The following is a 72,089-nucleotide window of genomic DNA, read 5'->3' on the forward strand; positions in this document are numbered from 1 at the left end:
GGAAAATGGCAGAGTAATTGTAAGGGTTGATCTGGCTCCTGGGTCCTTCTGAGCAATGAGAGATATATTCATACTGCAAAAAGATGTAATGTATCACTTTAATTTTGTATTTTAGAGCCAAAAGCTTTTTAAGGTTGAAAGCTTAATAAACAGGTAAGTAATGGAGAAGGTATACTTCAACACTGTATATAATCCAAGCAAGCTTTAAAGTCCTATGTATTTTTGTAGCTTCCTCTCTAGGCAGTAAGCCCTGTTTTGGAAAGGAACTACACATGTGCTGTGCTTAATCCTGATACTTCACTGAATTGGGGCTGTGGAGCCATAGCATTGAATGCGTCAAATTTGTCACCATATAGTTGTCTTCTAAATGATACCGTCATTTAAAATCCTATTCTTCATATTTTATCATGTTGATAAAACATTATCAACATTTTAATTACTTTGGTAGTCTTAATGACAGAAATGACACCAAGCAATATAATTCATTCTAGACTTTCACAGCCCAGTAACTGTATTCTCTAACTCCAAACCAGCCAGATATCATATATGAAGACACAAATTTTAAACTCTTTGTATAATTTGAATTTGGAACTTGATAGAGCCTGTTATAGACATAAAACAGGCATTGCATGAAAGTCAAATAGCTACTACCTAAACATGGAGAATACCCAACTCAGGATCTGGTTTCAGGGTTGAGACCTGTCATGTAGCACAGAGAATTGATTTTAGTGAAGTCTGTTCAGAATTGCCTTTACAGAGAGTTTGATAAAAATAGGAATTGCTATATTCTGTTTTTACCACATTGCATGTTATTAAAGCATAGAATTGAAACAATTATCATGTATAAAAATGGTATAGGACAATATTTATTTAGAATGAAAATGGGTCATTTAATTTGCTTGATATTTTCCTGTCCAAAAATTTAAATGGTAGTGAAGATGGTATCTGTCTTCTATATTCATGATAAAAAAAAAAGCCAGGGAAAAACATTGGTACAGGTTAACCTATGTGTACAGTGATTCTTTGTAGTGTAAATGGATTTTTCATAGAATCATAGAATTGTTAAGGTTGGAAAAGACCCTTAAGATCATCGAGTCCAACCGTTAACCTAGCACTGCCAAGTCCACCACTAAACCATGTCCCTAAGCACCACGTCTACCCATCTTTTATATACCTCCAGGGATGGGGACTCAACCACTTCCCTGGGAAGCCTGTTCCAATGCTTGACCACCCTTTTGGGGAAGAAGTTTTTCCTAATATCCAACCTAAACTTCCCCTGGCGCAGCTTGAGGGCGTTTCCTCTCATCCTATCACTCGTTACTAGGGAGAAGAGACCGACCCCCACCTCACTACAACCTCCTTCCAGGTAGTTGTAGAGAGCAATAAGGTCTCCCCTCAGCCTCCTCTTATCCAGACTAAACAACCCCAGCTCCCTCAGCCTCTCCTCATAAGACTTGTTCTCTAGACCCTTCACCAACTTCGTTGCTCTTCTTTGGACATGCTCTAGTACCTCAATGTCCTTCTTGTAGTGAGGGGCTCAAAACTGAACACAGTACTTGAGGTGCGGCCTCACCAGTGCCAAGTACAGGGGCACTATCACCTCCCTGGTCCTGCTGGCCACACTATTCTTGATACAGGCCAGGATGCCATTGGCCCTCTTGGCCACCTGAGCACACTACTGGCTCATGTTCAGGTGGCTGTCAACCAACATCCCCAGGTCCTTTTCTGCCAGGCAGCTCTCCAGCCACTCCTCCCCAGGGCTGTAGCATTGCATGGGGTTGTTGTGACCCAAGTGCAGAACCCAGCACTTAGCCTTGTTGCATCTCATACAGTTGGCCCTGGCCCAACGATCCAGCACCTGCCCCTCCTCCTTCCCTTGTGAGGAACCTCTAGACTGTGATGAGGTCTCCCCTCAGTCTCCTCTTCTCCAGGCTGAACAGACCAAGTGACTTCAGCCGCTCCTCGTACGGCTTCCCCTCTAAACCCTTCACCATCTTCGTGGCTCTCCTCTGGATTCTTTGTGCATACAATAGTTATCTTTAGCAATCTGTCCTGCTTAGCAGAATCTCCTTAATATAGAAACATAACTGCTTCAAAACACTCCTTGCTTTCTTTTCAAACAGCCATTTTTTCTAGTACAGTTCTGATGACCTTGATGGGTATTATGTCCTCTTTCTATTGTTCTAATGCCCCAGTTCGCATCTCTGATAGTTTGCTGATGATTTCCTTGTTGTGTTTGTAGGTGATGATAATTTTGATAAGCTACTTACACTTCTGTAGCATTTCAGAATAAAATTTTATGCTGCATCTCATTTGATTCTTAGTTTATTAGTTATAATATTCAGTGACATGTCTGTCAGGTGAAAGTGAATGCAGAATAAATAAATAATAAATAATGAATAAAGAGGTTTTACTAATAAAGAGATATTACTGCTCTTTATGAATTCTTTTTTCTATTACAACAGAAGGACCAACTCTATTACTTTTTCAAGGACACTTTATTCACTTCACACATTTGCATAAAAACCCTTTTATTAAAATTAACAGAAAAAATATGAGAGTTATCCACTAACATAAATGTCCAATTACTCAGTTATTAAAAGAAAGTGTTCAATGTATCCACATGGCCCATGTACTAGAAAAATCCATTTCAGTAAAATTTTTTTTTATTTTGGTGGAAGTTTAAGTGCCTAACCCAACAATGAATTTTTAATTCAGTAAGACAAGTAGTTGACTAAAAATCCATTGACTGCGAGCTATGTGGCAAACGGAAACATCTGATAAAAAGAAAACCACATTGCATCATCTGCTGAATCTTCACTTACATGTTCCAAAAGAGGGCAGCAAATGTCTGCCTATCTGGTGCTCTTCAGTTCTGGTCAACAGCGGTCACTGATGGTAGACTGATGCAGACCTTTCCTATATTCACATATTAAAGTACTTATTATGATCAGAAAGGACTTTTAGGGGAAGGGATGTAAGTCTGATTGGCTCATCTGTACAATATATATCTTTTAAAATATTAACAGGAGGAAGAAACTGCATACCAGAGAGTACTCGAGGTGCGGCCTCACCAGTGCTGAGTACAGGGGCACTATCATCTCCCTGGTCCTGCTGGCCACACTATTTCTGATACAAGCCAGGATGCTATTGGCCTTCTTGGCCACCTGGGCACACTGCCGACTCATATTCAGCTGGCTGAATATGACTGAAATCCAGCTCATCATCCAATGTCTGGGGTTGAAATAATATTTCAAGGGATTTTATAGTATATAACATTATTTAGAGGACGTTGCAATCTGGTTTTGCCTACAATTTTTAGTGCAGCATTGAAGCTATTGCTGTTTTCTTTTAACTCTTAAGCTTTACTTATGGGCATACAGTATTGTTGGTAATGATTTTAACTCTCCCATCTCAGACGCAATTCTTGGCTCTGTGTGTGTGTGTGGTGTATGCAGGTGAGAGAGTTGGGGAGAAAGAGTATGCCTGGTATTAGGTGATTACTTCCTGCATGTGATCTGCATGTGGGAGCTATGAAACTTACTTTGTAAACTGTAAAAAATAAGTGGGAATAACTGATTTCCATATGGGAGTGTTATCTATGCAAGTTGTAATAGTAAAAGGAGAAAAAAAAATACATAGCTAGCAAACTCCTGTCAATCACTATCAGATCTGCTTTGAGTACTGTATGTAAGCTGGAACACAGTGACAGACAGAAGGCTACCTATAGGAGAGCGTAGACATCAGGAAATTGTCTCGTGTGTTTGGTTTGGTATGGTCTATGGGTATGCCTTCTATAAGGTGTCTTCCACCCCCACTTCCCTTGCTTCACTGTTTTATCCCAGGAAAATAATTTTCTTCCATTGGAAATAAAAGAATAATAGTGTTTATTTACATGATTGTTATCACAGTGGTTGACACAAGTATTGAATGGAAGACCATATTCCACGTCTGTGGAAACAACTTGACCTGAATGTTTATACTCTATAGCTAAGATCAGTAGCAGATAGATGTCCTCTGTAGTTTCCATGGAGAGAAGCATATATAACACATGTTCACTGTTGCTTAAATGCATATGTTCCAAAATATGTTGTAGAAGTCATTTTTAGCTCAAATAAGGATCCAAAGGCCTGTTGAAGCCTTAGACTGCAAGCTGTGAACTTTCACCTAGATACGCTGACCGTATGCTGAACTCCTACCTAGCTGCATGAAGGAAGGCCCTGAAACCAGTGCAAACCAGGAAGATAAGGTAGCCATCAGCAGAAGCTGCAACTATTCAAGATAAGAAAAGGAATGTCCTGCCCAGAGACTGGGAAAGGATCCAATGAGGAACAAGAAGACCCCAGACCCAAATATTACTATTGGACCAAACCGTCGCATGAGGGGAGGGGAACTTAGACTGTAAGGGTATAATTGCCCAGGCATTTCTTTCTTTGGGGTCCCTCTCCGGAGGCACCCAGCTCGAGCTGCTCTTCACCGCTGTACCACTCAATAAATTCACCTGGCGTATGTCGTATCGGAGACTCTGCTTTGGGGAAACCTAGGGTCGAGCCTGAGGGGAGAGGAAGCGCCCGAGGGTGAGTGTGTGTATGAGCGAGGAGTCGAAAAGGGGCGCCCGTCAGCTCAATGGAGCTGCCCGCTGCGAAGGGACTCCAGTCCTAGCAGTTAAAGTCTCAGGTGGTGCATGTGCGACTCCCTGAATGGTGTGTGAATGCTCGTGTGGTTGCTGCTCCCTTAACAAATATTTTCTAATTTATTCAATGCCATTTTCTTATGTTCTTGACTAGGGATTGTCCTGCAGCAGTACAGACACCATCTTCCCAAAGGTAATACTTTTAATCTATTGATATCTGAAGCTATACTAACATATAGCAGCATACATCCTAGCAGTGGTATGTCTGTAAATGAAAATTAATCTAATTAATTTATGTACATTTAAAACTGTGAATAAGTGCTGACTTTTTAATATATTTTGTCAGGCTGTTTCACAACTGGCTAAATTCCAGTCATAGGGCAGGACAACTTCATGTATTTCAATTTCAGTGTATTTACTCTTAATTTCTAGCTGATTTTTCTTTCACAGCTGTTTAATACTTATATACTTATATAACTCCTCTAAAGCAATAACTTTATGCCTGTTATGCATTCCTGTAAGACCTTATATATTTGTTACTCTATTAAATTCGTTTCTAAATATTTTCTACAGACACTTTAAAAAATATCTTTAGCAAACTGTAAATGACCTGTAAATGGGGCACATTCTGATTATATGTACTGCAGTTGTTTAATATGTTTCCTATATATTTAATGTCTTTTAATGAATCCTTTTTCAGTTGAAATGACACAATAATTAAGTTTCCCTTTTACTGAAGAATACGATTGTGTTCCCCATCTAGTGGCATTTGTATTAAACACATTTTTCTACTGATGTTTTTCCTTAATCAAACTTCTTGGCAATGGCTTGTAAACATACAGCCAAGTTAAACTCCTGTTGAAATTAGTGGGAGTTTTCCAGGTACCTCTATGGCAGCCGATTAATATTCTTAGCATAAACTACTTTGCTCAGTCCTTGTTTTATAATGTGTCTTCATGGAGCTGTCCCTGTGCCAAAGCAGACTGTCTCACATTCATGTTTTCTTGACTAGAAGATAGCATTTAGCAATGAGGAAATATTTCTTTTTTTTCTGTAGAAAAGAACAGACGATCTTAACTTCTTTTATGTGAAAATATGTATTCTAATGCTAACAATAGAGTTTCTTCCCACATTTCTCATTTTTCCACTTGAAATATTTTGATTTTAAGAAAACTCTGACTAATCATTTGATTTTAAGGCTTTCATACTGATTGGATCTTCAGGCACGTTACTAAATAAGAAGTAATATTTACAGATGTAATTCAGACATAATTTCTGACACTGAAGTCTAAACCACTAAATAATTACAGAAAAAAATATGTTTTGGGCTTTGCACACTTAATCACTCATATGTGGGCCTGATTTTTGCAAATTAGGAGAAACTACTAATATTCTCATACTGTCCTGTGTGCTCTTAAGACATGTCATAAAATTAAATTTCCACAAGAATAGTTTACTGAGGCAGAATAAAGGGAGGATCAAATAAATAACAGGAATGGCAGCTGTCAGCATTAAAAATAGTAAGGATACACACATATGTGATTTAAGATGGGCTAGGTCTTAAAAGAAGAAAGGTTGAGTACAAAAGTTATTGCTGTCAATTTAGAAAACACAATCCACACACTACAGGTTTTGGATAAGGAGTACTGCTTTTCGTCTGGTAAAAATGGTTTTGCTTCATGACTTCTGTAGAGCTATACTGATGTATATTGTCTGAGGTTATGACCCGCTGCTTCCAGACTTCAACACTTCAACATTGCAAAACACATGCAATAGAACTGTGCAGGAATAAAATGCATTGACCAGCCCATTTTTTACATGGCCACGTTAATGCAGAGTAAAAACTGATCTATGGAAAAGGGGTGGAAGCACTTTGGCAGCACTGAAGTGTCAGCAGCAGCAAAGCCTTTGCATTTGAACACTGCCCTTTACGTAGAGGGTTATGCTCTGTGTAATATATTTGCTCTGGATACATGTTAACCAAGCACAGGGGGGACAATGAATACAGAAAGACTCATTCTATATCTCATATTATTTAGCATGTTCTTATAGACACAAAGCAAGGACATTAAAAATACAGAACAAAATGGTTTTGCAGGAGCTGAACATCCCTGAAAGGCTGTGTAGTGCTGTGGCCTGAAAGCTCAGACTGTTAAGTCTGTCACTAGAAGAAGGTGAAATCTCAGTCCCAGAAATATCAAGTCAATTATCCCACGCAGCGATGTTCTTCAGCTTTCTGTCGGTCATCCCAGTATCACAGGTGTATGGTAGTAATTTAAAACACTGTGTGCCTTGTCCTGCCTGTTCTGCATTTTCCAACACAGCACATTATATGCAGTATCCTTTGGGTACCTGTTGGGATAGAGTATAACCATGCTGTAGTCATAGTTTCTGTGGGTATTCCCCTGCTGATGTACACAAGACAACTGATGACAACTGTATTATTTCACCTTTTGCTGGTGATATTACTGATTGAACAATCTCTTTCAGTTGTTCATCTCCACCATTTTCCTAGTCATTTTGCTGCCCTTCTTCCTCATTCCTGTTTTGCATACCAGTTGAGTGATCTCTGATTACAGATTAACTCTGGTGTGTCTTCTGAAACATAAGCAATTTTCTCAACTTTGAATGTCATCTGTTCAGATTCCAAGTTATGATGATGATTGCATGTTTAAATTAAAAGTATTTCGTACCCACTTTCATTGCTTATTCAAGTCCTACAACTAAGAAAATTTGAAATGCAGCTCTTCCCTACTGCTGTTGATTGACTGAGCCCCCTGAGGCATAACTGTCTCCAAAGGGCTTAATGAGATGACAAATCATTCAGCTTTAAGCTTGTAGAAGACATTATGAACATCAGCACTGGATACATAGTTAAGAGCTGTAGATGTGATAACATTTACCATCTGTACAAAGAAACAGTGTAATTTATTGAAATAATGCAGGTAACAAGGCATTATAAGTAGCTCTTCTCTCCCTTTCATTTCTCCCCTCTTAATGTTGATTGCAACATTTCACATATCCATTGGGCCAACAGTAAGTCTGACACATGCTTTGTGTCCTTTTTAGGAAGATAGTTAATGACAGTTCTTAGCTATCCCCATTTCATGAACTCAGTTCCTTTTTTGCTTTGTGACTGACAAGTCTGCTGCTTTCATCCAGATAGATAGTAATGTGGAAAGTCTCAATGGCTGAGTATGATCCTTTCTTTGCTTCCTTGAAGGCTGCATCCCCAAAGATAAGAATGCAAGTACAAGTGAGGAGCCGTTGATGTTTACTCCTCTACAGAACCTGTCAAGAAGAGTAAGACAAGTGCCACATTCTTCAGCGTTACCACCCAAAGGGGGTTGACTCTTGATCAGGGATAGAAGCATAGTCTTCATAATGTTCACAATAATGTTCACATAAGGTTCACAATGTGCTTTACATGGCACCAGGCCTGCTGGAGACAGATGGGGTTCACCTGTCGCAAAGGGGGAAAAGGATCCTGGCTCAGGAGTTAGCTGGCCTAGTTGAGAGAGCTTTAAACTAGATGCGAAGGGGGAAGGGGATAAAACCAGGCTTGCTAGGGATGAGCCTAGGGGTGGCATGCCTGTGTTGGAGACGAGATCAATAGCCCAACTGAAGTGCATTTACACCAATGCACGCAGCATGGGCAATAAACAGGAGGAGCTGGAAGCCATTGCGTGGCAGGAAAACTATGATGTGGTCGCCATCACGGAAACATGGTGGGATGACTCACATGACTGGAGTGCTGCAATGGACGGCTACAAGCTCTTCAGAAGGGACAGGCTAGGAAGGAGAGGTGGTGGGGTAGCCCTGTACGTTAGAGAGTGTTTTGACTGTCTAGAGCTCAACGACAGTAATGATAAGGTTGAGTGCTTATGGGTTAAGATCAGGGGGAAGGCTAACAAGGCAGACATCCTGGTGGGAGTCTGTTACAGACCACCTAACCAGGATGAAGAAACAGATGAAGTATTCTACAAGTGGCTGGCTGAAGTCTCACAATCCCTAGCCCTTGTTCTCATGGGAGACTTCAACTTACCAGATATCTGCTGGAAATACAACACAGCAGAGAGGAAGCAGTCTTGGAAGTTTCTGGAGTGTGTGAGACACAACTTCCTGATGCAGCTGGTAAGCGAGCCAACCAGGGGAGGCGCCTCGCTGGACCTGCTGTTTACGAACAGAGAAGGCCTGGTGGGTGATGTGGTGGTCGGAGGCTGTCTTGGGCTCAGCGACCACGACATGATAGAGTTTTCGATTCTAGGAGAAGTAAGGAAGGGGGTCAGCAAGACCGCTACCCTGAACTTTAGAAGGGCAGACTTTGGATTGTTTAGGAGTCTGGTTGAGAGAGTCCCTTGGGAGGCAGTCCTGAAGGGCAAAGGAGTCCAGGAAGCCTGGATGTTATTCAAGGAGGAAGTCTCAAAGGCGCAGGAGCAAGCCGTCCCCATGTGCCGCAAGTCGAGCAGGCGGGGGAGAAGACAGGCCTGGCTGAACAGAGAGCTTTGGCTGGAACTCAGGAAAAAAAGGAGAGCTTACCGCCTTTGGAAGAAGAGGCAGGCGACTCAGGAGGATTACAAGGATGTTGTGAGGATATGCAGGGAGAAGATCAGAAAGGCGAAGGCCCAGCTGGAACTTAAACTGGCCACCGCTGTTAAAGACAACAAAAAAAGTTTTTATAAATATGTCAGTGACAAAAGGAGGGCCAGGAAGAATCTCCCTCCTTTGTTGGATGTAGAAGGTAACCTTGCCACGAAGGAGGAGGAGAAGGCTGAGGTACTTAATGCCTTCTTTGCCTCAGTCTTTAATAGTCAGACTGGTCATCCTCAGGTTTTTCAGGCCCCTGAGCTGGGAGAGGGAGATAGGATGCAGAATGAAGCCCCAGTAATGGATGAGGTAACAGTCAGCAACCTGCTCCTCCACCTGGATGCCCACAAGTCCATGGGGCCAGATGGGATCCACCCGAGGATGCTGAGGGAGCTGGCAGAGGAGCTGGCCAAGCCACTCTCCATCATTTACCAGCAGTCCTGGTCAACCGGGGAGGTCCCAGATGACTGGAAGTTAGCAAATGTGATGCCCCTCTACAAGAAGGGTCGGAAGGAGGATCTGGGGAACTACAGGCCTGTCAGCCTGACCTCGGTGCCGGGGAAGGTCATGTAGCAGATCATCTTGAATGCCATCACGTGGCATGTGCGGGACAACCAGGGGATCGGGCCCAGCCAGAATGGGTTTATGAAAGGGAGATCCTGCTTCACTAACCTGGTCTCCTTCTACGACAAGGTGACCCGCTTAGTGGATGAGGGGAAGGCTGTGGATGTTGTCTACTTGGACTTTAGTAAGGCCTTTGACACTGTCTCCCACAGCATTCTCCTGGAGAAGCTGGCTGCACACAGCTTGGATAAGGGCACTCTGCGCTGGGTTAAAAACTGGCTGGATGGCCGAGTCCAGAGAGTGGTGGTAAATGGAGTCAAATCCAGTTGGTGGCCAGTCATGAGTAGTGTTCCCCAGGGCTCAGTGTTGGGGCCAGTCCTGTTCAATATCTTCATTGATGATCTGGATGAGGGGATTGAGTGCACCCTCAGGAAGTTTGCAGACGACACCAAGTTGGGTGGAAGTGTTGATCTGCTGGAGGGTAGGAAGGCCCTACAGAGGGACCTAGACAGGCTGGATCATTGGGTCAGGGCCAACTGCATGAGAGTCAACAAGGCTAAGTGCTGAGTCCTGCACTTGGGTCACAACAACCCCATGCAACGCTACAGGCTGGGGGAGGAGTGGCTGGAGAGCTGCCTGGCAGAAAAGGACCTGGGGGTGCTGGTTGACAGCTGCCTGAACATGAGCCAGCAGTGTGCTCAGGTGGCCAAGAGGGCCAATGGCATCCTGGCTTGTATCAGGAATAGTGTGGCCAGCAGGACCAGGGAGGTGATAGTGCCCCTGTACTCGGCACTGGTGAGGCCGCACCTCGAGTACTGTGTTGAGTTTTGGGCCTCTCACTACAAGAAGGACATCGAGGTGCTGGAGTGTGTCCAGAGAAGGGCAACGAAGTTGGTGAAGGGTCTAGAGAACAAGTCTTATGAGGAGCGGCTGAGGGAGCTGGGGTCGTTTAGCCTGGAGAAGAGGAGGCTGAGGGGAGACCTTATTGCTCTCTACAACTACCTGGAAGGAGGTTGTAGCAAGGTGGGGGTCGGTCTCTTCTCCCTAGTAATGAGTGATAGGACGAGAGGAAATGGCCTCAAGCTGCACCAGGGGAAGTTTAGGTTGGATATTAGGAAAATCTTCTTCACCGAAAGGGTGGTCAAGCATTGGAACAGGCTACCCAGGGAAGTGGTTGAGTCTCCATCCCTGGAGGTGTTTAAAGAATGGATAGACATGGTGCTCGAGGACATGGTATAGTGGTGGACTTGGCAGTGCTAGGTTAACGGTTGGACTCGATGATCTTAAGGGTCTTTTCCAACCTTAACGATTCTATGATTCTGTGATTCTAATAAGAGATACCATTATTAGGGCCACTGTTAAAGAGAATATCCCACTCTAGAAACTATGTTAAACCAGGAATTAATTGTGATGACTGAGAAAGCAACCATCATCATCTGAAAGTGAATCCTAATTGTAAGCGTGACCCAAATTCAGGCCAGCACTGGCCATGAGCAAATATATGATGAAACGAGGAATCAGAATCACTGTACACAGGTCTGTAGCATTTCATTCCCCTTGGTAACACCACTTAAATATAGCAACAGATTTTGCTGATGGTTATGTTTCTTTCTTACTTGATTATAAAAATCAATTCTAAAGCTGTTTCATGAAGTAGTTAGGGATAAGTTATGCTATGTAGTGATTGCCCTATCACTACAGTGCAAGGGAGGCATTAACAACATTAACTATCCTTGCTACTCCATAGCCATATTATTTTATATCAGTTACAAAGAGCAAAACAGAGCATCAGGATAAACTAACACTGTAGACTCTAATACTAGAAAAGTAAGCTTCATTAAGATCTTTAGATTGAAGGACTTACTAGGTGTCATTTTAAGGTGCACATCCTTTAGATTTCCCCTAGAGAAACTGATAATGTCCTTTAGATTATAACATACTTCCATGAAACGAATTCCTGCTCCCCTTACCCCCCCCATCCAAGAATGAGAAAAAGGGACAGAATTTGAAAAATAACATGTTGGAGAATGGTACTTTTTATATACTAGTTAAGCTTCTATATAATAAAAAATGCCACTTTTATAAGAAAGAGCTTCAATTCCATTTACAGAAAGTGCACATTCTTAGGACATCCAAGGCAGCACGAATTTGACTTAACTTCCTGTCAGCTTCTTGGTTTATTTTTCATACATTCTACTAGGTTACAAATCCTGTAAGGATAGTACTTTTCCCTTTGGAGAAATGTAATAAAAAAAAAAAAATCACACCATCTTTTTTGAATTCAGTATAGGTTATCTGAAAGCATTTCTGTAACCTAAATGTTGGGCCTTTGTTGATCTTTAATGCTATTTTTTAATCTTCAATAAGCATTCATTTTGCACAAGTGGAAAGTAGAGTCCTCTGCTGTACTAAAACTCCTGATCTGGAAAAAAAAATCATCATTTTTCAAAATTCTTAGGAATCCGCAGCAAACTGCACTCAGTGGGCCAAATGCTGTTTTCACTTACACCTTTATGTATACTAAACTGCTTCACTGAAAACCACTTGGTTCCTTACACAGTGTAAGGAAGATGCTTACTTTGGCCAAAGGCTCTACATCCAGTTTGAAGTATTAAATAGTTACATTTGCAGCTCAGTATTTATATTAATAAAACAAGAGCATGGATTATCTGAGAATAGAACAAATTCCTTTTACTTTTATGAACTAATATCAATAAGTGCAGCACTGAAGGAATTGATTCCTTCCACAATTGACTGCAATTTCAGTCTGTGCCATGGCCTGTTTCACCTTTGTTGCACAATACAAATTGACCTCAGCTGCATTTCTTCATCACTATTGGATTTGCTGCCTCCGTTCTTTTTTTCAGGGTTTCTCATGAGTCCATTTGGTCTTGAAGAAAGTTTATTTTCTCTCCCTGCATTGTTTGGTGACAGAAGTTCTGTCTAAAAATTCTGTCTTGCCTACCTGTGCTTTTTTTACAATTTTCCTCACCCCTTTGTACCCTTTCCTCTCCAAGGCTCTGCCTGACAGTTACTGATCTTCTAACTACATGTGTTATGCTGAGCATCCTGGTAAGCCAGGAGTACTTCTTAGAGGGTCACTAGAGTCAGTGTTCAGAGACTCAAGAATCTCCTCTCAGTACATGTGCTGCTGTCAGTACTCTGTTCAAAAGGGCTGGAGAATGCTTCTGTGCTATTCAAATGTATTAGCCATGACCCAGGATTTTGCCCATGTAATATCCAACAGTTTAACATCAAACTCTCTTGTGAAAGTTATGCAGATAACAATTACTGTAAAAAGCAAAAGGAAGCTTCTCAAAGGAATATATCACAACTCAAACTCTTAAAAACTATATCCATTCATACTGGGGCAAATATCAGGGAATTTTTGTTTAACACAAGAGGAATTACCAACTCCATATCTTGAAACTAGTCCTAAGATCATGAATATAACTTGAGAGCTGAACAATCTCGTATTTTACAAAGTTTGAGTACTTCCATAAGAATTGCTAAGACTGCATATGAAATAACATTTTAAACTAAGCTTAATTTGGAGACAGTAATAACAGCTACAGTGAATCTACAATGTAGACAACAAAAAAGACATTACATTTCCCATAGTGCCTGCACAGCAAAGGTATGTATGTGACTTCCTCCAGGTCCTGTGGAGAGTAGTGATCCCTTTTTCATCTGCTTGTTCCTGCTTCTCTTCTGTGCACTTTACCTGTACTATGACAACATTTTTGGTTTTGCTTCCTGCAAACCCTCTGAAGATCTGAACATAGAGTAGGTCAGCCCACTATCTAACAACTGTCTTTTCAGTTTACAGACTAACTATATGCTCATGATCTTACTCAGTATTTCTGAACTAGCTGTTTCATCTTGAGCTCTCCTGAGACTTGGCTCACAGCAAGAATATTGCCTTTGCAACAAGCCTAAATTCTGCTTGGGTTTGGTCTTTCTTCAAGCACCATCTGCCATAGAAATAGTCTGTGGAGATTTAAATTGACTTTTTTTAAATGTCAACTTGATAGTTACTGGTTTTACTATTCAATTTTCTTTATTTCTATATTAACATAAATAATTAAATGCAACTCTATTTATCAGTTACATGGATATAGTACTTAGAATCCTTGTGATCCCTGGGGCTCCTTTGAGCAAGGGGAACACAGTCACTTCTTAAAAATGTATAATCTAAGAAAATATAATCCATATTATTTTCTGGTGGAAGCTGTGAAGGGACTATTTGAGATGAATAGTGCTGCAATAGATCACATTGAGAGAGACTAGGGTCCTGTGTTTTTTATTTTCTCTTTTTCCTCTATTGACTTAAGGACTAAAATATTTTGATTCTTTTGAATGTCAAACACATCTTGATTAACTGTGCTGAAATGTAATTTTTTAAATACTAGTATGTTTTCACAACAACCAATATTTTACACCCTTGCTTTTCCATTCAGCATACTTAACTTTGCAAATTGCTCTGCAGTGCAAGCCCTCATCCAGGCAAATAAAACCACATTGTAAAAATAGCTGCTTTAGTAAAAAAAACTGGGGGAAAATTTATTTCCATCTTCCTGGAATGGACTTTTGATAAATCACTATTCATTTGGGGTCATTTATGGAACCATCTCAGTTTATGAATGACCTTAGTTATTATTCCTGTTGCAGAGTTTAAGGTTATCTACTAGTCTTTTGCACATTACTAATAAATGTTTGAGTATCACATATAGTTGTTACACTTGAACATTTGTGTTTTAATATATGCTTGTCAAAAGGAAGCAAAAGCATCATATCACTATTATAGCATCTTCTCAGCAATGCTTTGCTGAACCTGCTTCCTAATTTTTTGATGCAGCTAGCCATAACATAGCCTAATAGGAGGATCAAGCTGTGAAAAATTAAAAAAAAAGTAGTCAGGTATAAATCCTTCTACTTCTGGCCTGCCATGGACTTCTGTGTTTCATGACTTACAGCCCCTGCTGCAGAACTGGCTACAGGTAATGAGTGCATCCATTTTTTGTGACCAGAGTAATGCCCTGGGCTCAAAAGTTGTCACAGGAGATCCTGCAGACTTCAGGTAGAATAGGGAGTACTTAGCTCACCTAGAAAACAGGCCTATTTTAAGTAAGTCATATGCTGGGTACCTAAAAGCTACAGTATCCAAAAATTATGACTGCTTTTGAAAAGTTGCCCTCTATTGCCCCCATGCATCAATAAAAGATTACTGTGTAGTACTGTGAATGCTCTGACATCTTGGTCAGGTTTATGAAGAATATTTTGATCATATGAATAGGATAGTATAAGATATGAAAATAATAATCAATATTGTAGCTCTTATGACTACCTATTTTTTTCATTCTAATAGTCTGTATTTTGTTTTCTATGATGTCCTCCAGAATTAGTTTATTTAAAAGGTATTTTTCTTCCAGTTCTTTATCTTTATTCTTAGGGGGTTGGAGTTTATAACATTAATTTAGTCTCTCTCTCTCATGTTTTTCTCATCTCTTATTTTAGTAGTAATAATTTTCATCAGGAACAAAGCTTTAATCTCTTTTAATGATGTATCATTTACAGAATAGTGCTCTGGTTGTAGCATATCCATTTCTGGTTTAATTAGACTGTTGCTCTTTTAGGTTCCTTTCATCTTTCAAAATATATCCTGCCATTCTCTATTTCTCCCTTGCACTTCTTCTATCTGGTTTCTAATTTTCATGGGAATTGAAGAGCTTGCCCACTTTTAATGTTCTTTCTTTGGCTCACAGATAACAATTGTTGGTAATAAGCACACATGCTCAGCAAGCTCAGCTATTTGTTTTTCCATGGAACAAAAGAAAAAAGAAACATGCATCAGGAATAAAGGAGAGGTTCTTCACAATAAAAGAGATGGTTTTCAAATTAATTGAATTATTTATTTGGTAGTCCACTCGTATCTACACTAACATAAACTTTATCATGTTTCTTTAACCCTGGAGAGCAGTCATATGCTATAAAATTAATGAGTTTCTCCACATTTTTTAATGTGCTTTGAACACTGTGTTTATACTAATCTCCCAAGCGTCTGTTGATCACAATCTTCATTTTCTCAAGAACATCCAGATTCACACTTTTCCCTCTCTTTCATGGTCAAGATGAAGCATCTGCTGCCTGTCATCTTCATTATCATCATAAAGAATGAGAGTTTAAAAGCTAGAGGGCTAGCAAAAGTGCGCAGCATGCACTTGAGACGTGTCCTGGAAAACTGGCAACCCATGTGTATACAGGTTTTTCTGGGGTATCTTTCCTTCTCTCCCCGTCTTTTTCACAGAAGTAGCTTTGGCAGCAGTATTGTACAACTGATTAGTGAATGACAAATAGATTGCTTGTTTTGGGTTTTTTTTTTTTGAAACTGAGAACTTTTATTCCATCTTAATTTTTTTTTAAAAAACAAGGTTCACCAAGGAAGGGAGGAGAACAAGTAATTTTTAGGTTCTGAGTCTTCCAAATTTCAGTTCTCTGTGATCTGGGTGAAAAATTAGATCATGCACATTTCAAAGATTGTTAGCATTCTTTAAAGCATTGATGGTTTCACTTCATAAATGGGAGAGGGCTGACTAAGAATAATAATGGCAGAATAAGCAAGATTTAACACCCAGAGAACCACATTTATTTACTTATTTAAAAATTATTGACAAATAATCTGAGATTAATCTCTACCTCTTTTTTAATCTTTATTATTGGCACAACTCTAAATTATTGAATTAAAACTGTCAAATCTGGAGAGCTGTGTTTGATCTTTGGTCAGTGGATTCAAATTGTCCAGTTAAAGTCAGGGTTTCACCACATTTTGTACAAAGATACAATAGGAGATTATTTAGGAATAAACACTTTCTAGGGAAAAAAAGACAGAAGAAGGGTGGAAGCAGTCTCTGCTTCACACAAAGGGAACTGAAGCAGAGATGCAGTTATTTACCTAGTTACTCAGCAGTTAGCAAGAGAATGCAGCAACATCCTGCATCTCGGTGTACTCTTCTCCATAGGGCCATCTTTACAGAATTATTCATGCACATGGAAAGAAAACAAAAGTCTAAAAAATGTGGAAGGCACAGTTTTGACCAGGCTTTATAGAAAGGAAAACATCTCCCAACACTCCTTCTCACTTTTTGTTCTCTGTAATTCTGGAATGAATTCTGCATGGTTTCTATATTTCATAGCAACACTTAAAATTATATTTAACCAATCTCTGGCCACATTTTTTTCCTCTTTTTATGCACAATTATAGAAATAAATACTTGCTAAAACATTTTATGAAAAATTTACATCAGTTTGGATAATCCTTTCATAGGTGCAACATCACAGCAATTTGCTTCTGATAAAAGACACACAATAGGATTGTTGCTTTCCAAATGCAGTCTGTTTCCAAGCTGCAGAACTATAAATGGCTACCTGAATTAAGGTGGCTGCTGTCCCCAAATTTCAATTTTAATGAGAAAACTATCATACTATTTATTACATATGAGCTAGGTACAAGCAAATCCCTTCTTTAAGTTCGTCTTTGAATTACTGATAGCAGTGCTTTGCACAGCTTTTAAAAATCACTCTGCAAAACAGCGGATCTTATACAATTCAGTCTCATTGGTGCTAAAAGTTTCCAGAGGAATTGAGGACAATTTATTTTTTAAAAAAATGAAAAAACCCAAACCACACCTATATAATTTCATCTGATTAAGTGAACGTTAATACTTGGAATCAAGGTTGTTTCTGAAGTGCTAATAAGTAGAATGGACTTGAGTAGGAATATACTATTTTCTAATATTGCTTAAATATATTACATATATTTTCTTTGATATTTGGAGGCTAGACAATCCTTTCAGTAGTGCCAATTTACACCAGTCAGGACAGACAACAACTTCTTACTGTATGTGCTACATTGTAGACAATTAATGGTCATAAAATTTTATTTTCATTAGTCCAGTTGCAAGATTCAAATGAAGACATAATGTATTCCTGTCTATACTGTATTCAGCCAAGAGCAAGAGTCACTTAAAATAAACAGATAAGCTACATTAACATGACCTGAACAAACAAGAAGAAATGATTATTCCAATTGTGATATATATTAGCAAACCATTCCTTGATCTTGCAAATGCTTTTCTTTCAAAGTGCTAGATGACAGGATAATGGCAGATGGCTCTGTATGAAATGTCCAGCATCCATTACTCATGTCTGATGGCAGCCACTCAGTGTCACATGATACTTTTACATCAACAGAATATTAATAATCAACTTAATCTATGATTTTTTATCTAAATGAACACTTTTAACTTGGCTACTCATGATTCAGGAACACTGTCTCAAGTAAACAACTTTGTGGTGAAGTAGAGGCTAAAAGGACTTTAGCTATTGCCATTGATACTGCCCAGTTCAGTCTATTTGCCTAACATTTCCAAGTGTTTAGCATGTGCAAGTCTCAAAAATGTGGTCACCCCACATATGAAGCAATGTGTTCAGATGTAGTAAATCCAAGACAGCACATGCAGTTCACATGCCTATTTACTATTCAGAAAGAAATATAGGGACTCTAAATAGCTATACATCCTCCCCTGTTTTTAGTGTATTTAAAAAAAAAAAATCCAAGAAGAAATATCATCATTTGGAAATCAATGCCCAATATTGTTATGCCTAAATCTAGGAACTGTGGTTTTCCTCTTTTAAAGTGAAGACAAGAAGTACACTGTTTTGATAAAGTTTAGATGATTTAAATAAATTTTAAATTCTTTGGTGATATCTGCAAATATTATGAAGATGATGTAAAGAAGCATGAGGACTACATGTGAAATTCTTTACTTGATAAGTCTATTTCTGAAATCGATAGATGTTTTATTTGTATGGAGAGTCTAGGACTGAACAAAAAAGAACTACCTATTAGGTCATCCAGTAAATCTCCTTAGGAAAAGATCATTGCTTAGAGGCATTTTCTAAGTGTCTGATTTTCAATGAATATAGAAATATACAGAAAACGATAAATTTTTTGCTTTATATCCTTATGTGCCTACTGAAACAGTTTACCTCGCAGCCTTCAGTACAATGTTTTCTCAGTTTTTCTCCTTTAGCATAACTTCAAATTAAATATTATCAGAGTAGCAGATAAAAAGGACCTAAGAGGAAGCTGAGTGATCTAGAAAATATTTTGAATGGGAACTATTTTTGTATAGAGATAAGAAAAACAAGTATCGCACATCCTGGTCTTCCCCCCTTTTGCAGTCAGTAGAAAACTATTCATTTTGGTGGAAAAAGGATCTGTTCCATTATGTCAGTGTATTTCAGCTAAGTTCATTAGGGCAAGTAGTGATGACTCTGCAATCTATGCTTTTCATAAACTCACTAAAGATTGGAAACTCACTGATTGGAAACTAAGGAAAATTCCCAAAACTTACACAAATCCTATTGCAGTATATCACTCTGTCTATAAAAGTATAAATCCCGTGAGAGTTATACAAAATACGGAATCATTTTACTAATCTAATATGCAGAAATTGTATATTGCATTTACATGAGAATATAGATTTCTGTCAAAAAAGTAATAAATGCTTTGAACAAAAGGATAAAACCAGATGTTAGAAAATTTATCAGAAAAGTGATGAATAATGGATACAAATGTAATGAATTCTGGCATTTTTTTGCAAGGCACTTTTTCTTATTTTGATCCTAATTCCTGCATATTCTTAATCATGTTTTTATTCAAGACAGTGTTCAAATATTTGCATAACAGTGCATGAAAAATGGTAGAAAAGTTAGTTTAAGGACTAGAGTCCAAATTTTCCTTTTCAGTGGACCATCTAAACAACTTGGTCAGTTCTACTTGTCTAATTTCTATATAATGCCAAGCAAATGGGACAGTTCTCAACATTTGAGTCATAGTATCCCTCCATTTCAAAAGCCAATTTCCTGGTGGTCAGCGTTTACTTCTAGGGTTTTGAATCCTCATGCTTAGAAAGAAATTGAACCTGCTGCTACCCAAGTTGAACAATTAAGCCCCTGACTCATGCTAGACACTGCTATGGCCATGGCTAAACTACATTTTTTTAGAGTATACTCTGTATTTTGAGCACATCTCTCAGATGCCTGCGAGAGCACAAACAAAGGGTCATTCATCTGTAGATCCTAACAGGGCCTGAGGTATTTAATTCTGCAAATCACAGAGGTGTTTAACTCTGCCAGGGCTGAAACCTTCCAAAGTAAGTGCTGAAGTTGCAGTTCCATGCTGAAAATTCTAACACCTTCAGACTTTATTTGCTTTTTGGATTAGATGGCAACTTGGAGATTTTAAATTTATGTCATCTAATTAGAGTGCTATTTAGTTATTTAAGGATGTCAGGGGCAAATGAAAGGAGGAAGGGAGCAGGGAGAAGAGAACATATTATGGGTTACAAGCTTTGCAAAATAAAAGTAAAAATGTATTTCTACACTTCCCAATGCAACCATCCCTAAGGGAGAAGTGCTTACATAAAGTGTGTACATCAAAGGACTGTGTATATTCTAGAATACATTTCCCTCCTCTCACAAATGCCACTGGAGTGCGAGCCTCTGTTTTCTTCTCACCCTTTCTTTCCCCCTTTTGTCTGTCAGTTCTTTCTACCTTCACATCTGTCTTTATCCTTGTTATCTGCCTACTTGAGTGTTTATGTTTCTTTAAAAGCTCAATGACTGGAATATGAAGGCGAGGCATCCTTCTTATGAGAGTATGCTGTTCTGAAATAACCATCATTGCTCTTGCAGATAGAACCATGGCAGTCCTTGCCTTATGTATAGACAGACTAGATCTGATAAGTGCACTGGTTATAACCCACAAATCCAATTAGAATAAGCAGAAGCAGCTAATTAGCTCATCCTGAGTTAAGAAAAATTTATTTCCTCCTGTCTAAATCTTTGCAAAATGCAAAATAATAGGCAGGCTTACTGGCACTGGTGCTTCAATCCATTGATCTCTTGTTAAAGGTTGTGAAATCAAAACTAATGGAAGTGCAGAAGGGCACAAAGAGAAACAGGTTATTATTTTATGAGTAGCTGTATACAGTGGAAATTTTCACTGATTTCTGACTTATGGGAGATTCAGAAGGGTAAGCTCAAGGACAGAAAACCAATAAAAAGCCCACCAAACAAGCAAATGTACTACAGCAAATGTCAAAGTTCTGATGTAGCAGAAAAATCAATCTAAAAATCACACCAAAAATACACAATGAAAATATCTGTCAGAACTTTTGTACAGGGCATAGGCATTTCAGCTCAGAGCTTGCAACCAGGGGCATTTTAAGATTCATTTCTTGAATGGCAAGATACTATAATCTTGCAAATGGTTTTGACAGGAAGCAGTACATATCTGAACTGTCCCAACAGCTCACCAAGGACTTAATTGCTACTGAGACAAAGATTCAGATCCTTCCACTGCTGTGACAGAGAAAACAGTTACACTTGTGCCTAAGTTTCTAAATTTTCCATACAACTATTTGGGAAATAATTTATTGTAATTCAGTTACTGTGAAATCTCACTTAAGATTAAAAATTAAAAAGAAAAAAAACCTATTAATAAGAACATTAAACCCTGGAAATACCACTGAAAAAGTATAAAAGTATTTTGCTTTATCTACTTTTGTGAGATAAAATTGGAAAAAACTTTTTCTTTCCCTCTCTTGTCTGTTATCCATTGGACCTGCCATTGACCTACAGACTTTTATATTCTGGCATACTGTGCATCTAGGGCTACGCCTGCTGGGGAGACTGCTTCCTTGGTAGAGCACATAGCTTTTGAACTCTTCTGGAGTTTTTCAGATACCAATATTCTCACTGAAATTTGTTCCTTTCTCTGTGTTATTCAGATATTTTAACTGAGCAGGGTGGCAATACAAAGGCTTTGTTTTCATTGGTAGCTCAACTGATCCTATGGCTCTCCATGGCTGAAAGGTGGAAGGCTTGCTCCCAGCAGCCCCCAGCCACTGCTCCTGGCTGTGGTCCCAGTCTCCTCTTCAGGCTAGGTCCTTCTGTGAGCTGACTGAACTAAGCTTCTTAACTCAGGGTAACTGGTGGGAGCACAAGAGAAGGAGTCAGAGTTGTTACAGCAGTGAGATGATGGTAGGTTCACTCACCCTACCTTGTCAGCCTAAACAGTCCACTTTTAGCTGGAAAATGAAAATAGCTCCTTAGGTTAGTGTAAAAGTGTAAGAGCCTTTCCCCACTTCAGTGACCAAGGTTGAGATTTCATGAAAGAGGCAACAAAGAGCCCAAAGGGAAAGTTGTATGTATGGCTTTTTTAGAATTATAGAATATCTCGAGTTGGAAGGGACCCATAAGGATCATCGAGTCCAACTCCCTGCTCCTCACAGGACTACCTAAAACTAAACCTGAAAAAAACTAAACCATTGTCCAGATGCTCCTTGAACTCTGACAGGCTTGGTGCCATGACCACCTCCCTGGAGAGCCTGTGCATCAGAAATAGTGTGTATCAGAAATAGTGTGGCCAACAGGACCAGGGAGGTGATAGTGCCCCTGTACTTGGCACTGGTGAGGCCGCACCTCAAGTACTGTGTTCAGTTTTGGGCCCCTCACTACAAGAAGGACATCAAGGTGCTGGAGCATGTCCAAAGAAGGGCAACAAAGCTGGTGAATGGTGGAGAGAACGAGTCTTATGAGGAGTGGCTGAGGGAGCTGGGATTGTTTAGCCTGGATAAGAGGAGGCTGAGGGGAGACCTTATTGCTCTCTACAACTACCTGAAAGGAGGTTGTAGCAAGGTAGGGGTGGATCTCTTCTCCCTAGTAACAAGTGATAGGACGAGAGGAAATGGCCTCAAGTTGCGCCAAGGGAGGTTTAGGTTGGATATTAGGAAAAATTTCTTCACCGAAAGGGTGGTCAAGCATTGGAACAGGCTGCCCAGGGAAGTGGTTGAGTCTCCAACCCTGGAGGTATTTAAAAGACGTGTAGATATGGTGCTTAGGGACATGGTTTAGTGGTGGACTTGGCAGTGTTAGGTTAACGGTTGGACTTGATGATCTTAAAGTTCTTTTCCAACCTAAACGATTCTATTCTAACTTTACAGTCCTCAACCAGCTGCTCTACTGTGAGGATGAGTCGAAAGAGTAGTTATTCACACTGTCTGACAGTTTGCTGTAGGGCACAGCCTCAAGATTATATACAAGTAAAAGTGCTGATTCTATAAACTCTGTACAGTAATACTAAATATAAGGTTATGATGTACATTAATTTACTTGGGCTGCAGAAATCATGTAAACAAGTTAGAATTTTTCAAATAATTTTTTTGGAAATGTTTTTTGAGCTGCAAATCAGAAAAGCAGTGCTTCGTAGTGATATTAGTCTATATTTGTATATTACCTTTCTATCTATTTAATAGATTTAAGGCAAGAGATCATAATAGATTTAAGGCAAGATCAAATAATTATGCCAGTTTAGGATTTAATTACGAGTTAGCAATAGCTATAACATTTTCTGGAAAGTGGAATGATAACTTTTTGTGTTTATTTCATGAAGTTATTTATTCTAATTGTATCCTATTGTTTACTTAACACATAGACAATCAATATTGTTTAGTACTTTGAATATATGATAGTGAAGATTGTACAATTAATCAGTAAAGCACAGAATGAGAGAGGAAAAAAATAAGATTACCTAGAAAATATTTTTCACTTGTAAAATACCATGAAGTACAATCATCTAAATGACTTTCAAAAATTTTTAATAGTGTAGACACTATTAAAATATTAATCACATCTTCCACACTGCATATGCCCAGTTCTAAACTTTTTCTAAGGGCAATTAAATTGCTGAAATTTGATAAGACATATTTGGCCTAGTGAATTTTACCCTATATCAGTATTTCTTACTATATCATTTGACAGATATTTTCAGTGATGGCTAATGCCAAAGGCCTTGTTACCCAGAATCTTGGAAGAATGTGGTATACCATTGTGGTATTTCTGCCAGTGAAAGACACCCTGCTCCATCATATAAGGTGAAATTTGATCAGAATAAAGACAAAATAGGAACACTTGCAATTTCAATAGCAATTAAAAAAAAAAGCTCGGGTAAAGATAGAAAAATATGGTCAAGGGGAAGAGTTTTAGGTTGACAAACAAATTAAAGATTTGTGTTGGCACAATGATGGGAAAACTCTGGCATGGAATTTCTTTTTTCATGCCCCATGAATTTATAAGATCTACTATTTCAAAAGGCTCCACAAAAAATATTTATCCTTCACTGACAGCATTTTAGCTGTACGCTGTCTACTTTGGAACTTGGATCAACAGCAAGCATGGAAAAGGCAAGTCCTAATTATTTTCACACTGTTATTGGAAAATGCCAAAGTGAGAGTTAAAAATGTGGCCTATCAGAGGCATCTCAAAGTTCTATTCAGTCATAAGGAGAAAATAATATTCCCCATTGATGCCATGGAAAATTTTAAATATGTTTAGATCAAAACCATCAATAGGCAGTGCCTTGCTATCAACTTTTGGTGCTTGTTTGTTTTTCTAACCTTTCTATTCCAACTGAAGTTTCAGTATTTTAATTTTTGTATCAATTCAGGATTGAACTGAAATATAAAAGTAATTGAAATAGTCTAGTGGAATATCATAGTGGCTGATAAAAATCTTTTTTTAGGTGAGGTGAATTTAAACTGACTAATATCAGTCCTGATATTTTCCTCCATTCAAGAGCAATCAAAATGGATCTAACACAACTCCTATAAGCTCAAAACTAGAGATAATTCATCTGGCTAGATGTGTGGATGTCTACCTCCACAGTGAGCAAGGCACTGTAGGCTCGGTACTCTTTCCTAAAGTAGCACAATCTTCTCGACCTTCTTTACAACACTCCCTCTGTTTGCACTTCATCCAAGACCCACATTTCCCTTCTCATTGCAAGGATTGCGATCTGGTTTCCAGAAGTCCAGATCTTTCCAGTGCTTAATGGCATCTGCTGTTAGGATTAATGGTTAATTGTAGCCATGTACTTTGTTTCCCCCATTAATGATAGTTCATTTCTGTCATAACCTTGACTGCAGAGTTGAGGAGAAAGTGACAAATCCCAGACCTAAATCACTTAAGCCTCTAAATAAGGGGGTTCTAGACTCCTTTTGGTGGGTTTTTTTTTTGGTAGCAGCTGTTCACTGTTTCTCTGATTTAATAATAGCTGACAAGAAACATGTTTCCTAGGACCAGTGCATCTCAGATTTTCCCAGTTTTCCAGTTATCAGTGCTAAATTAAATGAATTGGATAAGTAAATTAACGATACTCCATAGTCTTCTGTCATGGTTTAACCTCAGCCGGCAACTAAGCACCACACAGCTGCTTGCTCACTCCCCCCACAACAGGATGGAGGAGAGAATCAGAAGAGTAAAAATGAGAAAACTCATGGGTTGAGATAAAGACAGTTTAATAGGTAAAGCAAAAGCCGCGCATGCAAGCAAAGCAAAGCAAGGAATTCATTCACTACTTTCCATCGGCAGGCAACTGTTCAGCCATCTCCAGGAAAGCAGGGCTTCATCATGTGTAATGGTTACTTGGAAAGACAAACGCCGTCACTCCGAACGTCCTCTTTTCCTTCTTCTTCCCCCAGTTTATATGCTGAGCATGATGTCATATGGTATGGAATATGCCTTTGGTCATTTGGGGTCAACTGTCCTGGCTGTGTCCCCTCCCAACTTCTTGTGCACCCCCAGCCTACTCGCTGGTGGGGTGGTGTGAGAAGCAGAAAAGGCCTTGACTCTGTGTAAGCACTGCTCAGCAGTAACAAAAACATCCCTGTATTATCAACACTGTTTCCAGCACAAATCCAAAACATAGCCCCATACAAGCTACGATGAAGAAAATTAACTCTCTCCCAGCCAAAACCAGCACATTCTCCACCCCTTATTCCATACCATTTACGTCATGCTCAGGTCCCACATTATCCAATACATCCTCATTAACCACCACCCCCCTTCCCATCCTTTGATACAATACACAGGTATCATTCCCTTAGTCTATGGACCACCCCTGTGAAATATCTCTAAAATGTCCACAAAATGTCCGTTGAGCTCATTTAGTCCATGACTTTGGGCTCCATCTGTGAGGACAGGAGAGGTGGTGTGTTGTGTGGAGTTATTGGGCACCAAAGCCAGCTCAGGTCGGGTCACTGCTGCACTTGCACTGCTTCTTGTAAGGCTTCTCCTCCATTGGTTTGGGTGGTTCCTGCTATAGTAACAATTACAACAATTAACAGTAACAGTTACAACAATTTAAAAGTATTTCCATTACAATCTCCACCCCTGGCCCCTTTGGGCTGGGTTATAGGGTTTAACATTGCAATGAACTCCTCCCCTTGCTCCTAGCCTGGCTAGCAATAAGGGGTTCCTGCTATAGTAATTCCCATAACATGCAACTCAAATCCCGGGTTACAACAATTGAAAGGTATTTCCATTACAATCTCTACCCCTAGCCCCTTTGGACCAGACCATTGGGTTTAACACTGCAATGGACTCCTCCCCTTGCCCCTGCTCTGGCTTGGACTTATCCACAGACTGCAGTCCCTTAGGGGTTTACCTGCTCCAAGCGGAGCCTTGTCTATGAGCCACAGTCTCTCCAGGGGTATACCTGCTGCGGCATGGGCTTATCCACAGCCACAGATGCTTGGAGGTGTACCTTCTCCAGCATGGCCTTCTCCATGGGCCACAATCCCTTCAGAGGTATACCTGCTGCGACACAGACGCTTTGAGATATACCTCCTCTGGCATGGACTTATCCACGGCCACTGACACTTCAGGGTGTCCTGCTCCCGCATGGACTCATCCACAGGTCACAGTCCCTTCGACTCGAGATCACACTGGAGCTCCAGCCTGTCCAGTACAGCAGCACAGAAAACAGCAGAGATGCCCTGGCCATCTGCCAGCCCAGGCGCATGGCCATTACTGTTATCAAAATGTTCCCAGGCACAGCAGAGTAAGATGAGAAGCAGTACAGCAAGCAGCAAAAGCAAAAAGCAGCCACTAATGAGTACTAGACTCTAATATACAGTAAGGCAAGCAAGCCCCATGGCAAGCACAGGAGCCTGCCGATTAATAGCTAAACAGCAATAAACAGCTATAAATTCAGTCTAGCACATTCCAATGAAATCTGTCATTATCTCGAACCCTTCGTGCCCCATGTTGGATGACAAAAAGGACTGTCGTGGTTTAACCCTAGTAGGCAGCTAAGCACCACACAGCCGCTTGCTCACTTCCCTCCCTGGTGGGACGGAGGAAAAATCAGAAGGGGAAAAGTGTGAAAAATCATGGGTTGAGATAAAGACAGTTTAATAGGTAAAGCAAAAGCTGTGTGCACAAGCAAAGCAAAATGAGGAATTCACTCACTACTCCCCATCAGTAGGCAGATGTTCAGCCATTTCCCAGCCAAAACCAGCACATCAGTTCATACAGTTTTTCTTTCTCATGTTTGGATGAACAGTGATGCAGTTTTCCTGCAGCTAGTCACAAATCTTCATACGTTTTACAGGGAGAGTAACTATGACTCTCTTAATAGGAACTACTCTTATTGCTAGCTGGGTTTTACATCTGAGATTACTCCTCCTCATGGGCCCGCTGTAGTTTTGCTCTTATTTCAGCGGTCTATCCAGCAGTGCAGGTTCCTGTACTAAATAACATAACAAACTGTGTTCTTTCTTAGCTGAAGAAGCTGAGAAAGCGTGGACAGTATATAATGACCCATATCTGAGGGATGATGAAAATGAACTCTTGAAACCCAACCTGGTCTTTATTAGAGGCAATCTGGCTCAGGTACTGGACTTGAATGTGTGCTATGAACCCAAGCATCTGCGTTCTCAAATGTGGCTGTCAAGAAAGTATATCTAAAAACAAGCAGATTAAGATTTGAAAAAACACTGAAGTGATCAGATATTTCAGTTTCTCCGGTGGCGCTAAAGGAAAATGGTGTTCTGCTAGTTACACCTTCTTGACAGCCTTGAGCCTCACAAAGACCTTAGCAAATTGGGTAACAAAACTTTTTAGCTAGTGACCCTTACTCTTTATTATGGATGTGATAAATATCTTTGCAGTTATTGGATGAACCAATAATGATGGCTACATTGAGAATGGGGATTGTTGATCAGATTATTTGTTCATTTTATGATGGTGTCACAATAAAGATTCATGCTGGTTTGGACAGTTCACTTTTAATATCCTGAAACAGGTTCCCCAGTGGGGTTCGTTAATTAGAGCAAATGTAGTTCCTTGCTAGGTCCTACCAGATATCCTGAATGAATCAAAGAATCTCCAGCCCAGATCAGCAAACACCACCCTTCTGATAATAGCACCTAGTTATTTTTATTGCTAGGTCAGACCAAATCATGATACTGGCTCTTCTAGATGTTATCCAGAGCCCGTGCCTAGTGGCAGAAAATAAGGTATGTGTGATAGTGTGCCCTGTCACATGACTTATCACAGCTCCATGGATGAACAGAAAAGGCTGATCCACCATGGCTGAACAGAGATGAAGTCAATGGTTTGATATCATCTCTCTCACATATTAGATAGTATTATCTAATATTTTTAGATATCTTTGCATTGCCTGGAATATTCTCAATACAGAGTGAGTGATGTTGGAAAAACTGATAGTCCCACCCATGGCGTGGAATGATTAGAAATTCAGCAGTAGAGTCATCATCATCATTGAAAAGGTTGTGTTGATCCCAGGAAGGATATTATTATTCCTCCATTTTGCTCCTGAGAGATGCTGTCCTATACCCCCCAAATAATATTTTGGTTTTATTTTTATGAGAAATAAAAACTAATCTGCATTCTGAAGTATCAGGCATTAGCTTGCAAATATTATAATACCTTTTTTATTTACAGATGCTGTATGTAATAGGTACTTCAGGTTTAGTAAAGTGCATGACTGTTTTTTAAAGTGAGCATTTCTTCGTAATAATGCATTGTAAATAAATTGTTGTACTGTAAAACATCACCACTCTCTCACAAGCCTCTAAAGTCCATAAAAGCATTCACTCTTATTCGGCTTTTAAAAACTAGTTATTAATATTTACATTTGTGACTGTGCACAAATACAGAAAATCTTTGTAAAAACAGAGGTTTAAGTGCTTGCCCTTCCATTCACCAGGCCAGAAAGAACTTTTAGATCTGTCTCAGAGGATTTCTTGCTATTACAAATATGAAACTAGGATGTTAAAATGAAAAAGAAGCAATTTTTTAATAATAATAATAATAATAATAATAATAATAATAATAATAATAATAATAATAAATACTTGCAAGGGACAGCGCTCAGCTTGATGGCTCCAGAGAGTGGAAGGAGATTATGTTAAAGCATAAACAGAGTTTTAACATTTTTAAATCCAGAAGGTCTAGTCTAATCTAATCTAATCTAATCTAATCTAATCTAATCCTTTTCAATACATTGTTTTAATGCAGCCTAGACATCAGATTAAAGCTTGCACTTTTCTTTTTTAGGCCATTGCAACCAGAATCAGCATCTGTGCTGCCTTTCCAATATTCAACATTTCAAAAGGGATTTTAAATGAATCAGAAGTATAATTATGAAAAATAAAAAAAGCAAAAGCTTTAAATTGGATACCAGGCATCTTATTTTTACTTTAAGGTGGAACAAATTATAATTCCTTTTGGTAAATATGCCTTTTCTGGTAAATGAATCACAGAATGGTTTGGGTTGGAAGGGTCCTTTAAAGATCATCTAGTCTAACCCCCAAATAACTAAATAAACTAAACCCCCAAAATTAAAAAAAAAGAAACTAAAAAAACGAACTAAAAAAAAAAAAAGAAAAAGACACTATTCCTGAGCTCACATAACACTATAAATGCAATAGTTACACAGGAAGAGTTTTTTGTGCAGTAATACATTTTTTTCCAAAGTGATTTCATGCCAATAGCTCCATAAAATCAATAATTTGAATTTTATCTCCTGAGTCAAATGAAATATATTAATAATCAGAGAGAAAGCTTTGCTTTCATAGAAACATAGAATCATAGAATGGTTTGGGTTGGAAGGGACCTTAAAAATCACCTAGTTCCAACCCCCCTGCCATGGGCAGGGGTACCTTCCACTGGACCAGGTTGCTCAAAGCCCCATCCAACCTGGCCTTGAACACTTCCAGGGAGGGGGCATCCACAACTTCTCTGAGCAACCTGTTCCAGTGCCTCACCACTATTTCTTTCCATTGTTTTTCTGATTTATAGATGCTGCTGCAGTACTGAACATTTTGAATTTCAAGTGAATCTTAAGTCCTTGCACAGTGCAAAATAATATACTCTAGATTACCATGTCCCATAGTGTGGTGGGTTGACCCTGCTTGGATGCCAGGTGCCCACTAAGCTGCTCTATCAGTCCCCTCCTCAGCTCGACAGGGAAGAAAAAATATAACGAAAGGCTCGTGGGTCAAGATAAGGACAAGGAGAGATCACTCACCAATTACTGTCATGGAAAAAACAGACTCAACTTGGGGAAATTAGTTTATTACCAATCAAATCAGAGTAAGGTAATGAGAAATAAAAACTAAATCTTAAAAATACCTTCCCCCCATCCCTCTCTTCTTCCCGGGTTCAACTTCACTCATTATTTTCTTTACCTCCTTCCCCCGAGAGGCACAGGGGGATGGGGAATGGGAGTTGCAGTCAGTTCATCACACATTGTCTCTGCCGCTCCTTCCTCAGCACACTCTTCCCCTGCTCCAGCGTGGGGTCCCTCCCATAGGAGACAGTCCTCCACGAACTTCTCCAACATGAGTCCTTTCCATGGGCTGCAGTTCTTCATGAACTGCTCCAGCGTGGGTCCCTTCCATGGGGTGCAGTCCTTCAGGAACAGACTGCTCCAGTGTGGACTCCTCTCTCTCCATGGGGTCACAGGTTCTGCCAGGAGCCTGCTCCAGCACAGGCTCTCCATGGAGTCACAGCCTCCTTCGGGCACATCCACCTGCTCTGGTGTGGGGTCCTCCATGGGCTGCAGGTGGATATCTGCTCCACCATTAACCTCCATGGGCTGCAGGGGGACAGCTTGCCTCACCGTGGTCTTCACCACGGGCTGCAGGGGAATCTCTGCTCTGGTGCCTGGAGAACCTCCTCCCCCTCCTTCTTCACTGACCTTGGTGTCTGCAGAGTTGTTCCTCTCATATATTCTCACTCCTCTCAACACTCCTGTGCTGCAATTGCACAGGCTTTTTTTTTTTTTTTTTTCCTTCTTAAATATGTTACCACAAAGGTGCTATCACTGTCGCTGATTGGCTCAGCTTTGGCCAGCGGCAGGTCCGTCTTGGAGCTAGCTGGCATTGGCTCTATCAGATATGGGAAAGCTTCTAGCAGCTTGTCACAGAAGCCACCCTTGTAGCCCCTCCGCTACGAAAACCTTGCCACGCAAACCCAATACACAGGGCAATTTTCTTCTATGTCCACATGAAAGATGTGCACCTACATAGACAGAAGAAACAGTCAAACATCCATCCAGCTGCTGAAGTTCTTGACACTAAGTTATTCTACACTGATATTGATGGGTACATGAGGACACTTATAGCAAATGCATCTTTTAAACCTTCCTGTATTTCAGTCCATTTCTACAATGAATGCCAAAATGTCATTCTGTCCTGTCCAGTTTGTTTAGTGACAGATAGGAAATTGAATGCCATTCAATATTATGAGTGATTTTCTCACATTGGCAGCCTGTGCTGACTCTATGCTGTTCTTTTGGAGGTGATATTTTGACAGATGCTACCAAGTGACACCAAGGAGAGGGAGAAGCTGGGCTGGGGGAGGAAATAGTAGCGGCACTGAAATAAGTGGTATCTAAACCTTAAGAGAAGCCAACTTCTTGGAAGGATTTTGGCAAAAGGCCTTTTACGGTCTCTTCTGTCTTTCTTTTTTTCTTTCTCCTCCCCCTTTCTATATGCTTTCCATAAACTTTCCAATTATTTTGAGATGAAGTTAGCAAGAAGACACACTTAAAGAAATAGCTCACTGCTGATAAGAGTAGCACAGAGTTTAGGTTGCATGTGCTTGGTGATAGCCATTCAATAATAAGAGGGAAGAGTAAAGAAAATCCTGCCCCATCTCTGCTGTGGAGCCTAAACAACACAGCACTCTCTTATTGCTCCAAGGGTTTATTCCCTGCCTTTGCTTGAGCTGTCCATGTAGCAGCCTGATGTAGATGAGACAAAGGTATGAGGTACAAGGAGAAGAGCAAGTTCAAAAATATCTAATGCAACCATGTCATTTATCTTCACCTTTCTCTGCGGGGAGTTAAATACAGTACTTCAGCAAACATTATATAGCAACTACTGCAGAGGAACTTTATAATTTGGCAGTGGGTTGTCCTTCATGTTTTTCCTCTCCTTAAACATTCCCTGCAGCACCAGTCTTGCTGTCTGGGCTAACAGCTAAAACCTGCCAGATACAGTTTTCCAAGAAAACACCGAAAACACATGTATTTCTCTGGCTTTCCTTCCCAGCTTTGTGCTAGATGCTGTTTTAAATGTGTATGTTATGTGCTAAATATACTTCTGATTAGAGCTAGGATAATTCTTTACCTGAAGTATTTTATTAGTAGCTGAAAAATGCACACTCATGCATGTAAAAAGAGTTTGAACTTGTGCCAAGTTTGTTGAGTCCTTTCAGCCATAAAAAAATTGGAAAAAAGAATGAAATTCCCTTCCCCCCAGCACCCCAGTACATTCTAGACTAGCATCACTAGAATTTCAGCAGCTTAAAAGCAGTCATATAAAGCAGGCATAGCAGAATATCATCACTTTGGCAAGCTCTGAATGCATACACCTAAGCCAGGGGAACTGAGAAAGCTTCCCATATCTTACCCCAGATGTATGCACACTGGCCATATTAAAACTGCTTTCTGGAATGAGTGTATGTGCACCACAACCTGCTTTAATTGGAAGAAGACCTGAGTAAACAGAGAAACAGAGACTTTAATGCATTTGAATTGGCCCTCTAGTTGGGAGAATCAAAGGACCAAGAGTTTGGACTACACCTGGGAACATAAATCCATCCTATGAGGGAATAAGTGAGGCTGTGTTTGACTTTGACGAGATGCAGCTGTGCCCTTGAGGCTTGTTACAAACAGGTTTGAAGGGATGCAGCTGTGCCCTTGAGGCTTGTTACAAACAAGTTTGCGAAAACTTAGAGGCAGCAAAATAAGGATGTGATTAGATACGTTTCTGAAAGAGAAAAGTCACGTGCACCAACTTGAAGAACCAATAAGCAGCGCGGAAGAGACGCGTGAACGTAAGACAGTAACCAATGAAATAAGTTTTGCTTGCTCGTGAACACTAGATCATATTATAAAAGGGATAGATTGTAAAAATAAAGGGTCTTCGCTTGTCTTTGCCTGAACTCATATGCGGAGTCCGTGTCTCATTCCCTTCAATCCTATAGTTTAGACAAAGTGCTTAAAAAGGAGGATGTGGTAATGCTATCATAGCACTAAGAACTATTACTACTGAAGCTTGTCAATAGGCAGCTCAAATGCAGACTTGCCCGTTCCAGCGTATGCACTATGAGTTTTTTGCTACCATACTTTTAAAAACAGTACAAATAAGCTCTAAAACATTTTAGCTCATACGTGAGAAAACACACTGGTTAGATACTATAACAAAAAGAGAGGATATATTTAAAAGGTGCAGCGGTTTAGATTGTACATTTAAGTTATCAAAATGAAATTCAGTTAATGTTTGGAGGATTTCTTAACATTGGTTTAGTGGGTGTATATGTATTAAAAGTGCCTGGGGGAGGAGACAAGATCTGGATGTATTTAGACCCTTCTGTCATGTAAAGTAACAAAGACCAGTTTTGTATTTGTTCTAAATTATGTTATACAGAGGCATAGCAGCCTCTGACTTAGGGGAGTGTAAACTGTCATAGTCAATAACTTGTTTATATCTACATTGTCCTCATTTCATGTGAATAAATGGCTGCACAGAATACTGGGCAACAGTGAATCCAGATATTCATTGTACATAGTGACTGTCTTTGTAAGTTGGCCTTTCCACTTCCAAAATGACACTCTAGACCACACTCTCAACCTGGGGAAATAAATAGAACTCCGCTGACTTCAGATAAGCATGGCATATTCAGTCCAAATCTTCCCCTGACCAGCAAACATTTTATTTGTTTGCACATCTGGACTCACAAGGTCTTATGTGTACCATGGTTGGGATCTGCCCAGATATCCATTCATGAAAAAGCTTCTTTCATGTACCAGAAACTACTGATATTGGAACAGGAATAATTACAGTCTTGACTTTCTACTTGCCAATTCCTTTTGGGGGCAACACATGATCCTTATGGCTGCATTGCCCTTACTGTACACACCGTCTAACAATGCCTCCTTTTTAGGCCATAGGTTGTGGGGCATAAACAGAACTGCAAACCAAGTTTCTTCCATCAAAACAAGATATTAAGGCTTCATTCCTAACAAAATGTCAAAAATCTTCCTGATTGCTTCTTCTTTTGCATACTAGTATAGCCAAGTGCATGATATAACCCTAAACAATTAAATAATTAATAAAAGGCAAACTTCACTGGTGGATGCAGGGAGAAAGAGAAAGATTTTATTTTACCACTTTGTGATAGCTTTCCCCCCCCCCCTTCTGACTTTCTGTTGACATTGGTGTTTTTTCTTTTCCAGCCTCTCGCACATATTGATTACCTCTCAAGCTGATGCCCTCTGTTCTCCCTTGACTTGCTGCTTTATCTGGCTCTGTAACACTTTTACATTTTTAGTTACTTCTGTTTGTACACATAGGCCAAATTTATCCTTGGTTTACTGCCAAGGAGTTACATCAAGTATAAATTTGACCCTCTCAATCTGTCTTACTGCTTCTGAATTCAAGTTTCCAAACACAGATGAAGACTGTGTCCCCATGATGAGGTATTTATAGCATAGGGCCTGACCCTGCACACAGAGAGAAATACCAGGCCTCTAATCAAAGCTACGGCTTCTTTATAAGCACAAGCACATGATTTTAAGTCTGTGTCAGACTTCCTCTCTTTCTGTCCCTTCATCTCTACTTTTTATTCAACTGACAGGGAAAAGAGTATCAAAAGCCTCTGTCAGACTAATAAACATATGTCTGTATAGCATGTTCACCTACATGAGATCTGGCCTAAACTAACTTCTTCACAAAAATTAAATCTATATGTAGGAGGAGATTAGAACTTGTGTGAATCTCAGTATTTACCATGATTCCTTAATCACTGCAAATCATGATCCTTTGAAATTTTGATGCTTTCATCCTATGTCACAGGGTCCAACCTTTACATATATGTTATCCAATATGCAAACAGAAAAACATAACTTAAGTATTTATTATTCTTACATACCATTTTATTTCCTTTTATTTGTTGTAATGAATTTTTTAAATTTTCATTTAAAAAAGGATGAAAATGATAATTCATTGCTTAAAAACACAAAATTATGAAACTCATTTAAAATTGCTCAATTTTAAGTGATTTCTTTAAAAAAGAGGGAAGAGACAACAGAAAAAGACATTTTTTATTTTTTAAATATCTTAATCTTTTTCAGTGATCTTATTTCAATAAAAATATTCTACTGTTGGTATTTAACATTGAAGAATTTCTCCTGCCATTTTTACTGTTTTCTTTTTGTAATGTGTGTCATTTACCAGCTGTGATGTGCATCTATCTACAGCTATCCTCCTATCACATTTCTTTCACAAATGTGCATTGTAATTTAAGATGATATCTAATTTGTAAATGTACCCTAAGACATTTCAGTAGGAGCCCTTAGATAAGATCCTAGAGTCACAGATTCTGAATCTCTTGTACCTGCTGAGCTCATATAGAAGTATTGAGAATTACAAAGTCATGAAGACAGTGGATAAGGTGAAAGTAGAATGATTTCATTCATCAAATCCCATGATGACAGAACTAGGGGGCAATTTATGAAACTAGTAAGAGATCAATTTAAAGCAGATAGATAAAATATCTCTTTATACAGCAGTCTGTGAATTTCTGGAACTTGCTGCCACAGGGATTGTGGAGATAGGCATTACTAGCAGGTTCAGAAAGAGTTTAGACAAATTAAGCAGGTCCTTATAAGGACAACAGAAGGGCTAAGCAGGGCTATATTGTCTAATATTTCAGGATGCTGGGGAATTATGAGACGAACAGCCTTCAGCAGCGGTGAGGCTTACATGCTTTCCCAAAGTAGCATCTTGTACTGCCACCCTCAGACTGAATACTGGGCTAGAAGAAGGATCACTGGTCTAACCCAACAGAGTGTTTTTCTTCTTAATGAACATGGCACTCCAGGATCTTTTCTGCATGCATGTAGCCTCTCTCCTTTAGGACACCTACCCTCAGCTACAGCCTGTCACATTAGTTTCAGGGAAGCCCAACGTTAGTCTTCCTATCTAGCCTTGCTTGCAGTGCCATCTGGTCTAAGAGAGAAACCTGCAATAGGTTGTCCTGTCTGAGGCTGATCATCTGACAGCATCTGGAAACATTAAGGATACACAGTGACAAACGAGAGCCAAGCATGAAGTGCCACATCTGCAAGTACTTGCATGTTTAGGTATGTTCTGAGGACTTCATCTCAAACTGCTTCCACTTCCATACTAATGACCATCTCAAAGCCTTAACCCTTTCTGAATGGAGGGCTACTTTGAATACCAAACACATTTTACCTGCAGATTTATGTCTTCAGACAAACACAGAGATTGCCACTGGCTGATGTTTACTCACACAAATTTATATCACATTAGTGACAATTTCAGCCGGAGCTGATAAAACTCTGTACTTCTCATTCTTTGCCCACAGATTGCTACAGTTACTCTGCTGAGCACATAGCTCCCAGCCAACTCTGAACTGCTGCTCTAGCTGGATGCACATAAATCTATGGGGTCTGAAGGGATTCATCCCAGGGTACTGAAAGAGCTGGCCGATGTCATTGCGAGACCTCTCTCCATTATTTTTCAATGCTCTTGGGAGTCTGGAGAGGTCCCAGTTGACTGGAAGCTGGCAAATGTTGTCCCAATTTTCAAGAAGGGTCTCACTTCAGCGTCTGGTAAATTTATGGAGAAGGTTATTCTGGGAGTTACTGAAAAACACTTGAGAGACAATGCAGTCATTGGTCATAGCCAGCATGGGTTCATGAGGGGAAAGGCCTGCTTAACCAACTCAATTTCCTTTTATGACAAGGCCACCCATCTAGTTGACCAGGGGAAGCCAGTAGATGTGTTTTTTTTTTTTTTATTTTATCAAAGCTTTTGATACTGTCTCTCACAGTATCCTTCTGGACAAAATGTCCAGCACACAGCTAGACAAGTCCATAATACGATGGGTGAGCAATTGGCTGACGGGTCAAGCTCAAAGAGTTATAGTAAATGGGGTTACATCAGGCTGGCGGCCAGTCACCAGTGGGGTTCCCCAGGGCTCAATTTTAGGGCCAGAGCTCTTTAAATGTTTTTATAAATGATCTGGACACAGGAATCAAATGTATATTAAGTAAGTAAGTTTGCCGATGATACTAAACTAGGAGGAGCTGTGGACTCCCTTGAGGGTAGAGAGGCCTTACAGAGAGATCTGGATAGACTAGAGACCTGGGCAATCACCAACCATATGAAATTTAATGAGAGCAAGTGCCGGATTCTGCACCTGGGATGGGGTAATCCTGGTTATACATGCAAATTGGGGGACGAGAATCATAGAATCATAGAATATCCTGAGTTGGAAGGGACCCACAAGGATCATTGAGTCCAACTCCTGCCCCTGCATAGGACAACCCCAAAAATCATACCATATGCCTGAGGGCGTTGTCCAATTGCTTCTTGAATGTTGTTAGGCTTGGCGCCATGACTGCCTCCTGGGGGAGCTTGTTCCAATGCTGCACCACCCTCTGGGTGAAGAACCTTTTCCTAATGTCCAACCTAAACCTCCCCTGGCGTATCTTCCTGCCATTCCCTCGGGTCCTATCATTGGTCGCCAGGGAGAAGAGATCAGCACCTGCCCCTCCTTCTTCCCTCGTGAGGAAGCTGTAGACTGCGATGAGGTCTCCCCTCAGTCTCCTCTTCTCCAGGCTGAACAGACCAAGTGACTTCAGCCGCTCCTCGTACGGCTTCCCCTCTAAACCCTTCACCATCTTCGTGGCTCTCCTCTGGACACTCTCTAGTAGCTTCGTATCCTTTTTGTACTGTGGCGCCCAAAACTGCACACAGTACTCGAGAAGAGGCCGCACCAATGCAGAGTAGAGCGGGACAATCACCTCCCTCGATCAGCTAGCAACACAGTGCTTGATGCACCCCAGGACACGGTTGGCCCTCTTGGCTGCCAGGGCACACTGTTGGCTCATGTTCAACTTGCTGTCGACCAGAACCCCCAGATCTCTCTCTGTGTGTCCTGGGGTGCATCGAGCACAGCATAGCTAACTGGTCAAGGGAGGTGATTGTCCCACTCTACACTGCACTGGTACGGCCCCACCTCGAGTACTGTGTGCAGTTTTGGGTCCCTCAATATAAGGAGGACATTAAACTATTAGAACGTGTCCAGAGGAGGGTGACCAAGATGGTGAAAGGTCTTGAGGGCAAGACTTATGAGGAGAGGCTGAGGTCACTTGGTTTGTTCAGCTTGGAGAAGAGAAGGCTGAGGGGTGACCTCATCATAGTCTACAACTTCCTCAAAGGGGGCAGTGGAGGGGGAGGTACTGATCTCCTCTCACTGGTGACCAGCAATAGGACACAAGGCAGTGGAATGAAGCTGTATCAGGGCAAGTTCAGATTGGACCTTAGGAAAAGGTTCTTCACTGAGAGGGTGGTCGGTCACTGGAACAGCCTACCCAGGGAAGTGGTCATGGCACCAAGCCTGTCAGAGTTCAAGGAGCATCTGGACATCACTAAAGAACAGATGGGAGAGCAGTTTTTCATGACTAGGGGCTTGCTTTGATGTTGCTTGCTATTTTCTTATCAAAGATACTATTTGCTTATGAAACTAGGCTGCGTTTTCAAAGGCAAAAAAAGTGATATTTTAAAAATTTCCCCCCAACGTAAAAGCCAAACTTCCTACTTTCAACATGCATAATGCACATAGTATCCAGTTTAAAATGCTAGGCAATTCAGGTCTACCTCTAGGAGTAAAGTAGGCCCAATCTGTTCTCTGTCATGCCACCCTAAAGCCTGAGTATGAATATGGTATTCCACTTATATATTGCAGATGTTATCTAAACTTGGGCTCTGTCCTGGTTTCAGCTGGGATAGAGTTAATTTTCTTCTTAGTAGCTGGTATAGGGCTGTGTTTTGGATTTAGGATGAGAATAATGTGGATAACACACTGATGTTTTGGTTCTTGCTAAGTAGTGCTTACACTAGTCAAGGACTTTTCAGCTTCTCGTGTTCTGACAGGTGCATAAGAAGCTGGGAGGGGGCACAGCCAGGACAGCTGACCCAGACTGGCCAAAGGGCTATTCCATACCATATGACATCATGCTCAGTATATAAGCTGGGGGAAGAAGGAGGAAGGGGGGGATGTTCGGAGTTATGGCGTTTGTCTTCCCAAGTAACCATTACACATGATGAAGCCCTGCTTTCCTGGGGATGGCTGAACACCTGCCTGCTGATGGGAAGTAGTGAATGAATTCCTTGCTTTGCTTTGCTTTCATGAGCGGCTTTTGCTTTACCTATTAAACTGTCTTTATCTCAACCCATGAGTTTTCTCCCTTTTACTCTTCCGATTCTCTCCCCCATCCCATTGTGGGGGAGTGAGCGAGCGGCTGTGTGGTGCATAGTTGCTGGCTGGGGTTAAACCACGACAGGCTCAAATGGGTGACCTGTGCAATGGCTTGGACCTGGATCCAAGAAAATATAATAAACTCCTAAATTAGTCAGACATCCCTCACCAGATATGTATCCTATCTTGATATTTCTTACAAAACTCACATTCTTGCCTGGTAGTTACGAGCTGAATGTCATACCAGAAAAACAACATGAATACCAATGATATTGAAAAGGCAAGTACTGGAGCTTGTCTGCTGGCCATTCATATTTATTTGTTTTCTTCTGTATAACACACACAGTTTGAGAGTGTTCTTTCAATTCATGCAAGAAAAGGATTTTGTCAGATATGTTCTTTTATGTACAATTTTACCACTGTACAGTCTCTCTTATATAAGAAAATCAGCTACCAGTTTATTTCCAAAAAAGTGAACCTATGCTTATTTTGTGTGAAATACTCTGGAGGAGTACAATGGAATACTCCATAACCAAAGGAGGTGTTTTCTTAAAGCCTGCATGAAAATAACTATGGACATTAAAATCATCAGTCCTGTATTGAGTATTATCAATCCTGAACCACTAAATAGCATTAAGCCTTGGCTGGAATTCACATTCAAGCTTGTATGATGGGAAATTTTACATTTAGAATTGATGGTACCAGAAACCCTGTGAATAATCACCATTAGTGATCAGTTTGTCTGGAGAGATACCCCTGGGCCACATTTAAACAGAATATAAAAAATTGGCCTCCATCTGGTTTTGTACATAAGCTAAAACCAAATCACGATGAGGGAATGAAGAATTTCTAAAAAATCCTGAGATGAGATGTAAGGATTTGATTAGGCTGATCTGCTTTTTATACCCCAGCCTACAAGTTTTTCTGGGGATAATTCTAAAAGGCAACAGTTTGAGTGCAACTTTCTTTTTAACGTATGTAATGTTTCAGGTACAATTAGTTTTGTTTATAATTATGCTAATTGAGGTGCCCCAGTTGGGGCTGCCATGGGGCAGGACGAGGGTGGGCCCCTGGTGGGGCTGGTCAGGACAGGGAAGGTTCAGTTGTGACCTCTGGACCGTGCTGAGAGCCAGCAGGACCTCAGCAGGAATCCAGTCTCCCAGGGGGATTTCTATCTCCAGCCAGACTGCCCATGGCCACCTGACTTTACTGCCCTTCAAGTCATCACTGTGCTTTCCTTCATGCTCTGCTAATTCTTCTGCATGGCGTGCAGTGGCCTAGGGATCCTCACATATTACTTCACTGTCCAGACCGGGCGCTACATCCCACAAAACCTTAAGAACAATACAACTCTTCTGCTTCCTCCCAAAGGGGGAAGAGGGTCTTTGCTCAGGAGCTTGTGGGGCTCATTGACAGGGCTATAAACTAGATTTGAAAGGGGAGTGGGCTGATATCAGGTTTGCCTGTGACAAGGGGTGGGATGGCACACCATGGTTAGAGGGACAGGGTACTAGTGGGAGATGGGATGCTAGCAGGGGCCCTCAGCCTGTTGATCTGAGGCGTGCTGGAGACACTGCAGCACAGTCGAAGTCTTACGGGGATGAGCAGGGCGCTCTTGAGATAATAGGAGCCAACAGGGCAATATCAGAGAAATTCCTCAAGGGAACCAAGGGGTGTTCCTCCAAGAAGGTGACACGGACAAAAGCCCAGCTGAAGTGCTTCTACACCAATGCACACAGCACGGGCAACAAACAGGAGGAGCTGGAAGCTACCTTGCTGCTAGAAAGCTACGACCTAGTTGCCATCACTGAAACTTGGTGGGATGAATCCTATGACTGGAGTTCAGCTATTGAAGGCTACAGGCTGTTCAGAAGGGACAGGCGATGAAGGAGGGGCGGAGGCGTTGCCCTCTACATCAAGAAATGGATAGAATGTGAAGAGCTGTCTCTGAAGAACAGCCATGAGCTGAAGCTGGCCAGTACTGTGAAGGACAACAAAAAGGGCTTTTTTAAATATGTAAATAGCAACAGGCAGGCAAGAAATAACAATGGCCCATTACTTGACGAGCACGGTCACCTCACAAACAGGGATATAGACAAAGCAGAGACATTTAATGCTTTCTTCGCCTCGGTCTTCAACACTGATGATGGGCTCTGGGACCCCCAGAGCCCTGGGGCTAGAGAACGATGACTGCGAGAAAACCAAACTCCCAACCAACCCCGAACTTGTGCGGGATTTGCTGCTCCAGCTGGATCCCTATAAGTCAATGGAGCCCAATGGGATTCATCCCAGGGTATCCTTTAACATGCCTGGATGGCATCTTTAGCATGAGCTATGATTTATATCCAAATGCAGCTTGATATGGAGATGGATAGCTGTGTTTCAAAGCAGGACACTCAGCAGGTAGGTTTTCTAAGCCAGACAGGTTGCCAATATGGAGGGACTGGAATAGCAACCAGTGTTGTGGTTACAATTATTTCCTGGATTAGAGGAACATACAGTCCTGTGAAGTTTCCTTTGCAGAGTGCAGCTGGACAGACCTAGACATTCAGAGATTATGTACATGTAAATGATATTCCTCAGTACACTGGCATATATTTTCACATACTTTTAATGGGAAGATATAGAAGGAAGGTTTGTAGGAAACCTGATGGCATACACATTTGCTAATATCCGTTATGCCCAATTAGGAAATTCTGCAATGGTGGAAGTGATAGGCAACCTCTATATTATGAATTCTGACAGAAAGCACTAAACATGAAAGTGTTGCTCTCCTTTGGCTGCCTGGGGGCTGTCTTAAGTGCTAGGCTTTTGATCATAGTGACAGTTTTAAACCCCTTAAGAAAATTAGAATTGAGAATAAAAAAGCTGACAGCTGTGGCTCTCATCTCTCTGTCTCTCTTTGCCTTCATATTATCCTAAACCCTTGAAGATCTCTGGAGAGAGATACAGCTCATACTGCACATTTCATGAAACAGTACTCATCACGTCTCCCCTGCAAGTACAATATATATGTCCTTTTTACTTGTCAGGTTATTGAGACTACTAAAAGGCACAACCCTCAAGATAAAACACATGTTACTTAAAGAGCTAGAGTGCTGCAAGTTTATAGTATATATGGTATCCTTATGTCTGCATAAATTCTGAAATCTGGTTGCTATTCAATGGCAATCAGGCAGCAAGCAGTTTATGGTTTAAGTAAATTAAACTGTGAAGCCAATTAACCTCTTCTGGGAGAAAAAAAAGCAAGCTCTTGATAGGAACAGGGAAAGCTTAAAAACAGAAGACAAATAAAAAAATATAATTTTATAGTATAATAAGTATAATATAGTATAATACAGTATAATAATGATTTAAAAGTTTCATGTTATATTTGGCCAATGGAGGAAAGGATCTGAACATGTCAGGTTGATAGTAAGTCTATTCCAGCTGTAGATGCTGTTGCTGTAATTATGACATTCATAATCATTCTAGGAAAAAGCAAAAATCCATAAGTGTAGAAATACATACATTCAGATTTTATGTGCAAACACAGAAGTAGACTTTTTACAAATGCAGATATGTAAGTGCAAATTTTGCAGGTATAGCTGAAAAGAACTGTTCAAAATAGGGTTAGTAATAGCTACTGTAACATAAGCTATTAAGATCTTTTACGGAAACTCTAATGCCACCTATACAAATTCTTTATCACAATAATTACAGCTGAATAGATACATGGGGAATTGTAGAGACAGTAGATCATAGAATCATAGAATATCTCAAGTTGGAAGGGACCCATGAGGATGATCAAGTCCAACTCCCTGCTCCTCGCAGGACTACCTAAAACTAAACCATATGACTAAGAGCATCGTCCAGATGCTCCTTGAATTCTGACAGGCTTGGTGCTGTGACCGCTTCCCTGGGGAGCCTGTTCCAGTGACCGACCACCCTCTCAGTGAAGAACCTTTTCCTAATGTCCAATCTGAACTTCCCCTGATGCAGCTTCATTCCATTTCCTTGTGTCCTATCACTCGTCACCAGTGAGAGGAGATCAGTACCTCCCCCTCCGCTGCCCCCCTTGAGGAAGTTGTAGACTATGATGAGGTCACTCCTCAGCTTTCTCTTCTCCAAGCTGAACAAGCCAAGTGTCCTCAGCTGATCCTCATAAGTCTTGCCTTCAAGACCTTTCACCATCTTGGTCACCCTCCTCTGGACACGTTCTAATAGTTTAATGTCCTCCTTATACTGAGACACCCAAAACTGCACACAGTACTCGAGGTGGGGCCGCACCAGTGCAGTGTAGAATGGGACAATCACCTCCCTTGACCAGTTAGCTATGCTGTGCTCGATGCACCCCAGGACATGGTTGGCCCTTTTGGCTGCCAAGGCACACTGTTGACTCATATTCAACTTGCCATCAACCCAACCCCCCAGATCTCTTTCCGTGGGGCTGCTCTCCAGCCTCTCGTCCCCCAATATGTATGTATAACCAGGATTACCCCATCCCAGGTGCAGAATCTGGCACTTGCTCTTGTTAAACTTCATATGGTTGGTGATTGCCCAGGTCTCTAGTCTATCCAGATCTCTCTGTAAGGCCTCTCTACCCTCAAGGGAGTCCACAGCTCCTCCTAGTTTAGTATCGTCAGCAAACTTACTTACTTAATATACATTTGATTCCTGTGTCCAGATCATTTATAAAAACATTTAAAGAGCTCTGGCCCTAAAATTGAGCCCTGGGGAACCCCACTGGTGACTGGCCGCCAGCCTGATGTAACCCCATTTACTATAACTCTTTGAGCTTGACCCGTCAGCCAATTGCTCACCCATCGTATTATGGACTTGTCTAGCTGTGTGCTGGACATTTTGTCCAGAAGGATACTGTGAGAGACAATATCAAAAGCTTTGATAAAATAAAAAAAAAAAAAACAACACATCTACTGGCTTCCCCTGGTCAACTAGATGGGTGGCCTTGTCATAAAAGGAAATTGAGTTGGTTAAGCAGGCCTTTCCCCTCATGAACCCATGCTGGCTATGACCAATGACTGCATTGTCTCTCAAGTGTTTTTCAGTAACTCCCAGAATAACCTTCTCCATAAATTTACCAGACGCTGAAGTGAGACCCTTCTTGAAAATTGGGACAACATTTGCCAGCTTCCAGTCAACTGGGACCTCTCCAGACTCCCAAGAGCATTGAAAAATAATGGAGAGAGGTCTCGCAATGACATCGGCCAGCTCTTTCAGTACCCTGGGATGAATCCCTTCAGACCCCATAGATTTATGTGCATCCAGCTAGAGCAGCAGTTCAGTCGGCTGGGAGTTTATCATCCCCCCAGTCACGGTCTTCCAACACAGGGCTCCGGGGGTCCCAGGGCCCATTATCAGCGTTGAAGACAGAGGTGAAGAAGGTGTTAAACGTCTCTGCTTTGTCTACGTCCCTATTTGTGAGGTGACCAACCTCGTCAAGCAATGGACAATGTTATCTCTGATCCTCCTTTTGCTGTTCACATATTTAAAAAAGCCCTTTTTGTTGTCCTTCACAGTGCTGGCCATCTTGAACTCTAATCAAGCTTTGGCTGAATGAATTTTCTCCCTACAGTGGCGAACAGCATCTCTGTAGTCCTCCTGTGTCACCTGTCCTTGATTCCAATGTCCGTACACTTTCTTTTTCCACCTAAGTTCTAGAAGAAGATCCCCGCTCATCCAAGTCGGCCTTCTGCCCCGCTTGCTTGACTTCCGACACTTTGGAATTGCCTGCTCCTGTGCTCTTAAGACATGGCTCTTAAAAAGTGACCAGCGTTCCTGGACCCCAATACCTTCAAAAGCAGATTCCCAGGGGACCTTACTAACTGGCTCCTTCAGCAGCCCGAAGTCTGCTCTCCCCATATTCAGGGTCGAAGTTTTGCTGGCAATTTTTCTCCTATCGATCGCTAACGATTTGAACCACAACTACTATGAGGCCCTGGAATTGGATGGGCAGACAAGTGATGATGTGGATGCAGGTCCTTCTGGGATGGAGGGGTCGTCTAGGCAGCCTCCCCCTGCATCACAACCACCCATGTCAAGAAAAAAAGAAGGGTAGTTGTCATGGGTGACTCCCTTCTGAGGGGAATGGAGGGTCCCATATGCCGACCGGATCCAACCCACAGGGAAGTCTGCTGCCTCCCAGGGGCAAGGATAAGAGACATCACTAGAAAACTCCCCAGTCTGGTAAGGTCCTCAGACTACTACCCACTATTAGTTCTCCATATCGGCAGCGAAGAGATAACAAAGAAAAATCCTAAAGTCAATCAAAAGGGATTTCAGAGCCTTGGGGCGGTTAGTTGAAGGATGAGGTGTTCAGGTGGTGTTTTCTTCGATCCTTCCGGTAGCAGGGAAGAACATTGAATGGAAGGGGCAGACCCAGATGATCAACACGTGGCTCCGAGGCTGCTGTCATTGGTGGAACTTTGGGTTTTTCGATCATGGGATGGTGTTGTGGTTTAACCCCAGCCAGCAACTAAGCACCACACAGCCGCTCGCTCACTCCCCCCTGGTGGGATGGGGGAGAGAATCGGAAGAGTAAAAGTGAGAAAACTCATGGGTTGAGATAAAGACAGTTTAATGGGTAAATGAAAAGCTGCGCGCGCAAGCAAAGCAAAGCAAGGAATTCATTCACTACTTCCCATGGGCAGGCAGGTGTTCAGCCATCCTCAGGAAAGCAGGGCTCAATCACACGTAACGGTTACTTGGGAAAACAAACGCCATCACTCTGAACGTCCCCCCCTTCCTTCTTCTTCCCCCAGCTTATATACTGAGCATGACGTCATATGGTATGGAATAGCCCTTTGGCCAGTCTGGATCAGCTGTCCTAGCTATGCTCCCTCCCAGCTTCTTATGCACCTGGCAGAGCATGGGAAGCTGAAAAGTCCTTGACTAGTGTAAACTCTGCTCAGCAAGAACGAAAACATCAGTGCGTTATCAACATTATTCTCATCCTAAATCCAAAACACAGTGCTCTACCAGCTACTAAGAAGAAAACTAACTCTATCCCAGCTGAAACCAGGACAGATGGTCTATTCATCCCCAGGCCTAATGACATCTGATGGGATGCACCTATCTCAGAAGGGGAAAAGGGTTTTTGCCCAGGAGCTAGCAGGGCTGATTGATAGAGCTTTAAACTAGATTGGAAGGGGGAAAGGGACAATACCTGGCTAGTCAGTGACGAGCAATGGGATGGCATGCCAAAGTTCGAGGAGCTGCGTGCTAGTGAAATTCCTCAGACTGCTCCACGAGGCAACAAGCACAATGAACCGCAGTTGAAGTGTTTTTTTACACAAATGCACGCAGCCTGAGGAACAAGCAAGAGGAGCTAGATGCCTTGGCCCAGTCCCAGAGATACGATGTCATAGGCCTAAGTGAAACCTGGTGGGATGAGTCCTGTGACTGGTGTGCCATGATGGATGGTTACAGGCTCTTCAGGAGGGATAGGCAGGGCAGGCGAGGCAGCGGGGTGGCATTGTATGTAGTGGAGGGGCTGGAATGCATGGAGGTAGCAGTTGGTGATGGCACAGTTGAGAGCCTCTGGGTAAGGATTAAGGGACAGACAAAGAAAGCGGATGTCGTTGTGGGAGTCTACTATAGGCCACCCAGCCAGGATGATGACACGGATGAGTTATTCTTTAAGGAACTAAGGGATGCTTCCAAGTCATCTGCCCTTGTCCTTATGGGGGACTTTGACTTGCCAGATGTCAACTGGGAATACCACACAGCTGGTACAAGCAGGTCCAGAAGACTCTTAAAGCATCTGGATGATACCTTCTTGGTACAAGTGCTAAGAGAACCGACCAGGAAAGCTGCCTTCCTCGACTTGCTGCTTACTAAGAGAGAGGGTCTTGTGGGTGAAGTGGCGATTGGTGGCTGCCTTGGCCACAGCGACCATGAAGCAGTGAAGTTTAAAATCTATGGTAACAGGAGGAGAACTGCCAGCAAGACCTCAGCTCTGGATACGAGGAGAGCTGACTTCAGGCTGCTCAGGGAACTACTTAGTAAGGTCCCCTGGGAAAAAGCTTTTGAAGGTGCTGGGGTCCATCAGTGCTGGTCACTTTTTAAGTACCACCTCCTGAGAGCACAGGAGCAGGCAATTCCAAAATGTTGGAAGTCAAGCAGGCGAGGTAGAAGGCCGGCTTGGCTGAGTAGGGATCTTCTTCTAGAACGAAGGCGAAAAAAGAAAATGTATGGCCAGTGGAAGCAAGGTCAGGCGACATGGGAGGACTACAGAGCGGCTGTTTGCCACTGTAGAGAGGAAATACGCGCGGCCAAAACTCAACTGGAGCTGAAGCTGGCCAGTACTGTGAAGGACAACAAAAAGGGCTTTTATAAATATGTAAATAGCAACAGGCAGGCAAGAAATAACAATGGCCCATTACTTGACGAGCACGGTCACCTCACAAACAGGGATATAGACAAAGCAGAGACATTTAATGCTTTCTTCGCCTCGGTCTTCAACACTGAGGATGGGCTCCGGGACCCCCAGAGCCCTGGGCTAGAGAACCATGACTGCGAGAACAACAAACTCCCAACCAACCCCGAACTTGTGCGGGATTTGCTGCTCCAGCTGGATCCCTATAAGTCAATGGAGCCCAATGGGATTCATCCCAGGGTACTGAAAGAGCTGGCTGATGTCATAGCGAGACCTCTCTCAATGATTTTCAATGCTCTTGGGAATCTGGGGAGGTCCCAGCTGACTGGAAGCTGGCAAACGTTGTCCCAATCTTCAAGAAGGGCAACAGGGATGACCCTGGTAACTACAGGCCTGTCAGTCTCACCTCTGCGCCTGGCAAAATCATGGAGAAGATTATTCTGGGAGTTATTGAAAAACACCTGAAAGACAACGCAGTCATTGGTCCCAGCCAGCATGGATTCACGAGGGGAAAGTCCTGCTTGACCAACTTGATTTCCTTCTACGACAAGGTTACCCACCTAGTTTACCAAGGGAAGCCAGTCGATGTAATCTTTTTGGACTTCAGTAAAGCCTTCGATACTGTCTCTCACAGTATCCTCCTGGACAAAATGTCCAGCATACAGCTGGATGAACACAGAATGCAATGGGTGAGCAATTGGCTGACGAGTCGGGCTCAAAGGGTTATAGTAAATAGGGTTACATCGGGCTGGCAACTAGTCACTAGCGGGGTTCCGCAGGGATCCATCTTGGGGCCAGTGCTCTTCAATATCTTCATAAATGACTTGGATGCAGGACTTGAAGGTTTGCTATCTAAGTTTGCTGATGACACAAAACTGGGAGGAGCCGTTGACACTCTCGAGGGCAGAGAGGCCCTGCAGAGAGATCTGGACAAATTAGAGAGCTGGGCAATCACCAACCGTATGAAGTTTAACAAGGGCGAGTGCCAGATTTTGCACCTGGGACATGGCAATCCCGGATGTACATACAGACTGGGGAACGAGAGGCTGGAGAGCAGCCCCGCGGAGAGGGATCTGGGGGTTCTGGTCGACAGCAAGTTGAACATGAGCCAACAGTGTGCCTTGGCAGCCAAGAGGGCCAACCGTGTCCTGGGGTGCATCAAGCACTGTGTTGCTAGCTGATCGAGGGAGGTGATTGTCCCGCTCTACTCTGCATTGGTGCGGCCTCTTCTCGAGTACTGTGTGCAGTTTTGGGCGCCACAGTACAAAAAGGATACGAAGCTACTAGAGAGTGTCCAGAGGAGAGCCACGAAGATGGTGAAGGGTTTAGAGGGGAAGCCGTACGAGGAGCGGCTGAAGTCACTTGGTCTGTTCAGCCTGGAGAAGAGGAGACTGAGGGGAGACCTCATCGCAGTCTACAGCTTCCTCATGAGGGAAGAAGGAGGGGCAGGTGCTGATCTCTTCTCCCTGGCGACCAATGATAGGACCCGAGGGAATGGCAGGAAGATACGCCAGGGGAGGTTTAGGTTGGACATTAGGAAAAGGTTCTTCACCCAGAGGGTGGTGCAGCATTGGAACAAGCTCCCCCAGGAGGCAGTCATGGCGCCAAGCCTGACAACATTCAAGAAGCAATTGGACAACGCCCTCAGGCATATGGTATGATTTTTGGGGTTGTCCTATGCAGGGGCAGGAGTTGGACTCGATGATCCTTGTGGGTCCCTTCCAACTCAGGATATTCTATGATTCTATGATTCTAAGGATTCTGGAGAATGCATATTCCAGGACAGCTTGTGAGCCCTCTCTGTCAAGTGTCCTGAAAGAAGAACTATTTTGAGTGGGGCCTTGAGCAACAGCAAGCCTTTGAGAGGATCAAACAGGAGATTGCTTGTGTGGTAGCTCTTGGGCCTGTTTGGATAGGACCAGCTCTGCAACATGTGCTCTACACTGCACCTGGGGAGCATAGTCTCACCTGGAGCCTCTGGCAGAAAACCTCAGGAGAAACCTGAGGTCGACCTCTAGGGTTTTAGAGCTGGGAGTATCAAGGATCAGAAGCCCGCTACACCCCAACTGAAAAAGAGATGCTAGCAGTATATGAGGGGGTTTGAGCTGCTTCGTAAGTTGTTGGTACAGAAGCATATCTACTCTTGGCACCGTGATTGCCCATGCTGCACTGGATGTTCAAAGCAATCATCCCCTCTACACGTCACGCAACCAGTGCTACATGGAGTAAGTGGGTAGTGTTGATCACACAATGGGCTTGAGCGTGGATCCCCAGCTCCCCGGGAATTCTGGAAGAGATCATGGACTGTCCAGAAGGCAGAGATTTAGGAGCATCGCCTGAGAGGGTGGCTCGTGCCCAAGAGGCACCACATATAATGAGTTATCAGAAGATGAAAGGCATTATGCTCTGTTTACCAAGGGATCCTGTCATGTTGTAGGAAACCATCGGAAGTGGAAAGCTGCTGTGTGGAGTCCCACACGACAAGTCATTGAAGCCACTGAAGGAGAAGGTGAGTCAAGTGAGTTTGTAGAAGTGAAAAAGTCATCCAACTAGCCCTAGAGACTGCTGAACAAGAAAAGTGGTTGGTACTTTATCTCTATACTGACTCCTGGATGGTGGCTAATGCCCTATGGGGGTGGCTACAGCAGTGGAATAAGACCAATTGGCAGTGCAGGGGTAAACTCATCTGGGCTACTGCACTGTGGCAAGACATCACTGCCTGGGTAGAAAACTGCTCTAAAGGTACATCATGTAGATGCTCACATGCCCAAAAGCTGCGCCACTGAAGAACATTGAAACAATGAACAGGTAGACAAGGCTGTCAAAATTGAAGTAGCTCAGGTGGACCTGGACTGGGAGTGTAAGGGCGAGCTATTTGTAGCTCGATGGGGCCCATGAAACATCAGGACATCTAGGGAGAGATGCAACATACAGATGGGAGAGGGGTGGACCTGACCATGGAGGTCATTACGCAGGTCACCCATGAATGTGAAACATGTGCCGCAATCAAGCAAGCCACACGAGTAAAGTCTCCCTGGAATAGAGGGCAGTGGCTGGGTTTTCAATATGGTGAGACCTGGCAAATTGACTATATTGGACCACTGCCATGAACGTGCCTAGGCAAGCACTACATACTCACCATGGTGGAAGCAACTACCGGGTAGCTAGAAGCATACCCTGTAAACCATGCCACTGCCCCAAAAACCATCTTAGGCCTTCAAAGGCAAATTTTGTGGTGACGTGGTACCTCAGAAAGAACTGAGTCAGACAATGGGACTCATTTCTGAAATAACCTCATAAACTCCTGGGCCAAGAAACATGGCATCAAGTGGGTGTATCACATCCCCTATCACCCACAAGCCTCTGGAAAGACTGAGAGATATAATGGACTATTAAAGACTATGTTGAGAGCGTTGGGCACTGGGGCATGGAATCACTGGGATATAAATTTAGCAGAAGCCACTTGGCTGGTTAACACCAGAGGATCTGTAATAAAAATAATTTTGCATCTGATCTGATTTAACATAATAATCAGACTGTTAAGGTGGAAATATTGGACCTATTTAAAAGTAGTTATCTTCTTAACTATAAAAATTAAGTCAGGAAAAGGTTGTTGCCCTGTGAATTCATGTTCATTTCAGTTTGTATTTTACAGTATTTATCATCAGAGTAGGAGGTTTATATCAAACCAGAATTAATTTTGTATAATTGTTGCCTGTATTAGATATATGAATACTTGTCATTAAAAGCTCAGAACTCACTAATGTGAAAGGCGTGTACTTCAGATTCATGCTACTTATTTTTCTCTGTACAATTCAGTTTGTGAAGTTTGTGCTGTGGAATCTACCGCCTACCTTTTGCATCACACAGAGCTTCTTAGTGAGAATTACACTAATGATAAATTCATACTAAAGAACAGTTCTTAAGATACCAGTGTATAATGACTTGTCCAAAAAGTATTCCTGAGGGACAGTGTCTAGTTGGAATTAAGAATACATGATGAAGAAAAAACATTATATTTCCATTTATGTTCAGAAGGATGCCTGTAGTCAGAGGCTTTGCTGTCACCAGTAATTCATTACTCAGTGGGGCTCCAGGTGGTTTGCCATGGCAATGTAGGAAGGCAATACCAATACTTTGTTTCTCTGACACTTTCCATATGCATTTTTAAATGAGTATACCAGAACTGTCAGCTATGTGAGCTTTTCTTTTCATGAAATAAACACTAATACTATTAAGGCAGCAGGAGTTGTAAAGCATGAAATCCAGGAGGAGGACAGAGGCAAGAAAGGGAACAGAAAGAAATAATTTGGCATGTTTGACAGTTAACGTTCCCATCATCTCCTTCGTTAAGCCTAGTTAGGCAGATCCAAAGAGAGATTATAAAAACATACAAGTGAGGATACAAGTGGACAGCAAATAAGTAAAATAAACTGGAACATGCCAGAAAGGATGAATGATCAGGGAGAACTCAAACCAGTTCTATATCTTTGTCAGTTCTGGGGTAGCCAAAAGCCTGACCAAAACATCTCAAACCTAGTCACATACTGCGGAAGAGCAGACCCCTCAGGATTCTCCTGCAAGAAAATCTTTGTCATACATATTTCATATCTTGACTAAAACCTACCATATCCTTCTTCCTTCAACAGCTTGCCCAGAAGCAGATGAGCACATGAGCACCTAAGACCACGAGGGAAGAGAACAGAATTGTAACTGTCCTCATTATTTTTCATCATGTTGCAAGTCTTCAGGCCTTGTCAGCAAAATTCATCCAATCGGTTATGTTGTGTTAGATTTAAAATAGCGCCCTATGCTGTTACAATAAGAAAGTGCATTTTGCAGATGTCAAGAATCTCCCCTTGAAAGGACTCTATCCTTGAAATTCAGACCTTTACTCTCAGACTTGCATATAGCAAAAGTTGCTGGCATGCAACCTTTAATGTCAAAATTGAGACCACTTCTGCAGTTGCAATCATTTAGTTAATTTAAAACTATATATAGTGTGCATATGTATACACTCTCCATAAAGCTTCCTAGCTTATTACATCTGCCTTAATTCTGACCAGTTACTCAAACAAACCCTGTATTGCAGGGAAAGAACACTCAGTTCATGTTGTTAAACCAAAACAGGATTGAGGCAGTTTATTGATTTATTAACAACACGGAATTAACTGTCAATCAGTGAACCATACATTTAAGATCAATATCAGTAATGCAACAAATAAACCACAATACAAGCTCCTTTGAAAATGTTAATAAACACCTACAAATTTCTAAGCACTCTTCTACAAATAATCCAAAAAAGTTCCATCTCTTGCACCCCCTGTCCAGGGAAGCTCAGGTTACTCACCCTCACTACTCCTGGGTGTGCAAAATCCCTGTCTGCACACCCCTCCTGGGGACAAGGGCTCCCAAGGGGCTCCCTACAGCCTGCTGACCCACATGAGGTACCACCCAGAACCCCAGTGAGGGTCCCTCCTGGCTGTGCCCCCAGCACTTGGACCCTGGCTGGCTGTAGGTAAGGCTGCTCATGGCAATCAATGGGAGGATGCGCTGCCCAGATGGGAAGAGTGTGGGAAGCCCCCAGGCAGCATCTGGCACTGCCAAACTGGGTTTTGACTGCTGCAGTTTCCACTCCAGAGTTTCTTCCACTGTTACAACATTTCATGATTATTTTATACTTCCTTTTAGGCTGACTCCTCCTCTATTTCACAAAATTACAGAATCACACCAAATCACAGAATGGCTGAGGTTGGAAGGGACCTCTGGAGGTCATCTGTTTCAATACCCCTGCTCAAGCAGGGTCACCTAGAACAGGTTGTCCAGGACCACGTCCAGATGGCTTTTGAATATCTCCAAGGAGGGAGACTCCACAACCTCCCTGGGCAACCTGTTCCAGTGCTTGGTCACCCTCACAGTAAAAAAGGGTTTCCTGATGTTCAGATGGAACCTCCTGTGTTTCACTGTGTGCCCATTGCCTCTTGTCCTGTCACTGGAAAGAGCCTGGCTCCATCCTTTTTGCACCCTTCCTTTGGGTATTTATATACATTGATAAGATCCCCCCTGAGCCTTCTCTTTTCCAGGCTAAACAGTCCCAGCTCTCTCAGCCTTGCCTCATAGGCAAGATGCTCCAGTCCCTTCAGATTCTTCGTGGCCCTGTGCTGGACTCTCTTCAGTATGTCCATGTCTCTCTTGTATTGGGGAGCCCAGAACTGGACACAGGTCTCACCAGTGCTGAGTAGAGGGGAAGGATCACCTCCCTTGACCTGCTGGCAATAGTTTGTCTAATGCAGCTGAGGATACCATTCACCTTCTTTCCAGAAAGGCCACATTGCTGGCTCATGATCAGCTTGGTGTCCACCAGGACCTCAAGTTCCTTCTCTGCCAAGCTGCTTTCTAGCTGGGTTGCCCCTAGCATATACTGGCACCTGGGGTTGTTCCCCTCCAGGTGCAGAACTTTGCACTTCCCCTTGTTGAACTGCATGAGGGTCCTGCGTGCTCATTTCTCCAGCCTGTCCAGGTCCCTCTAGATGGCAACGCATCCCTGTGGCATATCAGCCACTCCTCACAGTTTGGTGCTGTCTTCAAACTTGCTGAGAGTACATGCTGCCCCATCATCCAGATCATTAATGAAGATGTTGAACAGGATTGGACCCAGTATTGATCCCTGGGTTACACTGCTAGTCACTGGCTTCCAGCTAGACTTTGCGCCACTGATCACCACCTTCTGGGCCCAGCCGTTCAGCCAGTTTTCAATTCACCTCACTGTCTGCTTATCCAGCCCGTACTTCAACAGCTCGTCTATGAGGATCTTATGGGAGACAGTGTCAAAAGCCTTCCTGAAGTTGTTAGACATTTCCCATGCTTAGTTGCTCCATCACATTCAGGAGTCTGTAATTCCCTGGGTTCTGTTTAATCCAGCTAACCGTCATCATCTTCTCCCCTCAGTGTGCATGAACTGAATACACAAGGCTGTTGTTCTCGTATTCTTATCCGAACTGCTGTTGTTATACATATCATTTTGCCAATGTTAGAATGCCCTGTGAGAATGCCCAACGCCCTGTGAGAACCTCACAACCTTGCAACAAAATTCCCATTCATTTCAGAGAAACAAAAATTTTGTAGTGCCTGCCAGGGTCACAGAGTCCAGTCTGTGCTGTTAAAGATACTACATCACATAATCCTTTCTATAAAGATATTTGAATCTTATTCTGAACAGAAGCTTTGGTGGCATAAGGAACTGCAGACTCTCTCTATTCTTCATTAATATGTGCAATACTATGTGCAGGTTTGCTCTTTTTCCCTATGAAAAGGCAATCATCCTTTGTACATTAAAAAGTAAAATACAACCATTTTCCTTCACTTGGGCATACTTTGTATGAAAAATAAGAAAATAAGCTGGGAGATGGAAGCAAATTAAGTCTACCTTTTACTTGATCAATGATGAAGATAACATTAGAAAACTAGGGGCTGATAAATAGGAAAGAAGAGTATATTTGTCAGCTACCACTTAAGATTTGGATGCCAATGGATACGCCTTTAATTTAGCTTTTTAGTTTATGTACACAGGAAGAGGCTAAAATATAAACTAAAAAATGGATAAACAGATACACAGCTTGCTTTTGGTTTCATGCACATCCAAGAAAGTAAAGACGACAGAACTGGATATTGGGATTTTGAAGGGCCATCAAGAACATGCAGATCATTGAACTAGGCTGGCACACACTATCAAGAAAATAAAGATATTTCTATTGCAATGACATCTTGAATGCTCTATTCACTATTTTGAGACATTGCTTTTCAACCCTCTACAGAAGACTGAATAGGAATAGCAGACCTATTCAGCAGTTACTATTGAAAAGCCATGCTACACCAAATTGCAATACAGAGTATCCATGACACAGTCCTTCCATGGCTGAAAAACAGATTAACTGGATATCTGAGTTTTCATCAGGTGGGAACTGCAGATCAGTGCAGGAGTCTGAATTGATCTTAGCAAAGGGAACTTGGGTTGAAGTAGGTGCTAGAAATGCATGCAAATGGGTAAAACCTTAATTGTAGTCTCCATATAGAAACTGATTCTTGATAAAATAGATGTCATAAGCATGAAGTCTTCTTATGCTGTTCACATACCGTATGCTGGTTAACAATCAAGGTATGTTTTTGAAACTTTTGCATCCCTGCCTCCCTTTTCCCCCAATCTTGTTAAAAGAACTGAGCACAAAAACAATTTCTGAGGAGGCAAAGAGTTATTTGGGAAAATAATGAGCAAAACCCATATATTCTAGACCTCTTTCCTCACTTGCTTTGCACCCCTTGGTACACTATCAGCTCTTATCCATATGACAGTATTGCATGGACAACTATCCCATTCCTCTAACCCATATCACAGTCAGATCAGCCCTTTCTCAAATCTGCCACTCAAAAGAAAGCACCAAACTTGCTTTGTCAAAAAGATATATTGATTTCATTACAGTGCCATATTTTATGATTGGATATGGGTCATAAACCCTGAAAACCAGTCATTAAATAAGTATTATTGTTTCACTCTAGTCTCATGACCTAGAAAAGTTACAAAGCTTCAGCTGCATTATTCATTTCTCTTGTGTGTAATCAAGACCTATTAGGTTTTACCTGGAGAATAGAAGGCCTTCTAAACTTAATGCTGAAGAGCAGAAATCCTTCCTGCTTCCTACCTACTCTACAATTAATACAGGACAGTTGCCAAAGCAGATGAAAAGAAGTACAGGCACAAAGAGCCTCCAAGGCAAAATCATCTATGGAGACCCAGCTGGTAAAAAATCTCTAGCTAGAGACATAACAGCTGTACATGAAAATAATCTTCCTGATGCTATCTTTAGTCACAGTTGAAGTAATAAAAAGCTACTGGTGACATTTTAAAGGGCAACATCACATCAAAATCCAATTTATACTGGAATCAGATTCTTATTAATGATGTTTGTCATGTAGTAGAGGATTGCATGTACTGGACAAGGTTTCTAGTGTGCTACTATGAAGCCTACTGAAGCTATTTTCTGCCTTAACTGCAAGTCTGGACTGCATTTACATGGGGCTGATTGAACTTTTGTCTTGAGAAATTGCAGGCATTGTTGGTTGTCTGAAGTGAACAGATTTAATTTACTGAAGACTTCAAATCTCATTACACTGTTGTGACTGATCAACAAACCCCTACAATGGAAGACAGCTCAGAGGAGGTGGGCACAGGATATGTGCTCATGAAGCTCAGGGAAGAATACAGGGAATGACCACAGCTGTTGTAAAGAAAACTGAACTTATCTCAACACAAAGGGGACCAGAGGGTGGGATTTGTTTTAAGTAAGGGGTTTTATCAATTGAGTGGATCAAATGGTTGTGTTAACGGCCTTCCCTGAGTTAATCGAAAAGTGTGAATGTCTTCCTGAGTGTGCTGGTTTTGGCTGGGATAGAGTTAATTTTCTTCATAGTAGCTAGTATGGGGCTACGTTTTGGATTTGTGCTGGAAACAGTGTTGATTAATACAGGGATGTTTTAGTTATTGTTGAGCAGTTCTTACACAGCATCAAGGCCTTTTCTGCTTCACACACCACCCTGCCAGCAAGTAGGCTAGGGGTGCACAAGAAGTTGGGAGGGAATACAGCTGGGACAGCTGACCCCAACTGACCAAAGGGATATCCCATACCATATGATGTCAAGCTCAGCAATAAAAAGCTGGGGGAAGAAGGAAGGAGGGATGTTTGGAGTGATGGCCTTTGTCTTCCCAAGTAACCATTAGGCATGATGGAGCCCTGCTTTCCTGGGGATGGCTGAACACCTGCCTGCCAATGGGAAGTAGTGAATGAATTCCTTGCTTTGCTTTGCTTGTGCACACAGCTTCTGCTTTACCTATTAAACTGTCTTTATCTCAACCCACGAGTTTTCTCACTTTTACTCTTCCGACTCTCTCCCCCATCCCACCGGGGGGGAGTGAGCGAGCGGTTGTGTGGTGCTTAGTTGCCAGTTGGGGTTAAACCACAACACTGAACTAGTCAAACCAGCATGGGGTGGGGGTAGGGGAAATGTATACGTTGCTCAGCTCAACATAGAGTATAAAAACTGAGCAACCAACAAAATGAACTTTGAAGAGAGCAACTGACTTGAGCTAGATTCAACCCACATATTCCTTCCCGGTGACTTGGGATGTCCAGCGTCATGATGGTGAGCATAGAAAGACTGGTAATAGGAATCACCTTTGTACAGTGATCCAACTGTATATTGTAATTGCTGCATTGTGCTTGTGTTGCGATTTCAGTATATTGCTGTATCACTGCTAAATCAAAATCCTGTGTAACATCAAATATGTTCAAATAAATAAATTTGGTATTAAAACATTCAAACCTCCTTGTGTGGAATATCTAAAAGAACCTGATCAGAGAGCATTGGACTCTGACAACTGTGCTAGAAAGCAGTGCATAAAAGAGGGCTGGATGAAGAGAACCAGGGCTCAAAAGAAATGGGTAGACTAGTGAGGGAACAAGCTCTTAGAAGTGCTGAACACCATTCAGTACCACTGACTTAAGGGACCTGAAAGCTCTGCACATCATAAAATCTGACTTTTCATATTCTCAACATAAAACATCAGTAATGGTTCCACAGCTTTCTCTTTTCTTCACTCCACATCTCCAGCCTAATGCATGGAGGGCCCTGATATAGAGGAAAGCGGGTTTTATATATGTTACAATACAGTTGCATAGACTAATCAAATTACTCACGTTAAGGGATGGGCTAATCAGTTACTATTGCTAGCATAATCAGTATGTACTTGTCTAATGCAGGATCAGTACATGCTTGTCCCATGCAGGTGGTGCAGACATATGGTCGGTGGTGTGTTAATCTTCATTGTTCTAAACTGATGCCCCAGTTGGTTGTGGTTCTGGCAGTGATTACACACCTGGTTTCATTGAAGGGTAAATCTTCTATTGTTTTGTTGTTGGTATGAGGTGTTCTCAGTGGGTAAGAGCTGGCTTAAGTTGAGTCTTCAGGTCACATCAACCCTGAGGTAGAAGCTCATAGTCTCCAGTAGTGTTCATTCTCCTAAGCAAGTTGTATCGCAGTCAGCGCCTTGCCTTTCACAAAAGACAGTCTCAAATACTTGCTGCATGTCAGCCCACATAGGGTTATAAATGCAGAAGATGCCACATACAGTTTGCATCACCTTCCCACAGTCTGGGCACTTGTTGCCCCAAAACCAAATCAGTGGGTGCAAATGGCATGTGGACTGTTCCCACAGAAAGCTAGCCAGGTTCCAGTCCTGCCCTATAATTTTTGTCGGAGAGGTGCTTACAAACAGTAAGCGGTAGCAATAGCTGGAGCAGAAACCATAGTAAAAGCAGAAAAAAAGAGCAGTAGAATAGGCAGGTAGAGCTGAATGTGGAACATTCCTGATTTTCCCATTCGTCTGGAGATTTTATTTAATTTCTGACCTGAAGGGGAAACTTCTTTCTGACATTTATAAATTCCAGAATGTAAAGAGCTCTTATTTTTCCCATTCGTTCAGAGATTTTTACTTATTCTGTGCTCCAGAGGGAATTTTTTTTTTTGATACCTGATATACTAATAGTCCAGTAATTATCATAGATATACCACTAGTCCATTTGTGATGGAAACCAATCCTCCAGTTGTTGGCATACATAGCTCAACTTAATATCATTAAAAGAACCAGACCGTGGCCACATTTGAAACGCGTCATCAAAGGTGGTCACTTCTGGCCAATTTTCCTGAGAGAGTTCTATGGCTCAGGCTTTTGACAAGCCAGCTGTCCAATTTCCAGTGTTGCAACAATTCATCTACCAGTGACCTCTTCACCATACTTTGTCCGCCTTCCATTATTACAAAGTATCACCTCCTTACGGCCAAATAAGATCCACACTTCACTATCCCTGTGCCTGAGTATCTCAAGGTGAACTCACCCATAAGCTGTTAGTGCAGATCGTCAGGGTCTGGGTGGTAGTCAGACATCAAATCAGGTGAGTCGGCTGTGTCCCATCTGGGTCACCAAAACTGTTACAAAAATTTTGCAACTGGTCCGTGCCAACCAAGGCTAGGACTCTGTATAGAATTACAATAGCAATTCTTTTATTCACGTGCATGAGGTGTCCCATTCAAATTGGGGCACCCCAAACTCAGTTTTACACATGGTTCTTATACCTTTCAAGTGTTCGGGTACAACATGATTTGACCAGTCACTACCTAACACACACATACTACTTACTGTTTTGCAAAGCAACTAGAATTCTATGGCGTCATCATCCACCTGCTTCTTTCTTGATCTAGATGTCTCTGGAGTCGGGTCTCGCTACAGTTACTTATCTATGATGCCAGATAACAGGAGGGTTTCAGGAGGTGTTAGAGGGGCTAGGATGCTGTTGTTACCTGAGTAGTCCAGGAGTATCCTTTAATCTTCGTGGACGGCTTAAAGATTCTGAGAAACAAAGGTCCTTATCTTCAGGGTGGGGGCTGTCCTCCTCCTTGCAATGAGCTGGGGTCCTTTAGTCATGCTTACTTAACCATGACTATTCATGCTTACTTAAGCATGACTATGCAGTATACAATGTAAACTATATATAAGAAAGGTAATAATACAATTTCATACTATTAAGAAAGTTCATACAATTTCATACTATAAAGACTAATTGGTACAATAGTTAGGGAATGAGATTTTCCTAACAACTGCCATAGACAAGGCATTATCATCAACAGCACCCATGTATAAGATTCACATAAATCATAAACACAGACAGCCAAGTCCCCTTCCTCCTCTTCGGCTGGTAGGGATGTAAGTTCACTAGTAAAAGCACACATACACACACACATTACTTTCTAGATTCACAATCACATGCACATTAACGGATCCCCTGAGTACCAGCATGGATCCTCTTGTACTCTCAGTATCCCTGTGTCCTGGTTTCAGCTGGGATAGAGTTAGTTTTCTTCTTAGTAGCTGGTAGAGCGCTGTGTTTTGGATTTAGGATGAGAATAATGTTGATAACGCACTGATGTTTTGGTTCTTGCTGAGCAGAGTTTACACTAGTCAAGGACTTTTCAGCTTCTTGTGCTCTGCCAGGTGCACAAGAAGCTGGGAGGGAGCATAGCTAGGACAGCTGACCCAGACCGGCCAAAGGGCTATTCCATACCATATGACGTCATGCTCAGTATATAAGCTGGGGGAAGAAGAAGGAAGGGGGGGACATTGGGCGTGATGGCGTTTGTCTTCCCAAGTAACCGTTACGCGTGATGGAGCCCTGCTTTCCTGAGGATGGCTGAACACCTGCCTGCCGACGGGAAGTAGTGAATGAATTCCTTGCTTTGCTTTGCTTGTGCGCGCGGCTTTTGCTTTACCCATTAAACTGTCTTTATCTCAGCCCATGAGTTTTCTCACTTTTACTCTTCTGATTCTCTCCCCATCCCACCGGGGGGGAGTGAGTGAGCGGCTGTGTGGTGCCTAGTTGCTGGCTGGGGTTAAACCACGACAGTCCTTTTTGGCGCCCAACGTGGGGCTCGAAGGGTTCGAGATAACGACAGATTTAATTGGAATGTGCTAGATCGAAGTTATAGCAGGTATTGCTGTTTAGGTATTAATCGGCAGGCTTCTGTACTTGCCATGGGGCTTGCTTGCCTTACTGTATATTAGAGTCTAGTGCTCGTTAGTGGCTGCTTTTTGCTTTTGCTGCTTGCTGAACTGCTTATCATCTTACTCTGCTGTGCCTGGGAACATTTTGATAACAGCAATAGCCATGCGCCTGGGCTGGCAGATGGCCAGGGCATCGCTGCTGTTTCTGTGCTGCTGTACTGGACAGGCTGGAACTCCAGTGTGAACTCGAGTCGAAGGGACTGTGACCTGTGGATGAGTCCATGTGGGAGCAGGACACCCCGAAGCGTCTGTGGACGTGGATAAGCCCATGCCAGAGCAGGTATGTCTCGAAGCATCTGTGGCCATGGTTATGTCTGTGCCGCAGCAGATATACCTCTTGAAGGGATTGTGGCCCAAGGATAAGTCCACGCTGGATAAGGTACACCTCGAAGCATCTGTGGCTGTGGATAAGTCCATGCTGCAGCAGGTACACCTTGAGGCATCAGTGGCTGTGCATGAGGTCATGCTGGAGCACCTCAAAGCGTGTGGCCATGGGTAAGGCCATGGTGGAACAAGCTTACTTCTGAAGAGACTGTGGCTGCGGGTAAGGCCACGGTGGAGCAAGTTTACTTCTGAAGAGACTGTGGCTGCGGGCAAGGCCACGCTGGAGCAGGTATATCTCTGAAAGCATTGTGGCCCATGGAGAAGGCCATGTGGGAACAGGTGCACCTCTAAGTGACTGTGGCTGTGGATAAATCCATGCCGCAGCAGGTATACCCCTGGAGAGACTGTGGCTCATAGACAAGGCTCCGCTTGGAGCAGGTAAACACCTAAGGGACTGCAGTCTGTGGATAAGTCCAAGCCGGAGCAGGGGCAAGGGGAGGAGTCCATTGCAGTGTTAAGCCCAATGGTCTGGTCCAAAGGGGCCAGGGGTGGAGATTGTAATGGAAATACCTTTAAATTGTTGTAACCTGGGATTTGAGTTGCATGTTATGGGAATTACTATAGCAAGAACCCCTTACTGCTAGCCAGGCTAGGAGCAAGGGGAGGAGTTCCTTGCAATATTAATCCTGGCCCAAAGGGGCCAGGGGTGGAGATTGTAATGGAAATACCTTTAAATTGTTGTAACCCATGATCTGAGTTGCATGTTATAGGAATTACCATACCAGGAACCACCTGAACCAATGGAGAAGAAGCCTTACAAGAAGCAGTGCAAGTGCAGCAGTGACCCAACCTGAGCTGGCTTTGGTGCCCAATAACTCCACGTAACACACCACCTCTCCTGTCCTGAGTGACCACCATCACAGATGGAGCCCAAAGTCTCGGACTAAATGAACTCAATGGACATTATGTGGACATTTGTGGATGTTTATGGACATTTTACAGACATTTTACAGGGGTGGTCCATAAAATAAGTGGGGTGGTGGTTAATGAGGATGTATTGGATAATGTGGGACCTGAGCATGATGTAAATGGTATGGAATAAGGGGTGGATACTGTCCTGGTTTCAGCTGGGATAGAGTTAGTTTTCTTCTTAGTAGCTGGTAGAGCGCTGTGTTTTGGATTTAGGATGAGAATAATGTTGATAACGCACTGATGTTTTGGTTCTTGCTGAGCAGAGTTTACACTAGTCAAGGACTTTTCAGCTTCTTGTGCTCTGCCAGGTGCACAAGAAGCTGGGAGGGAGCATAGCTAGGACAGCTGACCCAGACCGGCCAAAGGGCTATTCCATACCATATGACGTCATGCTCAGTATATAAGCTGGGGGAAGAAGAAGGAAGGGGGGGACATTGGGCGTGATGGCGTTTGTCTTCCCAAGTAACCGTTACGCGTGATGGAGCCCTGCTTTCCTGAGGATGGCTGAACACCTGCCTGCCGACGGGAAGTAGTGAATGAATTCCTTGCTTTGCTTTGCTTGTGCGCGCGGCTTTTGCTTTACCCATTAAACTGTCTTTATCTCAGCCCATGAGTTTTCTCACTTTTACTCTTCTGATTCTCTCCCCATCCCACCGGGGGGGAGTGAGTGAGCGGCTGTGTGGTGCCTAGTTGCTGGCTGGGGTTAAACCACGACACCCTGCCTGGATTTTGCCCATCTTTTAACCCTACACCACCTGGTGTATAAGGTGGGGTGTCTGACATCACTGGAGGATCGGTATACGGGGGTAGGACTGGTGCAGTAGCAGCAGGTACTAAGCTTGGGTACAGAGATTTAGGTGCTGCAGCTGAAGTTTTAGAAGGATCCTTATTTTTATTTTTACCTAATTTTATCTTTTCAAGTTTTTCTTTCATTTTTGCATTATTATCTTGTAAGTTAGCTATAACAGATTTCTGCTGGCGATTTTTCACCTCCTCACCCCACAAAATCTAAGTATCCATTTGTCTTGGTTTATTGTCTTTGAGGTAATGGCGAAGAGAAGTTAATTTATCCAGGTCAAAGGTTCCCTCATCTGGAAATTGCAGTTCTGGTGAGGCACAAGTATAGCCCTTCCACTGGTGGGCAAGTTGGACCAATTGCCTGCCCCCATTTTTTTTTCCCAATCGTGTGCCGTAATTGTGGCACATGGAGACTAACAGTCTTTTAGGATCCGGACAGGAGGAACCTTGACCCATTTTCCCAATTAGTTTTTTGACTTTTCTCAGTGAGGGAGTACAAAGCTAAGGCCTATGCATGGTAAAAGGATAGAAGGAGAGGTTCGGGCATCCTTGAGAAGACAGAGCTTTGACTCAATCCCCTCAAAGCAAAAAGCTTTCAGAGCCTACTCTCATTTGGTTTCCGGGCCCTTATAAAACTGGGGGAGCATGAAGCTAGGGCCTGTACACGGCAAAGGGATAGAAGGAGAGGTTTGGCAAAGGGATAGAAGGGGAGGTTTGAGTGTCCTGGGGAAGACAGAGCTTCGACTTTATCCCCTCAAAACCTGGGCCCATATAAAAGATGACTCATCTTCACCCACAGAGATGCCTCCAGAGCGCAATCCAAGTTTTCAGAAGTCTCAAACTTAGCCTATTCTAATTCGGCTATACAAAGGACTGTTAATTCTGTTACCCCTTAATTTTCCTCCTTTCTTTATATTATAAGCACAAACTAAAATAATATAGGGTTTGCTTACTGCTGATGTGATGGCCAGCCAGGAGACACCATAGGGAAGAAGGCCATATATAAGTGAAATTCTGAAAGGAGGATCTCTTACCTCTTGCGGTGGCGCTGCGTTGGATCTCCCCACCAGTTCCAGTCTGGTCGCTTCTGCCAGTGTGCAGCAATCCCACTTCTGACACTGAACTGTTGGGGAATTCTTATGGCACCCCTTGAGGCGAATTAAACACGTTTGTGCTTAAATATAAATAAAAAAAAATAATGAACAATGCATTGGGCAGAGTCCTACTGCCATAAGTGGGTCTACAAGGAGTCTGCAAAGATGCGTCATGAGCCGATTTCTTATACACACTTGCATGGAGTGCCTCAGCCTGGCCTTGGGTCCATCCCCCAGCCCAGCTCTGCTGCCCAAAGGTGGCCCCTGAGCTCTCACATTCCAGGATGGCTACAAGACAATGTTGTGGCTGTTTCTTATCTCATCACCAGGGGAAACTTCACTCCCTTAAAGGGAGGCCTTCTGTCTCTGGCATTCCTGCTTCCAGTCCATTTAACCCTTTCTGTATTTGGGCCTTCTTGCCTTCCATGCCCTGATCATTACTGAGTCACAAATTACCACTGCCGAGCAGTTACAATTTGAATTTGCCCTTCATATAATATTCCACGGTTTATAACATTTTTTTTTTTTTACCTTCTTTTTAATAATCTTTCTATAACAGACTGTTCGCAGGAAAGAAATATAGTTTTTCCTGAATCATCACAAGTAGCTTAGGACTCAGTAATGTGAGCAAAATATTTCCTCCAATGTCCATCAATTCACATTCTTTAGTGCTAAATGCCATCTGCCATTATGTTTTCTGTATATCTAGCTTTGATGTGGCCTTCTGAAGATCTGGCCAATTTTCTGTAATTCTTTTTAAACAAAATAATTTCATCATTGGTAAATTCTGACACTTCCCAGTCCTTTTTCCTGTCTATTCATGGATTGCACGAATGTGAAAATCTTCTTAGCACTAACATTACATAGTTTTACCTCCTTGACTGTAATTTATGTTTTCTTCTCATTGCCTCTTCTAAGGGGTATTCTCAAAATCAACTTTTGGACAATCAGCTGTCCTAAGATGGATAATTGCTTACCAATAAATTGACATAAAATCACTTAGTCATACCAGTAGATTAAGCTATGGGTTTTCATGCTACTTTGATCACTTCTCTCAAAGTGTATTTTGAAATCCTTCTCTAAGGATCTTTATGAACCCAGTGCAAAGAACAGAGATTGCCCACCAAGAAAGTCTCTGTGTGTGCAGTTTTACCCACAGCCTCAGGCTGGAGGGAAGGGTCCAGCCATGCTGGTGTGCGGGGAGGACCAGGGGTCTCGGGGGTCCTGTGGGTACAAGGAGACCCCAGAGCCTCAGGGACAGGGCTGAGCTTGGAGCTGCAGAGAGGGGACTGCTGGCCCGTGGCACCGATGCTTGACTTGGAAAAGGAACCTGGAGAAATGGGATGCTGCTGGGCTGGCCTCTGCATATCCATCCCTTGTGGGACCCCCCACTGTAGCTGCAGCAGGGTTCAGCTTTCGGGAGCTCCAGAGGGTCCACAGGTACAGAGGGAGTACACTGGAAGCATTTTGGCAGACCCAGGAAATCTGATGAGGCAATTGATTGGGTTGGTCATGCCAAGGGACAGCTTACAGTTTTTTCAGCATACTCCCCTTAGTCCTATTTATTCTCTTTACTCTCCCCCTCGTTTTCCAACCGTGCCTTTCCGATAATTGCATGCCATGACTTCCCAGCACAGTATTTTGCAGAGTCTGTGCTTTGAAAGAATGAACATCTGCTGTGATTGTGTAGCCATCCCAAATATGAAGGGTACCATACTGTTAAGTGAGGGAAATGTTTACTTTTAATTGACTAAAAGTAACTGCTGAAACTTTATGGCCTTTCCTGGCTTGTTGCTTTTAAGTGACTCTCCATTTGCTTACTGGTAAGAATGTAACCAAGCAACATGCAATTCAGGAAGACATAGAGCATGGTTGTTTGAGTATCATCAGGCAGGGTTACTCTGGAGATGGGTCAGTCAGATTGCTGAAATTGGCTCTCACCCCCTTTGACCCATGCCACCTTGTTTGGTACTAGTGGCATGACCTCTCCATCTGCAGCAGGCCCAGTTCTCAGCTTCAGCAGCTCTGCTGCCTTAAAAATGTGTAGCATGTTCTGCTGGCCTGTGTTGCACCATGGGCCCAGAGATCTTCCTCTGTCTGTCACAACGTTGCTACTGCCTTGGGCAAAGAGTTCCTTCTCTGATGTTTTATGTGTCTGGGGGTCTGACAACTTAACTGCGCTCATTAAGAGTTGTAAAAAATGATCATAAAAGTTAACTTAGGTGTCTTGAAGATGAGAAGTATGAATTTCAAACAGGCTTCCAGATTTACATGCAGCAGTATATAACAGCAGCAGTAATGTGTGCATTTAAAAAAGGAAGAAAAAAAGGCCTAAACCCTATGCCCCTGGAATTTGTCAGAATATACTGGTTTATTCGTCTGGTGATAGTCAGTAGAACAGGATGTGCAGGAAGTTGGAACTGAGTAATTCAAAAGAACCGAATAATAGAAAATAACATGTTGAAAAGATTTAACAGATTTACAACCCCAAAGTCCAAAAGCAGTCCCCTTCTGGTGCTAGTGGCTAGCTTTCCATTGCAACAAAAGAAATAGATAATTTCTTTGATCAATGTAATTAATAATTACATTTAATAGTTACTTGAAATATAAAATATGGAGTCTTTGAAAATTTGATCTCTTTTCCTCTCTCACAATTCAAAGTGGCTTGAAATAACATTTCATGTATTTGTATGTTTCTATTTCTTCTTATAGATGGCTTCATGTTAAATATTTTATTAATGAGCAGAGCTAGAAAAATGCCTGCAGATAATTAGGTTATGGATCTCTCTAATAGCATTAATAGTACTAGTTTGTAGTTTTTACACTTCCAAATGCTCTGCAAATGGAAATAACCAATCCCCAAACTTGAACCGAGGTGTCATATTTTGGATAAAAGGGAACAAAGAGCGGAATGTTCCCAGATTAGTTTTGTTGTTTTGCTAACCTAAGAATCTGTATTTTTGCAAGACCAAAATATGGCCTACTTGAACATGTTTTGTCTTGACTCAGATATGCAAGCATGCATGGAAAGCTCATATTTCAGTCAGTGATCACTTGCACAGAGGCCTGTAGCGATTTTGCAAGTACTTAGCAATGACCTTAACTAATAATTGCAACATTCTGGTTATTGTTTGGGACAGCAGCCAATAAACAGTACAAAGTGCTGAACAAAGGAGGACAGTTTTGTTGCTTTGGAGAGACTGAATTCAAGGCTAACAGACACAGAAAGTTGAGCAATGCATCCTGTCCAGGTTTCAGCTGGGATAGATTTAATTTTTTCCTGGTAGGTGGTGTAGTGCTGTGTTTTGGATTTAGGATGAGAATAATGTTCATAACACACTGATGTTTTAGTTGTTGCTGAGTAGTGCTCACACCAGTCAAGGACTTTTCAGCTTCCCATGCTCTGTGTGGCGCACAAGAAGCTGGGAGGGGGCAAAGCCAGGACAGCTGACCCAGACTGGCCAAAGGGCTATTCCATACCATATGACGTCATGCTCAGTATATAAGCTGGGGGGAGTTGGCCGGGGGGGAAGCGATTGCTGCTCGGGAACAGGCTGGGCATCAGTCAGGGGGTGGTGAGCAACTGTGTCGTGTATCACTTGCTTTGTATATTATTATTGTATTATATTGTTATTATTACTACTACTACTACCATTCTATTTCATTTTACTTCAATTATTAAACTGTTCTTATCTCAACCCACCAGTTTTCTGACTTTCACCCTTCCAATTCTCTCCCCCACCCCACTGGGGGGGGAGTCAGCGAGCGGCTGTGTGATGCTTAGTTGCTGGCTGGGGTTAAACCACAACAGTCCTTTTTGGCGCCCAACGTGGGGCATGAAGGGTTTGAGATAATAACAGATTAATCAGAGTGCATTAAGGAATTTGTATCTGTTAACAGTTGCCAGTCATAATATTGATTCATCTGCTCTTGGTATTAGTCTACCTGATCTGCACCATGCTCTTGTTTTTTGCAGTACATGTTTAAAGATCGGTGTTGGTTTTTGCAGTTTGCTGTGCTCTGCAGTGATTAGTGAAGTTTTGCCTGGGAGATTTGTTATTAAAACACTGACCTTGAGCGCTATCTGGTATTTGGGTTCTGTAGCGAAGCCATTACTGTACTTTGGGTACCACCTCATGGAGAAAATTATCAATTATACCTCTTCCTCTGAGAGGTTTATTATGGAGGAAATACAGAATGACACCTTCATTGCCTTCTTCTATGATGTTTCCTCCTTCATTGCAACAACTTTTCAGTATATCTTGAACATCCTTGGGTAGTTAAGATACATCTATTGGTATTTCTTGGGTATATTGTTTCGGTTTTGTCTAAGGTTAATAAGCATTTCAGGAATATCATCCAGAGATCTGCCCCAAGGCTGGACAGTTATGAGTGGCAGGGTGTGTGGGAGAGTATGGGCAAATGCCTAGGATGGTGGGCCCCTCCAGTGTTTTGGAATTTCACCCCTGAACAAGTGCAGAATCCTGAAAAATTAGTAGAACATTTGGAAAAAGTATGCTGTCATCCTGACAATTCTAGGGAGACACAAATCACTGCAATGTGCTGGGGCCTGTCCCATGCCTACCGAGCCGTATTAAACACTATTCAGAACCCTCAAGGGGAAGAGAAGGTCTATGGATCTGACGACAAAATGATTGGCGCTGCAGCTATGCCAGCCCCTGCAACAGACACTACGGCTACGCCAGCCCCTGTGACGAGCGCTGCCGATATGCCAGATCCTGTAACAGGTACTGTGGCTAGGTCAGAGAACGAACCTGTGCCAGTATCAGTCACCCCTATACAGAAGAAAAAATACACAAGAAAATCAACTCGTTTAGTAAGGGCTGATGATGAACCAGGGCCGTCACAAGAACAGGAGGAGGAAGAGGCAGAACCCACAGATGAGATGGTAACAACCCGATCTCTGTCCCTGAGTGAGCTGCGAGATATGCGAAAAGATTTTAGTCATCATCCAGGCGAGCACATCATCACCTGGATGCTCCGATGCTGGGATAACAAGACCAGTAGCCTGGAATTAGAGGGCAGGGAAGCCAAGCAGCTGGGATCCCTTTCTAGGGAAGGGGGCATTGACAAAGCAATTGGAAAAGGGGCAAAAGTCCTCAGCCTCTGGAGGGGACTTCTGGCAGCTGTGAAGGAAAGGTATCCCTTCAAGGAAGATGTTATATGTCAGCCAGGCAAGTGGACCACCATGGAGAGAGGTATCCAGTACCTGAGGGAATTAGCCATGCTGGAGGTGATTTATAATGACCTGGACAACGAGCAGCTATCCAAAGATCCAGATGAAGTCCAGTGCACACGACCCATGTGGCGGAAGTTTGCGCGGAGCACACCATCCTCATATGCAAACTCTTTGGCAGTAACGACCTGGAAAGATGAAGAGGGACCAACGGTGGATGAAATGGCTGGCCAACTCCGACAATACGAAGAAAGTCTCTCTTCCTCCCTACGGGCCTGCATCTTGGCTGTGGAGAAACTGCCTGACATGCTAGCTGAGAAATTATCCCGGGAGTTCCAGCGATTCAAAGAGGACATGTCCTACTCCTCACCTGTATGGACCAGTATCTCAGCCATCAGGAGTAAGCATCCCTCTCTTCAAGAGAGAAGATATAGTGAATACACACCACGGGCCACCCTGTGGGTTTTATCTGCGTGACCATGGAGAGGACATGAGGAAGTCGGATGGAAAATCTACCTCAACCCTAGAGGCACGGGTACGTGAGTTGCAAGGAAAAAAACCACACAAACGGGTTCTTCCAGGAAAATTGCTGCTCCAGTTTCCAGTGAGCAGTTCCCCAGACAGAGCAGAAGGGCTGATTTTGCTTCCGATCTTAATAAAAGGACTTTTGATTCGCATTTACAAGAAGTGAGTAACGAATGCTATGACCAGGACTAGAGGGGCCCTGCCTTCAGCCAGGTGGCGGAAAGGGACAACCGGGTGTACCAGACTGTGTGGATTCGATGGCCTGGCACATCAGACCCACAGGAGTATAAGGCTTTAGTAGGCACTGGCGCACAGAGTACCCTAATGCCATCAAGCTATGAAGGGGCAGAACCCATCTGTATCTCTGGAGTGACAGGGGGATCCCAACAGCTGACTGTATTGGAGGCTGAAGTGAGCTTAACTGGGAAGGAGTGGCAGAAGCACCCCATTGTGACTGGCCCAGAGGCCCCGTGCATCCTTGGCATAGACTACCTCAGGAGAGGGTATTTCAAGGACCCAAAAGGGTACCGGTGGGCTTTTGGTATAGCTGCCTTGCAGACGGAGGAAATTAAACAGCTGTCTACCCTGCCTGGTCTCTCAAAGGACCCTTCTATTGTGGGGTTGCTGAGGGCCAAAGAACAACAGGTGCCAATCGCTACCACAGCGGTGCACCGGCAGCAATATCGCATCAACAGAGATTCCCTGATTCCCATCCATAAGCTGATTTGTCGACGGGAGAGCCAAGGAGTGATCAGCAACACTCACTCACCCTTTAACAGTCCCATATGGTCAGTGAGAAATTCTAATGGAGAGTGGAGACTAACAGTAGACTATCAGGGCCTGAACAAAATCACGCCGCCACTGAGCGCTGCCGTGCCGGACATGCTAGAACTTCAATAAGAACTGGAGTCAAAGGCAGCCAAGTGGTATGCCACAATTGACATCGCTAATGCATTTTTCTGAATCCCTTTGGCGGCAGAGTGCAGGCCACAGTTTGCTTTGACTTGGAGGGGCGTCCAGTACACCTGGAATCGACTGCCCCAGGGGTGGAAACACAGCCCCACCATTTGCCATGGACTGATCCAGACTGCATTGGAACAGGGTGGGGCTCCGGAACACCTGCAGTACATTGATGACATCATCATATGGGGCAACACAGCAGCAGAAGTTTTTGAGAAAGGGAAGAAAATAGTCCAAATCCTTCTGGAGGCCGGCTTTGCCATAAAACAAAGTAAGGTCAAGGGACCTGCACAGAAGATCCAGTTTTTAGGAATAAAATGGCAAGATGGATGTCGTCAGATACCAATGGATATAATCAACAAAATAACAGCCATGTCTCCACCAACCAGCAAAAAGGGAACACAAGCTTTCTTAGGCATTGTGGGTTTTTGGAGAATGCATATTCCAAATTACAGTCTGATCGTAAGCCCTCTCTATCAAGTGACGCGGAAGAAGAATGATTTCAAATGGGGCCCTGAGCAACGACAAGCCTTTGAACAAATTGAACAGGAGATATTCCATGCAGTAGCCCTTGGGCCAGTCGGGGCAGGACAAGATGTAAAACGTGCTCTACACTGCAGCCGGGGAGAACAGCCCTACCTGGAGCCTCTGGCAGAAAG

The 72,089-nt window shown here is 42.5% G+C and overlaps 1 long non-coding RNA gene across 1 annotated transcript; it reads left to right on the forward strand.

Annotated features, from left to right (window-relative positions):
* Window positions 1-4,449: 4,449 nt before the first annotated feature.
* LOC148055442 (uncharacterized) lies at window positions 4,450-58,188 on the forward strand. The gene is made up of 4 exons (XR_015705361.1): window positions 4,450-4,577; window positions 4,788-4,826; window positions 50,332-50,403; window positions 52,544-58,188. It is a non-coding gene; the product is annotated as an uncharacterized LOC148055442 (long non-coding RNA).
* The last annotated feature ends 13,901 nt before the right edge of the window (window positions 58,189-72,089 follow it).

Source organism: Nipponia nippon, unplaced genomic scaffold (assembly GCF_047370975.1).
Source record: "Nipponia nippon isolate SJK-2023a ecotype South Korea unplaced genomic scaffold, ASM4737097v1 scaffold_22, whole genome shotgun sequence".
Lineage (NCBI taxonomy): Eukaryota > Metazoa > Chordata > Aves > Pelecaniformes > Threskiornithidae > Nipponia > Nipponia nippon.